The sequence below is a fragment of the Sesamum indicum genome, linkage group LG10 (assembly GCF_026168435.1).
Source record: "Sesamum indicum cultivar Baizhima isolate 11 linkage group LG10, ASM2616843v1, whole genome shotgun sequence".
Taxonomy (NCBI): domain Eukaryota; kingdom Viridiplantae; phylum Streptophyta; class Magnoliopsida; order Lamiales; family Pedaliaceae; genus Sesamum; species Sesamum indicum.
In genome coordinates, this window is record NC_142666.1 from 8313074 (window position 1) to 8385162 (window position 72089).

The 72089-nt window shown below is 34.8% G+C and overlaps 1 protein-coding gene, 2 long non-coding RNA genes and 1 pseudogene across 3 annotated transcripts; 1 reads left to right on the forward strand and 3 right to left on the reverse strand.

The window, feature by feature from the left end:
- Positions 1-1070: 1070 nt before the first annotated feature.
- LOC105172321 (ubiquitin C-terminal hydrolase 12-like) lies at positions 1071-50335 on the reverse strand (annotated as a pseudogene).
- On the forward strand, positions 12937-14617 carry LOC148786602 (uncharacterized). Its single transcript, XR_016067921.1, has 3 exons — positions 12937-13025; positions 13539-13605; positions 14406-14617. It is a non-coding gene; the product is annotated as an uncharacterized LOC148786602 (long non-coding RNA).
- Positions 16707-18734, reverse strand: LOC148786603 (uncharacterized). Its single transcript, XR_016067925.1, has 3 exons — positions 18380-18734; positions 17802-17867; positions 16707-17001 (listed from the first exon to the last, which is right to left on the reverse strand). It is a non-coding gene; the product is annotated as an uncharacterized LOC148786603 (long non-coding RNA).
- Positions 50336-54188: 3853 nt separating the features above from the next.
- LOC148786604 (secreted RxLR effector protein 161-like) lies at positions 54189-54602 on the reverse strand. Its single transcript, XM_088886193.1, has 2 exons — positions 54416-54602; positions 54189-54319 (listed from the first exon to the last, which is right to left on the reverse strand). The coding sequence occupies exons 1-2, from the start codon at positions 54600-54602 to the stop codon at positions 54189-54191; spliced, it is 318 nt and encodes a 105-aa protein (XP_088742319.1).
- Between the last annotated feature and the right edge of the window lie 17487 nt (positions 54603-72089).

A 72089-nucleotide genomic window follows, 5' to 3' on the forward strand; every position in this document is an offset into this window, starting at 1 on the left:
AAGCCTGAGTATTTCCTTCTAATTTTGTTATGCGGTAGTCAAAGAATCTAGATATCCTGCAAGGAAGAAACCACCATGATAGGATCATCGAGGCACGAGCAAGGGGGAAGGTTGCATTTAACGAAAATGTAGGAATGTTATGGTGGAGCTTGAAAAGAGGATGGTTTCATCAGCTATTGGGGAACCATCAAGGAGAAGGTTGATGGAAGAGTAGAGGAAAGCAATCGTTGATGACCGCATTCATAAAATGGGTCGCACAGGAACATGGAACAAGTGCCTAGAACCAGTCGAGCAAGAGAGAGATCAGTCACCGCATCTAGCAACATCAGGATGAGAGAACCACCGATCTCCAGAGTCGAAGTAGAAAGTGTGGGGAAGTAGATAGAAAAGGTGAAGCAACAAATAGATTACCTGAAGAAGCGAGGCGACTTGGTGAAGCAGAATAGAAACTTGCCTTTCACCAACAAAATTCTGAACCGAAGTTGTTGGTTCAAACTTTCGGTTACCCTACCTACCCAAATACGACGGATTGAAGGACTCACGGGAGCACATCTCTGCGTTAGAATTGGTAATGAATTTTTATGGGCAAATATATTCTATTAATGCAAAGTTGTTTGTGAGTACTTTGACAGGGAAGGCACAAGAATGGTTTACCAGTTTGCCGAGTGGAACCGTTGGATCATATGGGCAACTGGAATAGAAGTTCATATTTCACTTTGCCAGGAAAAGGAAATCGAAATGACCCGCGACCTACCTAATCATGATCCGGCAAGGAAACGACGTATCCCTTAAAGATTTTATAGGGAGATTTGTATAAGAAAGGTAAAATTTAGCGTCCTAGTTTCTTTGCAATATGAAAAAGATGTCAATCTATATGAAGGATCTAGCTTATTATTCTGGGAGTAGATTAAAGTCAAAACAATATTATTAATATCTTTTTCAAGGGAATTCTTAAAAGTCTGCAGGTATGAAACATATTTCATAATGAAAAGACTACTCGGATCTGCGAAATGATCTACATAAATTTTGCAATGTTCACAATGTCATCAAAATTCCAAGGATTCAAAAACTTATTCATCTACTTCATCTTCGGCCATTTTTCCGATCTCCTCCACCAAAACCCCAAATTTTTCATCACATTCTAGGGGTGGTTCTTCAGGGAATGCTACGAAATTGTCATCGAGGGTAGGATCAATCCAGTTCGTGTCAAAGCCTTCTGCAAATCCCTTCAATTTTTTAATCTGAGAAGTACAGCGATCAAAGCCTTTAGTTGGATCTTGAGCTGAGCCTTTTGAGCCTCGAGCTCGCCTTTTTCCTTCTCGTAGGTCGCGATTTGGGAATTCCTCTCTTAAAGCAGTTTATCAGCAACCATCTTCTCATGCCGCTAGTAAATACACTTCATTGAAAGACGATGGCCAAAAGATGAAACCTATAAACATTAAATGACCAGGAAAATTAGCAGATGAGCAAAAGACTTGAGTAACTTCTATTATAAAAGAACATCACCTAAGATGGTAGACTTGTATAACTCCCACGAATCTTGGCCAGCATAGGTCTTCAGCACTGAGCTCTGACCAGAAAAAGCCCAATCAGGTATTAGCCTCTCACGTTCCATTTCAGCACGTCTGTTGGCAGGAGATAGTAGTTCTACCTGGCCCTCATTCCACCAGACTGTGAGTTAGCTTGCCACCCTCAAATTCTCTTCCTTTGCCGAGACAGTTGCCTTAGACTTTTTTGAGAGGGTGAAGGGCTATATTGCGAACTTTTATGTTTCCTTTTGGGAGCTGTTGTGACCTCCTTACCTTTGGACTTCTTTCGGACAAGTGGCTCAGGATCAGACTCTTCTTGAGATTCAAGGAGCTAGTTCTCAACAACAGGATCACTGTTCTCACTAGCGATCTCAATAGGAGTTGTGTTGAGGGGGCTTACAGTGCGAGCAACAGGCGATCTAGGAATACTTGCAACAGGATCTGATGGGGGATGTGATGAGTCTGTTTAAGGAGTAACTGTTGGTTTAGCCTTCTTTGCACGAATTCTTCTTATGATCCGAGCATCCATTATAATAGATTCTACAAGAAAATAAATCTAGTCATCACCAAAATATGAATATATAGAAAGTGGAATGAGAAAAAAGAATGATCACCTAAAGAACTCTCAGTTTGACTGGGAATCGGACTGAGACCATCGAGCTTCAAGGTACTCTCTGTCAACAGGTTTGTCTTGTATTGATACTGGGTGAGAGTACCAATCAAATGATCATGTAGCCCTACACCATGAATTTTTGGTTTGGGTTTGGTGGTGCGCCAGTCACAAGGAAAAGGCCAGACTTGGTTGGGAGGAGGTCGAAGGAAGATGAACCTATCTTTTCAAGAGCCCACATTTGATTTCAAATTGGAAATGAAGGCACAATTTGGTTTGGCAGTGAGATAAAAAAAAACCTTGGTCACCTGACTCTTCGAGATCATGAACTTATCAAGTGACCAGAAGCAATCGAAATCAGGTTCGAGTTCTAAGTACTTCATTACTATGATAAAGGCAAGTATGTGACGTATGGAATTTGGAGCTAGTTGCATTGGGCATATCTAACCTAGATAAAATTCGAGCAAGAGGTCGAGGAATGGGAAAACGCAGACCTGCGTCGAAATGCACAACTGAAATTGGATAGCTACCTAGGGGAGGCTGATTCATACGATCAGAAGAGATAGGGAGAATAATTTCAAAACCTGGAGGTTATATGATACTTTCTCCTAATTGTAGTTTCTGTCCAATGTATAGTACTTTCTATAGTTAGCCAGGGTTCGTCAGCTGGGTTATCTTCATGTTGTTCGAGGTTTAACATGGAGGTCGCTACATCTGGGTCATTTCTATCTATTCCTAGAGAGGAATCCAACTGCTATTTATGGGCTAAAGGCATTTGGGAGGTCGCAGGTAAGATATGGGATGATCTACGAGATGAATTATCGGACAAACTACAAAATCTACTTGGTTCAGAAGACATAATTTAAAAGGAGAGGTCGCTCAAAAGTACCTGGCTATGAGGCAGATCACTGTAAGAGGAGGCAGAACGCACTTAGAGAGATTGAGATCGCTAGGATCAAACTCCTCTATATTTATAGGGATAAACTCGTGGAGATTCACGCTAGGATCAACGGTTGGATGCTGAGGTGGCAGCGATGATCTAAAGGCCGAGATCGATAGCCTTTTTGACTTCCCTTAGCATGCTCTACACACTAGGAGAAGTGGGGGAATATTTATATGGGTAAACCTTAATTTAGCAGGAAAAGACAATTTTGCCCTCAAAAGGGCACAAAATCACAAGTTTAGCAGCAGGATTCGCGCCTTTTTACAGGGTCGGGTCGCGACCCGACCCGAGCACCCGAGACACATGGCAGGCGCACATTGAACCAAACAGACCCCTAGCTTATCTCTATAAATACCCCCCAGTCAGTGCATTAATGTTACATTGTCTTCACTACTTTTTACTTTCGAGTCGCTTCAGCTATCTAGCTCGCTGAGCGACCTATTTTAACGACCTTAAAACCAAATACTGACTTAAGCATCGGAGGGTTTTAGTTGGGGGCCACTCCAGCGAGCCTAAAGATCTGCTTCTTTTCTCATGGCTCAATCACTAGTCTGGGAGAGGTAGTGATCTCGAACCCACTTGGAGGACTAACTCGTCAGACCAAGGAAGTTGCGTGGATTTTGACCCGAATCACACACATATATCACAAAAGCTAAATCAACATTTATATTGACATTAAATCTCAGGGGATAAGGTAATTATCCTCTTTCAATTGTTACTTTGTCCTTTCACATGTTCTTGTACATAAGAAAATTTTAGCCCTACTAACCATAAAATATGACCAATTTCGTAATCCCAAGAAGAAGGACAAAAACCAACAAATACAATGACCTCATGAGAATAAATAAGAAATAAGACAATTCTGCTACGCCAGAATTTTTAAAAGTTACTATGATTTTTCGAAGCTGGTGGTAGTGGGGAGGATAACAACAAGATTGAGCACGAGGAGAAGAGCAAGGAGAAGAGCAATTACAATACATAAACACCTTCAATTGCTCTTCTGGTTGTGCTTAGTTTTTGGTCACGTCATTAGTTTATTGGGCAATAGCTCGATTTAAAGATTAAATTGAGGTAAATTATATTTTTGGTCCCATAAGTGGATCTGTTTCAAATTTTAGTCCCACACTCAAGCTAATTCGCACATTTAGTGCCATATGTGTTTTTTTTTTCAATTTGAGGACCAAAGATGGGATTCCGTCCAAAACTTAACTCCAGCTTGATGATTTGGACGGCATCCCCTCTTTTGTCCTCAAATTGAGAAAAAAAACCACATATGGGACTAAATGTGCGAATTGACCTGAGTTGGGACTAAAATTGAAAACAGGTCCACTTTTGGGTGTGGGAACAAAGCATTAGATTTACATAATTTAAAAAATATTTTGTTGAAAAACAGTTATAAATGAAAAAGTGTAAAATTTCGTAAAGATGAGATGATAAGTTGATATAGAGTTGTATGAATGCATACTTGGTCGTAATGCAGCAGCATCTCTAACAAGTTTTCTACTCCCTGAGGATGAGCTTTTGGTCGCTGAGAGTAGATATTGTGTGATGTAAGCCGTAGTTTGGACGGATCATCGACTACGAGTTGGTTCGCTACTTTTTTAACAACTTCATCATATGAATCAAGCTTTGACCTTCACAATTAGTGAAATTTGAATAGCAGCGTTAAGTGGATCAATATTACCAATCATAAAATAGGAAATTACACTCTAGAATTAAAAATTTGTCTTCTATTGAACTCACAGTTGCAAACAAAATTCATCCTTTTCAGGCCTTTCCAAGGAGCGAAAGTGGATAACCTGCAGAACAGCAAACCAAAAAAGTTAGGATATATTAGATGAAAGTTAGGATATATTAGATGAAAGTTAGAAGCATCACATCATTGCTTTAACAAGAAGGTAGTCACGGGAACCATTATTTTGGTGACCAAGACCAGGTGCAAGAGAAAGAGCAAAAGTTTTAAAGAATCGTGAAAGATAATATGATGAGATCACTCGATAATATTATACTCCGATATGATTCTTTGTTTATCAGAGGTGACAATGTACAAATTTTGTATTTTGTATATCTTTAAGCAAATAATAGCATCAAATACCAAAATACTTCAATAGGTAAAACCTTTTGTAGTCAAACAAATAATACGGGCTAGGAAAGTAATTAATTATGCTTTGGTCAGGCAATTGATGTATACAATAGTCAATATGAGGCACAACATCAACTATGTGATGAAAGGGACCATTTCGAGGAGGAGAAATGCAAAGAGAGAAAATAAAAGAGAAGTCAAAGAGCAATAAAGCGGACAAACATAAGCATCACACTAAGATAACGAGAAACAAGGAGCAAGAGAGGGAGAAATAGAAATAGCGAGGAATTTCAAAGAATCGTGGAAGATATATGATGAGATCTATTGGGAATTTATCCACAAAGTGATGAACCCAAATGAAACAATAACTATAGAGATAATGGTGGATTTGAAAATCCTTATACGATAATTTCAGATCAATGAATAAAGAAAGAATAACAGAAAAATACCAATATGGAAACCAGTAAAGTAACTGGCTCAGGAACTTGATCCGGCAACCGAATGCCCAAGCGCCACCACCGGCCGGCAACCCTCATGATTGCAAAACAAAAACCCACAAAGAGACCACTTGGACTTCATTTAGAATCACCCAGAATTCCACTAAGAAGTTTCTTTCACACTCAGCAAATATTCTCCCAAAGTATTTCAGGAAGAGGGGTTTTAGTTTTGTTGTTGTTCTATATCATTAAAACCATAGAAGACCAATATATATATGTATATAGAACACAGAGAACAGAGATAGAAAGAGGTGAGATGATGAGAGATTTCCAAGAGTATTGGAAACTTGAGAGGAACAAAACCAGAGATAGAAAGGAGGGAGAGGAAGGGGCGTTGGCTGAATAGTGGATGAATAGGGTTAAGTAGAAGAAGGGTCAGATCGGGTAATGGGCCGGCCAACAAGTGGGTTGCCATCCAAGTGGGGGGAGGGGGACGGTGGGCCATGGGCCAAAAACTCAACATCATTGGATAATATAACATTATACTACAGAATGATTCATGCTTTCTTGGACAAACAATGTACATGTATTATATTTTCTATAATTTTAAGCAAATAATTGCATCATATATCCAAATACTTAAATAGGTAAAACTTTTTTATGAAACAAATATTATGGGCTAGGAAAGTAATTTAACTTCGCTCTCTTTAGGTAGCTTATACAATAGTCAATATGCAGCACATCACTGAGTATGTGATAAAAGGGACTATCTCAAAGAGGAGAAATACGTAGAGAAAAATAAAAGATAAGTTCGAGAGCAAGCAAGAACGCAAATGTCTAATATGGCAGTGAAATAAATGGGTTGTTCATCTTAAGAGATTTGCAGCATAGGGTGCTTGCAATAGCAAGCTCCAATGTGGCAAATACAAGTCTCATCTATGTTAGCCCTCTTATTGCTATTTTTAAGTATAAAATTCAAGTATAAACATAATGATTCATTTTCTAGGCGCGAGGTATTGGATAAGTGTAAACTCAAGACAGCTAGAGATATGGTTTTCAGTCAAATACAGAGCTACTATATGAAGTGTAAAATTATAAATAACTATTGATATTACACTACAAAGGGAACCTATAGAAGAGAATTGCAGTGAGAAGGAACTATTTGAAAGAATAACAAGGACAACATCTACTAGAGATATACTCTCATTAAAAATAATTAAATGTTGAAGGTTAGAAGGAAGTACGCACGTGCATGCTCATCTGCACCTAGGTCCGAATGGAGGAACGTATAAAGTGAGTTTTGACATAAATGCTCATCCACATCTACGTTGGGACAGAAGAAGACATGAAGTGAGCTTGACGTAAATGCTTATCCGCATTTAGGCCTGGAGGGAGGAACCTGAGCTTGTTGTAAATGCTCATCCGCATCTAGGTTTGGAGGGAGGAAGACATGGAGTAAGTGTGACGTGCGTGCTCATCCGCATCTAAGTTCAGGGGGCGGAAGGTGAGAAAAAAGTGAGCTTGTCTTGTATGTCAATCCGCATCTAGGTCTAGATGGTGAAAATCAAAAAACAAGTAAGTGTGACGTACATGCTCATTCGCGTCTAATTCCTGAGGGAGGAAACTGAAAAAGTAATGAGCATGATGTGCATGCTCTCCCATGTCTAGGTACGGAGGGAGGAAAGTACGAGAGGTTTCATATTTCTCTAAATTCGAATAACCAAAAAATTGCAAGAAAGTTGAAATTTGTACATGGTTTTCAGTCTCATCAAATGAAACCTGCTTCAAAAGATTTTTTGGTTCAAGGTTAGAGAATAACTAGGAAACACCCAACATATTAAAAGGATTAAAGGCAATTTTAGTCCCCTAACTGTAGGCAATTCTCATTTTAGTCCCCTAACTTACTAGGGTTCCGTTTTAGTCCTCTATAACTTAAAAAAGCTTTGGTACAATTTTGGTCGAAAATTTGCCTAAGTCACTAGAGAAAGTCACATAGCCTTCATGTGACTTTTTAAATTGGGAGTTTCATTTTTATTGGATTAAAAAGTCACATGGCCTAACGGATTAAGGGCAATTTTAGTCCCTTAACTTCAGACAATTCTCATTTTAGTCCAGTAACTCACTAGAGTCCATTTTAGTCCTCTATAACTTAAAATAGTTCAATTTGGTACACATTTTTATTTCCACGTCATCGCCACGTTGTCGCCACGTGCACTTTTTAAGCCAATAAAAATAAAACTCCCAATTTAAAAGTCGCGTGAAGGCCATGTGATTTTTTTCGGTGACTGAGGCAAATTTCCGACCAAATGTGTACCAAAATTGAGCCTTTTTAAGTTATAGAGGACTAAAATGGAACCTAGTAAGTTACAGTACTAAAATGAGAATTGCCTGAAGTTAGGAGACTAAAATTGCCTTTAATCCTATTTAAAATATTCCTACAAAACAAGCAACCAGGGGGAACAGAAGAAGAGGATTGGACATCTTTTGAATGATATGCTTACATTAAAGAAAAGCTCAAATATGAAGAACTACTATGATAACTCTGCAATTGTCATAATTTTATAGCGATTTAATCTTTCTTTTTAAGCCAAAACATCCCTAATTATGTGATTTTATTGTATATTCAGCAAAAAAGGGAGATATGAGGCAAAGATGGCAAAAATCAAGCTAAAATCCAAATTGCAGGCATCAAAAAGGAAAAAAAGGAGATTACAAGGAAATTTCTACAGAATTGACTAAGCGTGCCCACGCTTAGTGGAGTGGTCAACCCGGGATACGGAGGAATACGAGTAATTTCCGCAAAAGATAAAGGAATAAAGTGTTTAGGTTTAGAAAGGATTATTTAAAACTTATCTCTTGTGATTTATTTACCTTTTTAGAGTTAATCACGTATTTATCTCCCCCCTACGTCTAGATTCATAGGAAACTTTTATTATAAATAGGGGGGGTCTCTTCATTTGAAGGGAGTCAATTATTGATGAGAACTCTATAGAATTCTTTGTTCATCTTTTCTCTTTTATTTTTATTTTATAACCGGAATTAATGGAATTCCACTTTTTAGTGTGTTCTTCCATTAATATGTTCGGCTAAATTCCTTATTTTCTGGTTAAGGTATGATAATTGCTTGATTCGTATTATGTTGTGAGATCTAATCTGCGCTCTACACTTGTTAAATGAATATTCATGCTATTCTCAGTGCTTTAATTACAAACGTCTGATTTTTGAATGATATGGTCAATTGTTGATTATCAAGAAGGTTTGCTTAGCTAATTGAACTTTATAAATCCGTGTAATTGTTTATTTAGTAAAATGCTTAGTAGCAACGTAGCATGATTAATTATGTCATAGTAATTAGTTATGTTATGGGGAATGCATGATCTAGTTTAAACGAATTATCCTCGTAGGAGTTTGTTGATTAGAATCAGGTCTTTCTAAATCTTAATGCTGTTAATAGATTAAATCTTGTGGATGTTCCCAGGGTTGTTTGTTAATTAGGGATCTAACCAACGGTCGTACCTTGGCTGACGAAAAGATAAGGAAAGGTGAGGTTGTTAGGTCGTACCAACAACCATAACTGATTTATTTGTTTACATAGTGTTATTCTTGCGTCAATGATCAACTCACAAGAATCAAGTATGATCTGAGCCTTAATCGAAAAATCTCTCTCTTGTATCTTCGTCAGGTAATTTTAATTATTTATTTAGTTTTCGATTATTTCTTTTTATCATCAAATCCACCTCCCCCCCATTATTTTCAATTTCTCTTAAAGAAATCAACTTAAAGCCAGTCGTTGTGGATTCGACCCTACTCCCACTTTTACAAGTGTTGTAGGAATTATTTTTGGTGGTCTCGACACCCATCAAATTTTGGAGCCGTCGCCGGGGACTGGCGTTTTTAAGAAGATTTCTTTTCTTGTCACTTGATTTTTTTGTTACTTGGTTTAATACTAAAATCTTCTCACACAAGTGAACTTGAATCTAATCCGAGATTGAGAAGACTGGACGAAAATTTTAAAAGGAAACCAAGCAACAAGTTGAAAAAACAAAAAAAAAAAGGGGAACCCACTTCTTCCTAGCCATAGTTAGAACAAGAGATATTGGACACTTGGAGTGAACTATAGCACACAACCCAATTTCAATCATGTGGGCCAATACTCAACAGTTTGGGACTAGATACGACAATCCTCCGGTGAATGAGGTAAATCTATCTTCCATTTATAATCATTTTCATCAACTTTTGTCCCTTGTTGAAAGATATGTCGAAGAAGAATACCAACAAGTGACGGCTTGTGGAATATTTAATTCTATGACACATCCCACCGATTTGTGCCCTATGATTCAAGAAGAAACCATCGAGCATGCCAATGTTGTTGGACTTTTTGGACCACAACAAAGAGGATATGATCCTCATTTAAACATGTACAATCCAGGAAGGACAGATTACCCCAGTCTTAGCTACGTTTCGCAATCTCAAAACTGGCCACCACCTCCTCCGCCTAATTCCACACCTGGTCCATCTCTCGAAGATATGGTGAAAGCACTAGTGACCAACACACAGCAGTTCCAGCAACAAACCCAGACGAGCATTCAACAGTTCCAGCAACAGACCCAAATGAGCATTCAAAACCTAGAATCTCAAATCAGTCAACTAGCATCATCTATTAGTAAATTGGAATCCCAAGGTAAATTACCTTTCCAATCTATTGTTGACCCCAAACAAAAAGCTAGTGTTTTTGTCCTTCGCAATGAAAAAGAGTTGCAACAAAACATGGACGAAAATGACACCAAGCATGCGCATGTCTAGCAAGGTGAACCGGACCAAAAGATGGAGAGTTCTGAAAAGCAGACCAACAAGCCGAAAACAACCGTTAGTGAACATCACAAGGCATTGATGGTCAAACCTCCATTAGCGGAAGGAGTTACTGAAAAGAAAGAAGGGGAAACGAAGGGAACACTTGAAATTGTTAGCAAAGTGGTGGTAAACATTCCATTGATCGACGCAATGAAAAGAGTACCTCACTATGCAAAGTTCCTCAAGGTCTCTGGTTCGAGAACTTATAAGAACAAAGCATTTCACGACAAAATAAGTTCCAGGAAGAATTCTCTCATGAACATCATAGTTTTCCTCGGTCCACACCATCTATGGGTGCACTACGACGAAAAAGGAGTGGATGTAAATTGCCCAAATTATTCAAGTTGAGGCACAACAATGTCTAGCCAAAGACATTAAAGAAATGCGTCACATGGGAGACAACCCATGAATTTCTATCCCTTCTCCTATTTTTCATTTCATTTCATTTTGGTATTAGTGTTTTTATCAAGTTTTGCAATGCGTGACACGCTTAATAAAGCATCTAAATCTGTTTGGAAGGCCAAATTGGACAGATTTGAAGTTTTCACTAAGCATGTCCACGCTTAGTCGATCTTTCAAAACTGTTTAACTCAATTCACCAAAACAGATTTGGAGTTTCCACTAAGCGTGCCCACGCTTAGTCGAACTTCATAGGCTGTTATTCACTTCACCAATTTTCATTTACTTTTCTTTTTATTTATTTTCATAAAAAAGTTTAGAAAATCTAAAAATCAAAAGAAAGAAGGAAATCAGTCAAAATCTTCCAAGTTTATTCATATATTTTACCAAGATTTTCTTTGACTTCATCTTCATCTTCATTAACTCTCTCTCTCACTTTCTTTCACAGCAACTTCACCTACCACCAAGATCTCTCTCCCTCTCAATTCATATCCACCGGAAGTTGCCGCCACCATCTGCCACCAGCCCACACACGCCATGAACTATTCGCGGCATGCAGTCAGGGACGCTTCCTTAAACTCTCTCTCATTTTAGTTTTGAATCCTTGAGCTTCATGTCAATGTCCACATTGAGGACAATGTGAATTTTAAGTGTGGAGGTGTGGTTGTTGAGCTTACACTTGATAATTTTTGTTGATGTGCTTAGTGGTAGATGAATTTTTTTTGTGCCTAGCAAAAAATTTTTGCTTTTTCTTTTTCAAGTTGACTTGAAAAGAGAAACTTTTTGACAAGTTTTGGTGGAAAAACTTTGGCATGATAAAACCCTTTCAATTTTGGACTAATCATGGCTTGGTGGTGTTGTGTTAAAAAAGAATACATGTTTTATGTTTGAGGATAATTCACAAGTTGAAAGCTTGTTTTTACCAAAATGACTTAATTTAAAATCTTTTGATATAGGATTAGTGGACTAAAACAAACCTCATGAGATTTTGAGCTTGATATGTCCATAAAAAAAAAAAAAGTCATTCTTTCTTGAGAGAATAACACTTTAATGACTTTGACTTCCTAGAACTTGCCTTGAACCACATTGAGGCCACACAAATGTGCATTTATTTGGATATGATAAAGGCATTAGAAATCACTTTTGGCCTTCTTTAACCACCCAACACATTTTAACGTTAGAGAACCCCCTTTGAGACTTTTGACCTATTTTATTGAATAACCCGTCATATACGAACCTATCCCGGTGTTTGTTTAAAACCTTGATTTTGATCCCTCCAAGAACTATTAGAGCATCAAGGAAAATGGGTTTATGTTCAAAAGAATAAGTTCTCAAGATGGGGGATTGACCTTTGTGATTTATGTGCTTAAAAGATGTATCTCGAAATGAGTGTGGGGGTTCCAAAATTATGTTCCTCTTTACCTTGTGAAAGCCGACATCAATTTTCTTGTTCTATGCCTATCACAAAAAAAAAATGAATGAAGAAGAGAAAAAGGAAAAGGGAAAAACCAAGTGGCAAAAACAAAAAAAAAGCAATTTTCTTGCCACCATAAAAGAAGAGAGAAAAAAAAAAAGAGAAGAAAAAAATATATGAACTCTCCAAAAGAAAGAAGAAAGGCATAGTTCAAGAAATTTTCGAAAAGAAAAATCTCGAAGGTGGATGAGTAAATGTGACGCCCCAAATATTATAATACATAATTGTAGGATTAATTGATAAATTTTCGTGAAATTTAGTTAATTAGCCACTAAATTATGGGTCATAATTGGAGCATAATAACACTTGAATGAATTAAATTGGAGTTCGTTATAATATTTTGGGATAATTTCTATTAATTAAGAAAATTAGGAAGGACGTAAATGGTATTTTGAGAAAAGTCTAATTAATTAAATAAAATAATAATAATATTATATATATATATAGTATATATATATAAATAAGTAATATAATGTAAATATAAATATGTAAGTTATATATATATATTAGTAAGTGATATATATATATATATGAGAGAAAGAAAAGAAAATTGAGGGTGGGCCCACCAGTCCACCGCCTCTCTTCTTTCTTTTATTTTGTTGTTTTTTTTAATGAAGATACACATACATAACACACACACACATTGCCAACACACACACACACACCATTTTCGGCTGAAAGGAAAAAGAAGAAACAGAGGTACGAAGATTATGATTTTAATACTTATTAATTTATATAATAATATTATTTAATTAGTTCTTTTATTAAATGTTGTTTATACTAAGTGATGTACTATTTAATCGGAGTACTTTATGATTTTAACTATTTAAATTAGTACTGACTTAAATACCAAAGCGGATATAAAAATGATATCGTTGGTTAATTAGATTATTAAATTTATTAGATTTTAATATTACTATAGCTAATTTGTATAATTCTATCGGAATTATTAACCAAATACGCAATTATGTGTATTATTGTTCAATTAAAGTGTATAATAGCAAGAAATTGATAGGAAATTCATAGAAATATTCTGAAAATTATATTTAATAAATGGTATGTTAATAAAGAGGAAAAATGAAGATTTGTATTTTGATAGAAATAGAATATTAAAGAATTATTAGAAATTGTACAAATAATATTTAATATTATATTTAAAAGAAATTACGGTATTCTCGATATATTAACTGTATGTGGTATAACTCATTATAGGATACGGGGGTGAGGTGAAATGGCTGACAATTAGTGACAGAGTAGAAAGAAACGTTGTAAGGTCGAGGTAAGTAAATAATTAGTATTATCTATATATGTCGTCTTTATGTGTGGTATTACTATTATATGACTTTGTGGTTCATGCTGATATTGTTTTATCTGAAAATATATGCATGGTGAATGATTTGATTTGATTGACGATACTGTGTACGTGGAATGCGAAGACACGTTGAAATATCATGTTTGTTGTATGTTGTGTTGTGGGTGTCTACAAATGAGAATTTGTTGATATATGGTTTTACATTACTAGTTGCTTACAAGAATGGTGATATGTGGAAATGAGGGAGTGGTGGAAATTGAATGTAATTGTGGCGTGAATACCCCTTGACGTGTTGAAAAGCCTATAAGGCGGAATGAAATGGAAATAGCTTTGATGCGATATGAGAAAGAAATGAAATGAAAAGAGCTTTGATGCGATATGAAAAAGATGTGATGTGAAAAGAGCTATGATGCGAAATAAAAGAGCTATGATGCGAATTGAAAGAGCTATGATGCGAAATGAGATTGATGAGCCGGCTGTCAAGGGGATTCACTTAAATTTATATAACGGTGAGATTGAGTTGGCGGGAAAAACACAATATCACCTTCTGGTAAGCAAACTAGGAAAAATGGAGTTTGGTTAGTTGTTTCATTATGAGATAGTCATGTGGTGTAATAAAGTTGATTATGTTGGAATTAAATTGATTGTATTCCATTAGTGTTGCTTGTCTATCTTGTTTGGGCTATGGTTGACATTCATATATAGATAGGACTGGTTATTTACTTACTGAGTGGCAGGCTCATCCCTCTGTTGACATTTTCTTTCAGGAGTAGACTTTGAGGTATCTGACTGTTGAAGAATAGGTCTACGCACTATACTTAGTCCGGTCGGGCCAGTATGCTGTTTCTCCTTTTTGTCAGCTAGAGTACGAATCTTATTTTGTTTGTATAAAGAGAACGTAGGAATGGAGATTAACTGTGGTGGACTACTCGAGGTGTTTGATTTGTATATATGATGTTGTGGGTTGATTATGTTGTTATGACGTATGGGTTACGTATTCATATGGATTAAATTATTATGTGCATTTATATTTATAAACACAGGGATTGCTATAAGTATGACGTTTAGGATAGATATAGCCCTTGTAGCGAAGGGGGTGCTACAGTAAACTTTGAGAGCTTCGAATTATTGCTCACTCAAAATTTTTGGTGCTCTAATTAGTATCTTAGAATTTAACCACATTGTCCTTTTATCCTACCCAAACCAAAGCCCCATTACAACCAAAATTAATGCCCTTTGATCCATATATGTGCATATTTCAAAAGTGGTGGAGATGTGGTGTATAAGCAAGCCTATGGTGAAGCATTGTCACAGTAAGTGTCGAGAGATACACTTCAACCATATATACACTTGAGAGAATAGAAAGTGGAGAGAAAATAGTCCACTAGTTTTATGCGATTGGTTTTGATAATGGTCATCACGTGAAAACTTGTTTGATACATGTTGAATTATCTCCTTCATAAAGTATGTCATTTACTTTGCACATGATTACAAATTGCCTTGAGTAGTTTAAAATTTGGAAGGAATTTTTGAATACATCTTGATTTTGCTTGAGGACAAGCAAATAGCTAAGTGTGGGGGTATTTGATAACTCTGCAATTGTCACAATTTTATAGCGATTTAATCTTTCTTTTTAAGCTAAACATCCCTAATTATGTGATTTTATTGCATATTCAACAAAAAAGGGAGATATGAGGCAAAGATGGCAAAAATCAAGCTAAAATTGAAATTGAAGGCATCAAAAAGGAAAAAAAAGGAGATTACAAGGAAATTTCTGCAGAATTGACTAACCGTGCCCAGCTTAGTGGAGTGGTCAACCTGGGATACGAAGGAATACGAGTAATTTCCGCAAAAGATAAAGGAATGAAGTGTTTAGGTTTAGAAAGGATTCTTTAAAACTTATCTCTTGTGATTTATTTACCTTTTTAGAGTTAATCACGTATTTATCTCCCCGCTACGTCTAGATTAGTAGGAAACTTTTATTATAAATAGGGGGGGTCTCTTCATTTGAAGGGAGTCAATTATTGATGAGAACTCTATACAATTCTTTGTTCATCTTTTCTCTTTTATTTTTATTTTATAACCGGAATTAATGGAATTCCACTTTTTAGTGTGTTCTTCCATTAATATGTTTGGCTAAATTCCTTATTTTCTGGTTAAGGTATGGTGATTACTTGATTCGCATTATGTTGTGAGATCTAATCTGCGCTCTACACTTGTTAAATGAATATTCATGCTATTCTCTGTGCTTTAATTACAAACGTCTGATTTTTGAATGATATGGCCAATTGTTCATTAACAAGAAGGTTTGCTTAGCTAATTGGACTTCACAAATATGTGTAATTGTTTATTTAGTTTAATGCTTAGTAGCAACGTAGCATGATTAATTATGTCATAGTAATTAGTTATGTTATGGGGAATGCATGATCTAGTTTAAACGAATTATCCTCGTAGGAGTTTGTTGATTAGAATCAGGCCTTTCTAATTCTTAATGCTGTTAATAGATTAAATCTTGTGGACGTTCCCAAGGTTGTCTGTGAATTAGGGAGCTACCCAACGGTCGTACCTTGGCTGACGAAAAGATAAGGAAAGGTGAGGTTGTTAGGTCGTACCAACAACCATAACTGATTTATTTGTTTACATAGTGTTATTCTTGCATCAATGATCAACTCACAAGAATCAAGTATGATTTGAGCCTTAATCGGAAAATCTCTCTCTTGTATCTTCGTCAGGTAATTTTAATTATTTATTTAGTTTTCAATTATTTTTTTTTATCATCAAATCCCCCTCCCCCCATTATTTTCAATTTCTCTTAAAGAAATCAACTTAAAGCCAGTCCTTGTGGACTCGACCCTACTCCCACTTTTACAAGTGTTGTAGGAATTATTTTTTGTGGTCTCGACACTCATCATGTTAGTTGTGAAAGAGGCAATTTCGAAAAACATTAATGAGCTATCGAAATGAACTATATGCCGAAAAGGTCCAAGTTAGACCAATATGGATTATTATTAATACTTTATGTAGCACCCCCTTTGCTACAAGGGCTATACCTACCCTAAACGTCATACTTATTGTAATCCTTGTGTTTATATATATAAATGCATATAATAATTTAATCCATGTGTATACGTAACCCCAACGTCATAATAGGTATTATCAACCCACAACATTATATATATATACATATCACGCACCACAAGGTGATTCATCACAAGTAATCTGTACGCTTATATTCTCTCTGTACAAACAAAATGTGCTTTGTACTCTAACTGACAAAGAGGAGAAAACTGCATACTGGCCCGACCTGCCTGGGTATAACGTGTAGACCTAGCATTCAACAGTCAGACATCTCAGAGTCAACTCCTGAAATAAAACGTCAGCAGAGGGATGAGCCTGCCACTCAGTAAGTAAATAACCAGTCCTATCTATATATGAATGTCAACCATAGCCCAAACAAGATAAACAAGCAACACTAATGGAATACAATCAATTTAATTCCAACATAATCAACTTTATTACACCACATGACTATCTCATAATGAAACAACTAACCAAACTCCATTTTTCCTAGTTTGCTTACCAGAAGGTGATATTGTGTTTTTCCCGCCAACTCAATCTCACCATTATTAAATTTAAGTGAATCCCCTTGACAGCCGGCTCATCAATCTCATTTCGCATCATAGCTCTTTCAATTCGCATCATAGCTCTTTTATTTCGCATCATAGCTCTTTTCACATCACATCTTTTTCATATCGCATCAAAGCTCTTTTCATTTCATTTCTTTCTCATATCGCATCAAAGCTCTTTTCATTTCATTTCGCCTTATAGGCTTTTCAACACATCAAGGGGTATTCACGCCACAATATATATTCAATTTCCACCACTCCCTCATTTCCACATATCACCATTCTTGTAAGCAACTAGTAACGTAAAACAATATATCATTACATTCTCATTTTCAGACACCCACAACACAACATACAACAAACATGATATTTCAACGTGTCTTCGCATTCCACGTACACAGTATCGTCAATCAAATCAAATCATTCACCACGCACATATTTTCAGATAAAACAATATCAGCATGAACCATAAAGTCATATAATAGTAATACCACAAATAAAGAGAACATATATAGATAATACTAATTATTTACTTACCTCAACCTCACAACGTTTCTTTTTACTCAATCGCTAATTGTCAGTCCTTTCACCTCACCCCGTATCCTATAATGAGTTATACCATATACAATTAATATATCGAGAATATCGTAATTTTTTTAAAATATAATATTAAATATCATTTGTACAATTTCTAATAATTCGTTAATATTCTATTTCTATCAAAATACAAATCTTCATTTTTCCTCTTTATTAACATACCATTTATTAAATATAATTCTCGGAATATTTCTATGAATTTTCTATCAATTTCTCGCTATTATACTCTTTAATTAAACAATAATACATATAATTGCGTATTTGGCTAATAATCCCGATGAAATTGTACAAATTGGCTATAGCAACATTCAATCTAATAAATTTAACAATCTAATTGACCAATGATATCATTTTTATATTCAATTTAATATTTAATTCGACACTATTTTAAATAGTCAAACTCATAAAATATTCCGATTAAATAGTGCATCACTTAGTATAAACAACATTTAGTAAATAAACTAATTAAATAATATAATTATATAAATTAATAAAATTTTAAAATGATAAAATCGTACCTCTGTTTCTTTCTTTCCTGCGCAAGAGCAAGCCTCACTTTTTATGTGTGTGTGTTATGCATGTGTGTATGTAATATGCTTGTGTGTGTATTTAAGGAAAAGAGAGGAGAGTGAGGCGGTGGGCTGGTGGGCCCACCCTCAATTTTCTTTTCTTTCTCTCATATATATATATATCACTTACTAATATATATATATAACTTACATATATGTATTTACATTATATTACTTACTTATATATATACTATTTATATATATATAATATTATTATTATTTTATCTAATTAATTAGACTTTTCTCAAAATACCATTTACGTCCTTCCTAATTTTCTTAATTAATAGAAATTATCCCAAAATATTATAACGAACTCCAATTTAATCCATTCAAGTGTTATTATATTTCAATTATGGCCCATAATTTATTTACCAATTAACTAAGTTTCATAAAAATTTACCAATTGATCCCCCAATTATATATTATAATTTTTGGGGCGTCACACTTTAGAAAAAGATATTCCCACAATCCAGCAACACCATCATCATAAGAATGAAATATGACATGTGAAACATATATCTTGTAACTACAATAGTACTAATTAATATGAACACAATATTTATGAAAATGTACTTGAAGGCTATGCTGGTATTTAAGGAAAGATGGAATATCCGGGCAACGAAATAGCTTCCTTATTTGAGCAAGTAGTGACTTTTGATACCAGACAATGTCCCCATCCTCTAGCTGCAATAAAAGAAACCAGAAAGTTATTAATATACAATCTTTGTCCTGACAAGATACTTGTGCTTGTGATTTTCATATACCTGGTTAATGGTAAATGTAAGTCCTGTGTCAATTACACACACATGACTGTGGGATCAAACTTTATCTCCTGAGAAGCAAAAAACACAAGATATCTTCACCATTTAAAATGTATTTGGGCTTTTTGTGAAAGATATCTTCATATTTAAACTGTATATGTGCATTTTATGAAAGATATCTTCACCATTTAAAATGAATAAGTGCATTATATTTCATATGCATAGCAACCTTTAAGTCCTTGTAAAGAAATTGCATGTAACATGAGTTATGTTCATCTCCATGACATTTGACAGATGCAATAATAGCTCCATTTAATGAAAACATTTGCATGTGGGTTTCATTTTAAGTGTCAGCTAACAACAATCTATTAGTATAAGCAAATACTATCTCTTCCATTCATATATTGGAACAAACCTCAAAAAGTTCTATCTCTTCATTTGGAGCATAGCTTGCAAGTAACTTCTCTAGAATATCTGATTGCTTGTCATAGCTCTTGACAAAAAGTCTTCTAGCATATTTGGTATGAAATGAGAATAGATTAAAGGCCAATAACATTCTTTTATCTTTACTCTTCAGGGAATTATTTGTGCCTATCCTTTCTATAGATATTTACTCCACATAGAACCTCATGGGAAACAAGGGAACAAGAAAAGTACCTTAATTCCCCTTTCTCATGCTCATAAAGCTTAAAGAATAGTAAACTGTCATCACTTTCTTTATCAGGGAGAGGGCCGTCGCGCAAATCCTTAATCATAGTACTGAAATTTAATAAGACCAATGATGTAAAGAAAGGCCTTCGAAGCTCATTTACTGCATTCATTTAGAATTATCATGAAATGCCTGTGCACGCTCTACTTCTAAAAACAACTGCAGCTCATCATTGGGATTCTTACTTGATAACCTCTTTAAATGGCTGACCTACAATCATATGACAATCTGAAATGAGGGCGACCACCAATCATATAATCATATGGCTAACATTCAAAATGTTAAGTATCTTCAATTTAGTACCCATGAAAGTAACTCCGAAGTGGAAACGGTGTCGATTAAGATCAAAAGGAGAGCCAATCAATAAACTCTAATCATGCCTTCCACATATGTTTCTATATATCTGCAAGTTCTCTTTTTTTTTAATATTTATATATTTTTAGTTTTACAGACATTTTATATAAATGGGATGATTATACAACCCTTCATTGAAATTTGATGTAATTATAAATAAATTGTCTGTAGTTTGAAAAATTACACTTAGTAACACTATCTTTTATTTTCATGCAATAATTTAATTCCTCTACTAGTCAAAATTCATAGAATTTTCTTATATATTAGTAAAAGATATTGGAATGGAAAACTATATTTATCTGCAAATAACTTACTACTTATTGCAGGTCAAACAAATTTTTTTTAACAAAACAACCTTTATAAGGGTGAAGATTACCTCCTCACGTGTATTAGTGTGCATGCAGATATATAAGAGCAGTTTTGATGAAACCCATGATCAAGCTGCTTCAGACATTCCACAGGAACAGACGTCACAAGCAGAGGAAGAAGAAGAACAGTAGTTTCAGGAATTAGCGTTATTTCCCTCTGTTCACAAAGTCGTGTTTTATAAAGTAGCAACTTTATGTATTTGTTAAGTGAATTAACAACTCAGTGGTTGTTATTGTTAGTTAGGCTTCTCTTGTACATAAGGACCCTTCATCCGTCCTCACTGGAGAAGATACATAGAAATTTTCCTTCTGTAAATTGCTGCAAAACCACTTCCCTGTTATTAGTTTTTCTTCAAACTGAGATCAATTCTTGATTCTTATTCAACATGGCACCAGAGCAAGTGTAACAAATACTCTGCCTGCTTCTGCATTCCGTTCGTCCCTAGCTTTACACACCATACTTTCATTTCTTGAAACAAGAATCAACACAAGAAATGACAGACAAAGAAACAAAAGAAGAAAAGATCTCCACTGATGTGGGACTTCAAGAAAATGATAATCGTGGCATATCTCTGGTATCTGCACCATTGAACGGGAAGAATTACTTATCTTGGGCAAGATCCATCAAGATAGCCCTTGGAGCAAGAAGAAAATTGGGTTACATTGATGGGACACAAACAAAACCGATGGAAGACAAAGAAGCTATTGAGCAATGGCAGAAAAATGCTTACATGGTAGTCTCTTGGATATTGAATTCAATATCAAAAGAGATTGTAGAAGCATTTTTATACGCAGAATCAGCAAGAGACTTGTGGGTTGAACTCGAGATACGGTTTGGTGAAAGCAATGATCCACTTCTATATCAAATACAAAGGGAAATTGCATCCATCTCATAGAACAATTCTACTGTAGCTGCATACTTTACAAAACTCAAAAGACTGTGGGATGAATTGGGATCTTTAGACCCCCTACCTGTGTGCACTTGTGGAGCCAGCAAGAGAATGTCCGAAAGAAACACTTCCTACCAATTGATGCGATTCCTCATGGGCCTCAATGACATCTATGATCATGTGAAGAACCAGATATTAATCATGGATCGTTTGCTTACACTGCAAAAGCGTACGCCATGGTGCACAGAGTTGAGAAGCAAAGACAAGTTAACTCTGAATTTACTGAAATAGAAAAAGAAGGAGTTATGGCAGTCCAGATTTCTGAGACAAAGACACAAGGTAACCTGAGGACAAATTTCAAGAAAGGACCTGCAGCAGATAAAAGGCAACTCCAATGTGATCACTACAAGAAGAAAGGGAATTTAAAGGAGGGATGCTTCGAACTTGTGGGATACCCTGATTGGTACAAGAACATGGTAGATCATAGGAAAAACGGTGGCAGACCTACAAATACAAGAATGACTAACCCAAGAATGAATCAACAAGCCAACAGTCTGCAGACAACCACAAATAATGAACCTGATACAAACTTTTCAGAAATGATCAGGAGAGAAATTCTCAGAATCATGCAGGACCAAAATAGCAGCCAGATCAGCTCGAACTTCTCTGATTTCCAAGGTTATGCAGGTGATATCCTTACCACCTATGAATTATGGATTATTGACAATGGGGCATCAGCCCACATGTGTGCATCTATAACTGCCTTTAAAAACATTCATAATCTTGATAATGAGGTTTCTGTAAATTTCCCTGATGGAACTAGCCAACAATTAAAATTCACTAGAGAAGTTCAAATTGCAGAAAACATAATACTGAAAGATGTGTTATATGTCCCTGCATTTAAGCATAATTTGCTCTCTTTCAAAAAATTGTGTAAAGATAATCACCTTAGTGTTCATTTCACAAATGAGACTTGTGTTTTGCACGACCTTGAGAGTAAAAGGATGATTGCTGTAGGTAAACAACGAAGGAGACTTTATGTGTTAGAAAGGCAACCACAGCATCACATGACAAAATCACTTAGTTTGAACCTCTGTGCCAGTGAAGAAAATCTATCAGTTGGCCTGTGTAACATGAACAAATGCAAGGCTATGTGTAATGATGTCCTATGGCACAATAGGTTAGGACACACTAGCCTAGAAGTATTAAGACATATGAATCATTGTAATAAGAACAACATTCAATAGATTGAATGTGAAATATGCCCATTGGCAAAGCAACACAGAACCTCTTTTCACCTAAGTGAATCCAGAACTAGATCTGTTTTTGAGCTTATTCATGTAGATGTATGGGGACCATACAGAGAGTATTCAATCAACAATTATGAATATATGCTAACTATTGTACATGATTTTAGCAGAACTACTTGGGCCTACCTGATGGTTCATAAATCACAAACACTGTCTAAGCTTGAACAATTTTATAACATGATAATAACTCAATTTAATGCCAAGATCAAACGGATCAGAACTGATAATGGTACTGAATTTGTTTATAAGGAACGTCAAACTTTCTTCCATGAAAAAGGTATAATACATCAAAGAACTTGCATCCACACACCTCAACAAAGTGGTGTGGTTGAAAGGAAGCATCAACACCTACTTCAAATTAATAGAGCCCTTATGTTTCAAGCTAGCATGCCTTTAAAATTTTGGACTGAAGCTTTACTAATGGCTACCTATCTGGTTAAAAGATTGCCTACTCAAACCTTGAACGGGAAAACCCCCTATGAGTTACTTTACAACCAAAAACCCTCCTATAATCACATAAAAGTCTTTGGATGTCTTTGCTTTATCACAAATACCTCCCCCTTTAAGAGAAAGTTTGAACCTAGAGCTTTGAAGTGTGTTTTCTTAATATATGTTCATGGCATAAAAGGATACAAAGTCGTGGAACTCAGCATAGGCAATATACATATTAGCAGAGACATAACATTCCATGAAAACACATTCCCTTTTAAAACCTCAAAAGATGATAATAGTGACATAGTTTGTCTTGTACTTGCCATTGATCAACTGGATGCAGTAATGAGCCTTTACTCACATGCCTAGGAGGTCAAGCAGACCTACTAGTAAACCTAGCTGGATGAATGATTATAAGTGCTATAACTCAAAAAACCCTAACAATTTACATATGTCACATATACATTCTTGCTTTGTGGAAAATCTATCAAGTGTGCAGGAGCTAAAGGACTTCAAACAGGTACAGGAGAAGGCTGAATGGAGAAGAGCCATGCAAGAAGAAATCAATGCACTGGAAAAGAACAAAACTTGGAAGGTAACAGACTTGCCTCCTGACAAGAGAGCCATTGGATGCAAATGGTTGTATAAGGTAAAGCTTAATCCTAATGGCACTGTGGAAAGATATAAAGCAAGATTAGTTACAAAAGGCTACAACCAAGTTGAAGAGGAGGATTACAATGACTGAATGGGCTCTTCTTAGCTGTGGCTGTGGGAAAGAAGTGGCCTATCCACCACCTTGATGTTAATAATGCCTTCTTGCATGGCACTCTTGATGAGCATATATATATGGAGCCTCCTCAAGGCTATAAAATCCCACAGGACAAGGTCTGTAAACTGGAAAAGTCATTGTATGGCCTAAAACAAGTATCTAGAAAGTGGAATGAAGAATTCACTAACAAGATAAGAGAATTTGGTTTTGAACAATGCAAGATGACCATTGCTTGTTTATTAAAGGGACTGACACTAATCTCATTGCATTGTTGATTTATGTTGATGATATACTAATCACTTCTGCCTCTGAAAACTACATAATCATTGTCAAGGATTATTTAGATAACCTTTTTATAGTTGAGCACTTGGGAAATGCTAAATATTTCCTAGGGCTTGAGTTAGCACGCTCCACTGAAGGTTTAGTGGTCACTCAATACAAGTATACTTAAAATATTGTTAAGGATGTTGGGCTCAATAATGGCAAGCATGTTGCCATTCCATACCTCCAGGACTGAAGCTCACAGTAGACACAGGGGCTGCTCTTACTGACCCCTCCAGGTATAGAAGGCTCGTTGGCAGGTTGTTATATTTGAGTTTCACTAGACCTGACCTATGCTACGCTGTACAACAACTAAGCCAGCACCTTCAACATCCTTGTGAGAAGCATTGGGAGGCAGCAATTCATGTTGTCAGATACTTGAAAGGCAACATCTCAACAGATTTGTACTTTCCCTCAGTTACTGATTTCTCACTTAGAGTTTTCTGTGATGCAGATTGGTTGCATGCCAAGTGACAAGAAAGTCCTTATCAGGATTCTGCATATTTGTGGGAGAAACTCCCATATCTTGGAAAACCAAGAAACAGACCACGGTGGCAAGATCATCAGCTGAAGCCGAGTACCGAAGTATGGCCACTACCACCTGCGAAGTAACATGGCTGGTGTACCTTCTGAAGAATTTAGGCATTGAAGTTAAGACTCCTATTCCCTTCTACTGTGACAACAAAACCGCACTTCACATAACTACAAATCCAGTCTTCCATGAGAGAAAGAAGCACCTGGAAATAGACTGCCATGTGGTGCGTAACAAATTCAAGGAAGGATTAATTCAACCAACTTATGTGGTGTCAAAACAACAAATTGCAGATGCCTTCACAAAGTCATTGTCTTGCAGCTCTTTCCTCCATTTAAGATCCAAGCTATCCTTGGTCACCCTCAACCCAAGTCTATCTTGCGGGGGGGGGGGGTGATGAAACCCATTCAGACATCCCACAGGAACAGACGTCACAAGCAGAGGAAGAAGGAGAATAGTAGTTTCAGGACTTAGCTTTATTTCCCTCTGTTCACAAAGTCGTGTTTTATAAAGTAGCAACTTTATGTATTCGTTAAGCGAATTAACAACTCAGTGGTCGTTATTGTTAGTTAGGCTTCTCTTGTATATAAGGACCCTTCATCCGTCCTCATTGGAGAAGATACACAGAAATTTTCTTTCTGTAAATTGCTGCACAACCACTTCTCTGTTATTAGTTTTTCTTCAAACTGAGATCAATTCTTGATTCTTATTCAACAAGTATAAATAGAAAAAAAAAACTATTTGACCTAAAATAAATCAGTAATAACTCAATCAAAGGTAAATATGGATTTTCATTCAATTTTGTTTTGCTAATATCAGCACATTTGGTGAATTATGACTAACGGGGAGAACTATTTGTTAGATCAAAATAAAATCAGAAGTAATAGATGTAATTTTTCAAATCATATAGTCTATATATAATTTTACCAAACGTAAAGAAAAGGTCTAATTATCCCTAAATAAATACATATTTAATACTATAATGTAAAATATATTACAATTGTGTTCAATGAATATCTTATTTTTTGAATTCTATAAAATAATCTGATAACTTAACTTATATATTTACTAAAGTTATGATTAATAAATGGTTTAGTATTTTTTATGTTGTTGTATACATTGAGATATAATACTACTTGTTCTTCTATTTTATTTTTCATAGTTAAAAAAATAATAATTTAAATTGCTATAGCAGTATCTTAATTATTTCATAATCAGTTTGGTTTTATTTTTAGAAAATTATCTTTTCAGTTACATATATATATATATATTATTAAACAATTTTGTTATATAATTAATTCAGAACAAAAAACATTTGTAGGATAATCTTCTCTATAGTATTGAAAAATTCCAAGAAATACTGAATATTTTTATATGTTTTATGCTTTATTAATAAAATATGTAAGTTAGCAAGTTATGTATAAATATTTACATAATGTAATTTGTATCTTTACACATCTTTGCTAACTAAACTAATCTATTTTGTATAATTAGCATAAGTAAGAAGTTTTTAAAATTTTATATTTTGTAATAATTGATTAGTAAAAATATTTAAATGTTATTATACATTCAATTTCATATTAATTGCCATTATACTTTCATAATTTATTAACTAGTTTTAATTAAAAAAAATGTATATATAAAAATATTTTTACGATTAAACATAAAGTAAACCTTTCTTTTGTTTGTGTAATATGTTTAATAAATATTCTTAAATACATTAATGTTTTAAAGTTATCTTCCCAATCAAAATTTTAAATTTTCTTAATAAATAACCTTCAGTTCGAACTTAGTTTTTCCTTTTCAAGTTATGTCGAGCCCGAACTTGAGCTTGAATCTTAAAATTTTGTCGAACTCATACCCCTTAGAATTACCCAAAAGAAAATAGAAAACAAGAAGCCAATGCTGTATATTACCCAACACGACTCAAACTACATTTTCTATTATAATTCTTGTTGCATCTTCTATTTTGTTACACATATACATATCACGTGTATAAAGATTATGTTATTAATTTTATCTAAGAAAAATATTTTCTACACGTCAAAATATATATTTGAAACTAAATAGAAGATGCAACAGGAGTAGAAAATCTAATGTGAACACAACCAGGAAAAACCGCATAATGATGTGGCAAAAGTGATAAAAAATATAATTAAGAAGCGTAAGATGTTTACGGTGTAAGGACTCCTCTAGGAGTGTCAATGGCCGATTAGGACGATGAGTTTTATTTTGGCGCTTTCCCCATAGCCAGAAAAGCTGTAAGTACACTGGTGCAAGAAATTCTCTAGTGATCTCTTCCTGTCAATCATCTTCAATTTTAGCTAATACGAACACAATACAAGGATGGAAAAATAACATTTTTCTTCCCATAAAATAAAGCCGTCCACATTTGGTCCCATTGGTCATAGGACTATCACTTTTGGTCACTAGCTTTCAAAACTTCGCACTTTTAGTCTCATGACACCTTTCTATTAGATTATTAACGAAAAAAACTACGTGATAGTTAAATACATGGGAACAAAAGTGTTGTATTTTTAACTTCGGAAGAAAGTGAGAGTCATGTAACCAAGGGACCAAAACTATAAAGGCCCAATGACCACGTGTTTTCGTTAAAATATCTAACAGAAAGGTGTAATGAGACCAAAAGGGTTACTTTTCATAAGTTACAGGGACAAAGGTGAGAATTCCATAATCAATAGGACAAAAAGTAGAAAGACCCTAAATTACAAAACGAGAAATATTATTTTCCCAGCATAGTACAAGTGACAAAAGAGTCAAAAGAACTACAACTTTAATTACATTTTGGATATTCAAGGAATAGTAGAATGCTAAATGGTTAATATTACCAACTTACGGGACGAAACATGCTATTTTCCCGACATAGTACAAGTAACAACAAGAATAAATACAACAACTAAAACGTTAAATGGTTAAAATTACTAAAAAAGAACATGCTTCACAAGAAGAACAAAAGTGTACTCCATAAGAGTAAGAGATATTGGACACAGGCTAATCATGTGCAGAGGGAAAAAATTCAATTACATACATAAACAACCAGATTTTACAATAAAAAAAGTTCCAATTGATAGCTTAGTGAACTAATAAGGTTGATTTTTGTTATTGGTTCTTCTCTGACATAGAGGGAGATTAAATTTCCTTATTACTTTCAAGTATACACGGCATGTGTATAAAATCCTTCCTTAAATGAAATTAATCACGTAATCTTATATTAAGGTGTGTATGTATGTATGGAATAAAAACTACAACATGAATTGTAATAGAAAATTCAATCGTTATAAAAGGACACAACAACTGTTAAGATTATGAGAACCTAACTTCAATAAATTGAAAATACTTATATATCTTAAAAGTGTGAAATGGTTTAAGCTTCTGAACACAAAAACTTCTAAATTTGGCATGATCCACTAAATCAAAACATATATCCTTTCCAATATGCCTTGCAAAATCTTCATCAATCACAACCTAAAGACATCACCATCGTTCTCTAATTAAAAATCTGTTTAAAATGGAGACAATGAAATAGTAAAACTATTACCATGTAGAAGAACTGTCAATATAATTTACCTTTACAATCATGTACATATTAGCTTCTGCTCTTTTTTTCTTCTTTAGTTCTTTCTCTTTTGCTCCCTCTTCAACCTCTCCTACACGAACAAAAAATTTGCTAATGCGAAACATATAGAAAAAGATTAACAGGGTGTTTGGCTAAGCTTATAAGCATATGATCGATAAGCTCTTGAGAACCATTTAGTAATTTTTTTTTGAAGAGCTCATGAGATCCTAAGTAAAATGTTTTGGATCTTACAAGCTCTTTAAGAAAAGGTTAACTTCACCTATCTTGTTTTTAAAATATCTTATAAGTTCTTCAAATAATGTCCAAAAAATAAAAACACACTCATAATTTTGTTTGTATTTCATTTTTAACCTTCATATAATTTACATCCCCCCAAAACAAAATTATCTATTTGTATAATTTTAAATTCTTAGAGTTTGACGAATTTTTTGGTTATTATTACAGTATAAAAAGCTTAGGGTAAATTATATTTTGTTATCCGAACTACGCCCATTTTTACACTAAGCTATAGATTTTTTTTTTGTGTCAACTTACCATATCAACTTTGCGAAATTAGTACTTTGCCATATATGATTGTCCTTTTATTGATTTTATGCCGGAAGAACATTGCATGTTGTGGATATGTGAAAAATATCACATCACATAACCCTTAAACATCACATGCACACTGCATGTGAAGTTTTTTCGATAAAAAACTTGGTTTGAAAATAGTTATAAATGGCAAAGTGTAAAATTTTATAAAGTTAAGATGGTAAGTTGATACAAAAAAAGTTTAGATGCCAATGTGTAAAAATGGTCATATTACGGATGATAAATTGTAATTAATCCAAAAGTTTATTATGTCTCACACTCTAATGTCATACAAGCTCAAGCATCATATTTATCCAAATAATTTAAGAACTTATTTTTAAAATAAGAATAAATATCTATAAAATCTTAAAATATCTTATAAGATCTAGAAGCATAAGATGTTTGAACTAAACTTAGCCAAACACCGTCTAAGTTTCTTTTAATAAAGCAAAAATGACTTCAGCTGATTTTTTATCAAACCTTAAGACGTTGAGAAATACCTCTGTCCTCAGTGTCGCACAACATTTTATCCTTATCACTTTTACGTATGTGCACCAGGAAATAGGCATTAGACTGCCTCGTAAACTTGAGGGGGGCATTATCTGGATTTGTCATCATTACATGCTGTCAAGACATAAATGAAAAGTTAAGAAAGTATCAACAAGTTTTAACAAAAGCAGGAAAAATGAATGAAAAACTTACTTCTTCTACACCTCCATAAAGCTCGTCTAAAGCCTTTATTATGTCTTCTTTTGTCACTCGTTTATCATCGAATTTATACCTGAAACCATTCAGAATGATATTCTTTATGTAGTTTGCAACGAGAGATCAACATGTAATCTATTGCTAAAAGCAGAAAATTTGCATTTTTACGTCCCGAGAAAATAGCATTTTTGGTCCCATATGTTTGGGCTTTTTCCAAATAGTCCCATTTGTTGTGGTTCTCTCACATTACATCCTATAAGTTCAAGATTTTCTCATTTTTAGTCCTCATTATACTGTTTCGTCCAATAATTAATGGAGCTGTTAAAAGGTTTTTAAGGGGGTTTATGAGGGTTCCATTAATTATTGGACAAAAAATGTACTTAAGGATTAAAATTGAGAAAATTTTCAACTTATGGGATACAATGTGAGAAAATCGTAATCAATGGGACTAAGTGCAAAAGGACCAAATATATTGGACCAAAAATGCAATTTTTCCTTACGTCTCACAAGTTAGTCCTTGGCAATATTTTGGAAATCACCATATTGCATTCCATTACTCCAAAATGTTTGCAATTTGCATGACAAGCCTTAATTCTATTAAATTTATTTCACAGAAAAATTAATAGTGTACCAAAATCACAAAGAGGATAACTTGTAGGACCTGAAATCAATTTTTTCCTAAAAAGCATTAGTTATTGGTCTAATAAAAACATAGTGTGTCAAATGAAGCTAGTTAAGTTTAAGCTTCTCAGACAATACGAAGCTAAAAAAACATTTATAACTATAGATATGCATTTTTTTATGGATTAAATTCCATAACTAACTCAATACCACTGGTTGGATAGAGTTGGCCATATGAAAGCATAACAGTGTCCGCCGTGCACACCACCACTATGGACGAAAACACTATAAAGAATGAAAATAGTCAGAATGAATATGTAACCTAAAGTTTTGCAAGTGTGAAGAATAAGAGAATCTAGAGATGTTGCAATTTGAATAAGAAAATAATCCCAATGGTCAATTTTCGCTGGAACAAAATTTGTCCTATATTTTTTGAATATTTGCATTTTAGTTCTTTATCTTACTAGACATGCAAATAGGTCCTATCGCTTTCAATTCTTTTACAATTTTGGTCCATACCAATGGGAGTCAAAGTCCAAATTAAAAGAAGAAGCATGCATGAGGAATATGTTTTTCTCCAGCAACATTTACAAACTCCGGTGATTGAAGAACCATAATTAAAAGAATTTACAAGTTTACATGACATATTTGCTACACTGAAAAACTAAATGACTAAACCGTCATAGTGCAAAAGATACAGGATGAAAAAGGCTTTTAAACTAAATAAAGTATAAAGAAAGGATTTTCCATGCAGATATTGCAGGTGTTAAAACTTCTACTTGCCGAACAAATTAAAATGGGGTGGTGGAAACATCTATTTACTAACCTGTGAAGTGTATAGAGGTTGCGCACTCTTCTATTAGCCAAAGGTGACAAGTATCTTCCATTATCTCTATCCAGATCAAGTTCAAGAGGAAACTCATAGTGGTCATTTATGTACATGTCATCAACATCAAATAAAAAATCATTCATATTACAAGAAACCCAACTTGGATATGATTATTAATGCACCAATTAGTCAAAGCTTCAATATATAGCCAGAACTCCCTTTGTGGCACATAATTTATTTTATTTTATTTATTTTGTTTAGTGAGACATTTGAAAATCCAAAAAGACATCCCCATAGCATATTCCGACCAAATTGGGGACTCTGATTGCTAGAGTCCTGAAATTGCACAATAATAATAGTTAATTTCACTAAATTACCACTTCCATATTTGGGTATAGTAAAAGTGCCATCCTCTAACATGAAGACCAAAATTTCAATTTAGGCTATTGGATGTTTGTCATTTGTCTTGGTAGGACATACCCAAGCGATAAATTTGACTATCGAAGGCTATATTTTATTGTATTTGCTTGTAGTAAGAGAAAACTTGTCTAACGTGCACTCTTGATGGTAATATATGTTATAGAACAAGAACAAAGCTATTATCAAATCAATCTTCTTAAGCTGCACATAGAAAGACGTAAGACTTAGCCAATTTGTACACTTTTTGCTCTAATCTTTACATTGTATTCACCAGTATAGTATCATAACAAAAACTTGCAAATCATGCATCTCATAAGTTGGAAGAGAAGTTTAACTACTAACCTTTACCATACCATCCCGAACAAACTCGTATTCAAACCGTTTTAAGTTAAGCTGGAGCACTGGTGGGAAGTCAGTAAACAAGACTCCTTGCTTAGCATCCTGAAACAAGAAAACCATCAATCTTAAGGTGGTCCTTTGACAAGACGCAAATAATATGCTAAAGAATAAAATTCTAAAGAAAAACAAGCATGTCCTCCTGACAAAAGAATCATGTAACTGACACTCAAACATCAATACGCTAGTGAGAGAAAAGGTTAAAATGATCATTATATTTACAAAAAATTGGAATGATCTCTTAAGGTTTTTCATAATTATAAATACCATTGTTGTTTGAAAAATTACTAGTATCCCTGATGTTTGATGAATTATGTAATCCTTGGATGGAGACGGGAAAAATATCTACTTTTTTTTGGCTTTGTTTTTTTGATAAATAATAAAATAAGTTGACAAGGTTAAATGTTCTTCTTGCCCTTCAAGCTTATCAAAAAAGTTTCAATATTTTAAAAATAAATAAAAGATTTCATAGTCCATAGGGTATTTTGATCTAAGCACCATAAAAAAAAGATTGATTGAAATCTAATGAGGTCTAATGAAATATGTTAATTATTTGTTGAATGTTAAAATCAGGTAGTATTCATAAATTTTCAAATAACAAGGGGTTAATTTTAATTTTGTAAAACTTCAGGAGAGCTCTTTATAATTACTTACCTTTATATATTTAACTAAACTAACAAGTAAATTAAGTTAGCCTACTCACCTGCAAAACATATTGCCGACCATGATATCTGTTATTACCATCGAGATGTTCAACTGCAACATACTTATCAAATGAAGCATAGACATCATGACATCCCTTGACATCAAGCTGAAGATCTACCGCATAGAGGACACAAAAACTTATAAAATGAATTTAAAGCCTAAGGGCTAAATAGATTAACTACAAGTACCACAGAATAACAATTAGTTCAGAAGAATTCAAAAGTTTTTAATCAAATTGATAGCAGTAGTATTCTATTTCTAGTGGACCTTCATTTTTTCTTCAAGCTTCTCACATAGGACTATATTGAGTTCATGTACATCATGTTGCAGGAAAGCATTATGTGTATCCCACCTAAAGGATCTTGTCAAATCTATTGTCACATTTACCGGAAAAAAAATCTTTTGTTGCAACACTACTTTCACTGTGTTGAAGCTTGTAAAATAAGCTTTGTAGGGCCATAGGTATACTTGTCAAATGACTCATCATTAACACTATTTGTCATGTGGTATACAACCTGAATAAGAATCAAAGATATCATCAACTCCCTAAGAAACTTCCATACATGATGATCGAGTTGGAAATTTTGTAGGAGGATCAGCGATCACGATCCCACCACGTCGTCCTCGATCTCGTTCAATTCCTACGGATCAGAAAACACGTCAAGCTAGTCGGGAAGGTCCCCGATGAAGGTGCTCCGACGCTCAAGGTAGAATATAGATCGAAAGATATAATCAAGAATATTTAGGTTGCATAAATGTATCAACATTACCTTCTTTTGGTCTGAATTCTATATATTTATATAGCTAGAACCTACCATAATGAGCTGCCATGTGTCGTGATCATGGGTATTGAGTCTTTAATCAAATGGCCCATCGCTAGTTCAGTGCTAGGATCGCGCTCGGAGCCAAAATCCACGATCTTGGCCGTGAATCATGCTCACGAATTTCTCTCTTCTTGCCATAACTAAAAATAAGTTGACTTAGTGGTGCGAAATCCTGTTTTTACCCTTAATGAAGGGTATATTGGTCATTCAATATTTTCTCCATCATCACATGAAAATAAATCATGATATACAACCAGATAGTCCTTGGAACAACATCTGGAGAAGTGAGTTCATATAACAGATGGCTCCTTGGTTCCTAAGTCCAACATAACTAGTTTTCCTTTTTCAATTATATAAATATTGGACCGTAGCTCTGTAGACAGCAATCTTAGCTTCAATCACACAGATGTCATTGACTATAAAACCTCGGCTTGTATCATAAAGGTCGTTAAGTGGCATAAAGGATGTGAAAACCCAATCACTTTCTCTAGCATTAAGTTGGTGTTTTGTTTCTGCATGGTATAAAAGTAAGTGTAGATGAGCAGATAAAATGAAATGAGCATCCAAAGGAAAAACATGAAGAAGGAAGAACAAATGCGTGTTAGAGAATTATACATATACTATGAGATCCACAAAAATGAAACAAAATCTTAGTATATATAAAGGGTACTTGCTCAACAAATAAGCTTAATTTCATCTATACATATAAAAGGAAAATTCTCATCATTAGACATTCAGCATCGCATCAATGAGGGTAAAGATGAGATTAAAGCCCATATAATGAATAGCAAAATCACTATGTTGCAAAGGTTGATAATTACTTCGCGTCTGACCAAATTAATGGAAGCATTTAGACATTACAATTCTACTTGAGGTACCTTTTCTAGGGTAAATTATATTTTCGGTCCCATAAGTGGATATATTTCTAATTTTTGTCCCACACTCAGTTCAATTCGCACATTTAGTCCCATTTGTGGATTGTTTTTTTAATTTCAAGACCAAAGGGGGGATTTCGTTAAAACATTGGGGCTGGCATTAAGTTTTTAACGGAATCCCCCTTTAGTCCTAAAATTAAAAAAAAAAGTCCACATATTGGACTAAATGTGCAAATTGGCCTGAGTGTTGGACTGAAACTGAAAACAGGTCCACTTATGGGATCAAAAATGTAATTTACCCACTTGACGGATAGGTTTTTGACAATGGGGTAAATTATATTTTTGGTCCCATAAGTGGATCTGTTTCCAATTTTAGTCCCACACACAGGCCAATTCGCACATTTACTCCCATATGTAGATTTTTTTTTTCAATTTCAGGACCAAAGGGGGGATTCCGTTAAAAAATTGGGATTTGTGTTAAGTTTTTAACGGAATTCCCCCTTTGGTCCTGAAATCGAAAAAAAAATCCACATATGGGACTAAATGTGCGAATTAGCTTGAGTATGAGACTAAAATTGAAAACAGGTCCACTTATGGGACCAAAAATGTAATTTACCCCCTTTTCTAATTCAATTGCTGCTATGAAATTTATTAACAACAGTCAAATTAAAGTGTGCATATCTGCTCCAACCATATGGTAAATTAGCTGAGTAATAAATCCCATATACATGGGTAGACCATGTCCGTCGTGCTTCCAAACCAATAAAGAAATCAAAACTTGTTTTCTAATGGAGAAGGAGGTCTATACGCACCTCGTTGTGGCTTGGTGAAGAAGGCGTCAGAGGCATTGAGAAGAATGCAGGTGTAGTTCTGTATTGAATTAACTAAAATGAAGTGAATTTAATGGAGCTTGTTACCAGTGCGCAGGAAAAATAGAGAGAGAATTTGGATAGAGAATGATGGTGCATACGGTGGGGAGTTTGGCCATCTTGGATTTTCAAGGTTTTTTGAAAATTTCATGTGAAACGGAAAGGAGGCATCAAAAGACAAAATCTTGACTCGGATTAGGAGGAATTTCTTACAATAAAAATATTGTACAAATTCACCAAACTTTCACATGGCACCCCATCATTCTACCCAACTTATTATGCCTCCCCTAGGTTTTGTATTGTTTATAAAATTAGTTATTTTATTTTTAAAATGAGAAAAAGAAAATTCTTGAATCTTGATGGGTGAAAATATCTTTTGTATGTTTAATTGACGTGCGTTAAATAATTGATTATTGTTTTATAGATATAGTGATTTTATTTTTATTTGTTTATATCAATTACAAAGGCTCTTTTTTCTCAAGCGGCAAAATGATTTCATTAAATACTTATTTTTTTAATAAAATTAATTATTTATTAAATACTTCTTTCTAAATATAATTAGAGAATGTGAGAATGCCACAGTCTTTCTAAATACTTCTTTCTAAATACATTTGTGAGATTGTGAGAATGCCACAGTCTCGACTTTAGCAGAATTCGTCAATGCCACCCAACTTATAAAGTCCTAACTACAGCCATAAAAAGATGCATGAAAAAGTAGGTGGAGAAAGATATATTTGAGGCAATATACTCCCAACTTTACTGTTACGCTCTTAGTTATTGTATGCGTTCTTAGTTACAAACAATGAATGTTTCTTTTTATTCATGAATATGATTCACAAAAATAATCAAAGTAAGTTAGACCATTTCAAGTTAAAATCTTATCACTCTCGAGAAGATAGATATGAATAATAATAACAACCAATTATAAGTATTTGAAGATGTTCTTTTTCTTTTTGTGGATAGAACAAAATTGTGTGTTTTAATAATCTCAAAGAAGGAAAAACTATAGTCATTAACTTAGTCAATTCAAATTGATTATATTTAATTTTATTTTATTATTGCCATTCTTCTTTCAATTTTCCATTTCCGATATTTTCATACAAAATTAGAAATGGAAATTCATTAATTAGAATTATCAAACCCAATCTTATTATGAATTTATATTGGCAATGCAAGAAATGCAAATAATTAATACATCTGTATTCTTGGCCAATTTTTTTTTTATCATTATCACTGAATTTTAGTAGGCATATTGGATAGGAACAATGAAAAGATTCTCATACACCGATAACACATAATTAAATGATTCTTTCTGCCCATCCCACCCTTTTTCATTGAAAACAACAATTCAACATAAACCTACAAATCAACTAGGAAGAAGAAAGGAAGAAAGAAATTAACACTCACCAGATAATGAAATTACAGCATAATCCCTAGTAATAAATGTGAAGATTTTTTAAAGAAGATGCTACGTACATTAAGCTTCGTTAACACTTTAGTTAACGGTTATTTTCCATTTTCCTATTTTCTTGGTAGGCTTGCATCTCTTCAAACATTTTAGGGTAATAATGTATCATCCATTTGTTCACCCTCTCCATTTTTTAAAATTTATCCTCCGTACCCACAAGAAAGGGAAAACATTTGTCATGATTATAAAATAAAATTAGTACGACCCTACCTTAGTAACAAATATAAATAGCTTTTTAAATAAGATTCCACACTGTCATTATTCACCTCCTACTTTAAGTACTCTTTCCCCAAGAAAAGAAAAGAAATAAATTGCCACCAATTATAAAATAAAATTAATACAATCTCTTTTAATAAATGTAGTATTGTGACAATATGCCACCCCATCATCACTCACCTCCTACTTAAATTGTTATTTCACATAGTCCACTTTTTGTTTTATGAAAAATAAGCATCCACTCGAATATTTATGACAATAATGTATAATATATTTTTTCCCCATCTTTTTCTAAGATACTTGAGAAAGCCTTTCTCCTGAAAAAAAAAAAAAAAAAGAATTGCTCATAATAAATGTGAGGACTTTTCAAGCAAGACAACACATCAATCATGACTCACCTCCTATTTAAATTGCTCTTTACATTTTTCTATTCTATTGACAGGTACTCGTCAACTCAACAAATATTTTAAGGAAATAGATACATTTTTCTCTCTCCTTTTCTAATCTTCCTTCTCAGCCTCCCCTCCCCCCCCCCCACACCACCATCACACACAAAAGAAAAAAAAATAATTTTCACCAACTAGAGAATGAAATTATAATATTGACCATCATAATAGATGTGAAAATTTTCCAAACAAGATACAATGTTAATCAGAACTGGCATTGTCACTCCCCGGATCAAGGGTCATGACATGGCCATGCCATTAGCCCATAGCCTTTGTACCATGAAGCGCCCACTACGAACCATAGATCCAAACTCAATAGTAATAACAGCTAAACAATAAAATCTCAACACATATTTGCAGCGAAAAAACACAAATCTGAAAATTTAAAATCTAGCACTAAGTCCTAACAACTAAACAGAAGTGGAAGTAATTTCAATGAATAAAATTGTCAACATAACTTATTAATAGATGCCACTTGCATCCCTTGATTAGTTACCAACCCTAGTATAGCTCATCCTCTCAAGCCTCATACACCTCATCTGCAAGATATGGTAAGTGGAATGAGCACTAATCATCCAGTAAGCGATCTCTATCTCTTACCAGATGGAAGCATAACATGTTGATAATAGATAACTATCATTTGCCAAAATGTTCAAAACCAAATGAAATAAATGAGGAAAATGTAATGCTTCAAAATATTTGACAACAGAATATATGAGAGGTCGAGGACGCAGTTGCCAATGGATAAGCATCCTTGGCATCCTTATCTTGTTTGTTGGAGAAATCTGCCGGAGTGTATCCTAGTCAAGAATTTTCAACTGGAAGATAGTCCTACTTCTTCAGAGTTCTGTCCTCCTGAGTCTTCTTGTTATATCCCTTTGCCGATGGCGTTCAAACTAGAAAATGTGATGTCCATAATATTTTATACATGATTGAGAAACTAATTGTATTATGAAGAAAATCTAAATTTAATTACAAGTAAATTATAGGTTGAAATTGAAATACATTGGGGGCAAATTGTTATAATAAAGAAAATTAAGTAGGATACAATGAAATATTTTGAAAATGTTTGAATAAAAAAAATAAATTAAAAAGGAATGAGAATTGCAGGGTGGGCCATCACCTGCCGCCTCATCCGATTTATAAAACATGCACACACAAGTCACAAACACCATTTTGTGTTATTGTAACTGTTAGAGTGTCATCTTCAATTAATTTAGAAAATGCTTTAAAATTTATTTATATTTCATTTGAATTGATTTTGAAAGGCTGTTGAGGGGGAAAAATATTATTCTCCTAGCTTTTTTATTTCTGCTTCTATTTGCAAGATAGTCTGTTTCTCCACAAATATAGCATCTCCTTATTTTCATTATGGTGTTATTTTTAGCTTTCCATTCAGTTTTTTAGCTAAGTCTTTCTCTTTATTTATTTTTTTTCATAATTTTTTCTTTTTATACCTCTTTTCTTTATTTTCTAAAGTTCTATTCTTAGAAATTTTGGTCTATTGAATGGTTTCATTTTGATCCCAAACTGAGCATAAAATTATCCTAATTAGTAAAATTGACAATAATGGTAAAGCCTCAAGATTTGAGTCTAGCCCAGCTTATTATAAAATTATTAATCACCCTTTTGAACCATATACAAATATTGAAGTCAAGAAGTTGCTCAATGAAAAGCATACTATCAATAATAATCCCACTACTCTAGAAGATCTAAAGATAGTAGTAGAAAAATTAAAAGAATAAATAAAAAATATTAAATAATATAATTAGTCTCTTACTACTAGAGTTGAAATGTTATAAATTAGCAAGAATACTGAATTAGGTAAAGAAAAATATGAGGATGATATTCTATCCGTTTGGAAATAGTCCCCAGTTAAAAATAAAATGTCAAAATCGATCTATTAGTAAATAACAATTTTAGAAAAATATTTACTGCTCTTATAGACAGTGGAGTAGATATTAATTATATTAAAGAAGGTCTTCTACTACCCAGATATTTTGAAAAGACGACCTACCCTTTGTCCTCTGCTAATGGACAAAAATTGAATATAAGCTTTAAAATTCCAAAAGTTTATATATGTAATAATAAAAAATGTATTCCAACAAGCTTTCTATTAATAAAAGATTTAACTAATGAAATTATTATTGGAACACCTTCCTTAAGAAAATCTTTCGAGTAAGAAATATTACTAAGGAAGGTACAATACGAACCTTTGAAGATGAATAATAAAATTTGAATTCATCACCCAATCAATATACAAAGTTATTAATAAAATAACGAATTTAATAGTATCCAAGATTAACCAAATCTGCTTTATAAAGGAAGAAATTAATTCATTACGAATAAATGAACCACATGAGATCCTAAATTACACGGAAAAATTAAAATGGTTCAAAATAAATTTGAACTTGAAATATGTGATGAACATCCCAATGCATTTTTGGCATAGAAAAAATATGTTGCGAACCTTCCTTACGAAAGTGAATTTTTAGAAGCAAATATCCACACTGAGGCAAGACCTTGCCAAATGAATACTTTATATTTTGTATTTTCTGCTTCTTAAGAGATAAGTTTCAACCCAATAGTCATGTATGAGTACATTGACAAGAGATTTATATTTAGATCTAATTAGGTATATGAAAATCACAAGCTGAAGTATCTTGTGAGGACAAAGTTGTATTTTGATGAGTTTCCTTCTCTTTGTATTACAGCTAGAGGATGGGGATATTGTTTGCTATCAAAAGTCCCTCCCTGCTCAAACTAGGCATCAACTTTGTTGCCCTGATATTCCATCATTTCTAGAACACCAGCATAGCCTCCAAGTACTTTTCTTTAAATATTAGGTGCATATTACTTAGTAATGTTTGTTTATATGGATCTTAGTTCACATGTCAAATTTCATTCTTATTTTGTTTGTGTTGGATTGTGTGAATATCTTTTCCTAAAGTATAAAACATGATACATGATGAGACTGAAAATCATCTATAGATTTAAGCATGTTTTCAAGTTACACCAATATGCATCACGTTTGATACTTTAGCAAAAGGTATTCACAGAATTCAACAACACGATCAACATAAGAATGAAACTTGACTTGTGGCTACCGAAACTTATATCTTGTAATTAAAAGATAACGAATCCACATAAGATGCATACAGATAAAGATTATCGAGTAATATGAACGAAATATTTAAAGAAAATTACTTAGACGCTGTGCTTGTATTCTAGAAACGATGGAACATCAGGGCAACAAAGTTGCTGCCTAGTTTGAGCAAAGAGGGACTTTTGATAGCAATAATGTTCGCATCCTCTAGCTGCGGTACAAGGAAAATGAAAGTCATCAAAGTACAATATTTATCCTCACAAGATACTTGTGTTTGTGATTTCTATAAACCTGGTTAGATCTAAATGTAAGTCTCTTGTCAATGTACCCATACATGACCATAGGCTCAAACTTTATCTCTTGAAAAGCAGAAACACAATATATTTTCACCATTTAAAATGTATATGTGCATTTTATTTTATAAGCAAAGCATTATATTCCATATGCCGAACCATTTTTAAATACCATTATAAAGAAATTGCAAGTAACATGAGTTCTGTTTATCTCTATGGCATTTGACAGATGCTAAATAGCTCCATCTAATGAAACAAGTTCAATAAATTTTAAGTTGTAGCTAACATCAATCTATTAGGATTCTTACCAAGTTCAAGGAAACAACAAGGAAATCTATATCTTCCGCTCATATATAGAAACAAACCTCGAAGACCAATTCTATCTCTTCATCAAGAGCATAGCCTGCATGTTCATTTAGTTTCTCCAGAAGATCAGTTGGCTTCCCATAGCTTTTGATGAAAATTTTTTCAACATATGTGGTATGAAATGTAAATAGATTAGAGGTCAATGCCATTCTTTTGTCTTAACTTTTTGGGAGTCACTTGTCTATCCTTTCTGAAGAAATACTCTACATAAAACCTCAAGCGAAAAAAAATAAAGAATAACAAAAACACTTTAACTCCCCTTCCTCGGGCTCATAAAGGTTGAAGAACAATAAATCATAGCAAAGAAATTTAATATAACCAATGATCTAATGAAAAGTCTAAGAAACTTGTTTACTGCTTATATTTGAAATTATCCAATTACCTGTCAACACTCTACTTCTAGAAACAGTTGCAACTCATCATTGGGATCTTACTTGCTAACCTCCTTCAAATGGCCGACATACAATTATACAACGATCTAAAATGAGGGTGGTGACCAATCATATAATGATAGCACTAACATTGAAAATGCTAAGTTTCTTCAATTTGGTACGTATAAAAGTAACTCCACAATGGGAATGGCATCAATCAAGATCAAGAGCAAGAGAAGTGCTGATCAACAAACCCTAATTAAGTCTTTCCACAAATATTTTTGCCTGCAAAGTTTTCTCTATTTTTTTAATATTTACATATTTTAGTTTCGTAGGCATTTTATATATTTAAATATACGTATTTAATACTGTAGTATAATATAAGGAAAAATATTGATTTTAGTATGTACAGAGTGCAATTTTAGAGCTAATGAAATCATTTGTAATTTGGTTTTATCATTAAAAAAAAGTGCAATTTTAAGAAATTCATATCAATTTCACCGAAAAACCACATGTGATCAGCACGTGGCCCAAATTCCGGCGAAATTGTCATGAAGAACTATTCTAAATTTGCAAAATATTTTCAATTAAAGAAGCAAATTGCAAAATATTATTTCAACATGATCGAAATTGCCACCCTATAACAGGATTGCAATTTGCATTTTTTTCTATAAAATATATTTTGAACTGTATTAAATGAATATCTCATTTTTTAATTTTATATGATGATATGATAATTTGACTTATATATTTACCAAAAGTACGATTAGTAAATGATTTAGTAAATTTTTTATGTTCTTTTGTACACTAAGATCAAATACTACTTGTTCTTCTATTCTATCTTATATAATTGATGAAATATTAATTTAAATTGCTCTAACTATATCTTAATTATTTGACCACCAGTCTTGTTTTATTGAAACTAATTTTTATTATCATTTAATTCAGAATTAAAAAAAAATTGTTTAGATAATCTCACACATCTTTTCTAATTAAGTTATAAGTAATTTATCATATATATATTACTAGCATAACTAAGAAGTTTTAACACTTTACCTTTTGTGAATCAGTTAGCAAAAATACTTAAATTATTATTATCCATTTAATTTGTATTAATTTTCATTATACTTTTCGAATTTATCGTACTAGTTTTGATGTAAAAAAAGTTACATATAAATATTTTATAATTAAATATAAGGTAAATTATCCTTTTGTTTATCAATATGTTCAACAAATATTATCAATGATAGCATGTTTTTTCGTTATTTCATGTTACCAATAAAAAATTTAGATTTTCTTATCAAATAAGTTGAACTCGAACTTAGTTTTTTCTTTTTAAGTTATGCCGAGCCGAGCTTCAATACGGGCCTTAAAATTGGGCTAAACTCATACCCCTAGAATTATCCAAACAAAATATTGAGAGAACAAGGAGCCAATGGCTATGTATTACCTAACTCGAATTAGATTTTCTCTTGCAATTCTTCGGGATGGCAATGAATACGAATTGGACCTGATCTACAGCCTCCCAGGTTGGGGCAGGTTTTGAAACGTCAAACGGGCTTCGGACCTGGTCTGCATCTTAGTATTTGGACCTGGACCCACCTCAAACCCGTTTTAATTTTTCTTTATTTACATTTTATGTATTCTTATATAAAATATATTTGTACATATAAAAAATATATGCATAATTCATTTATACTTACATGTACGACATATATGTAACATTTTTATAAATTAAAATAATAATATCAATACTTTATAAGTATTTAAGTTTAATGTTTATACAAGTACCACATATCTAAACTTTTTAATATTTTAATGCCTATACCATGCACATACAAACTAACAAAAAAGTATAAACCTTTTAATAATATTATAGTCACATATTTATAATGTTATGATTGCATTATTTTTCAAAAAAGTATCTATTTTAATATTTTAAAAATATTAACCAGGTCCAGGGGAACAACATGGCGGGTTCGAGTCTGGATGGATCCAGGTTCAAGTCCATGTCCAAGATTTTCTTATAGGAGCGAGTCCTGAGTTTTATCATTCCCGCACCAGACACACCCAACTGTAATCCCTAGCAATTCTTTTTGCATCTACTATTTTGTTTTTCAAATACACTCCCCGTGGAATGTATTTCTAAAATGGAATAGAAGATACACGAATAGAAAATTCGACCAATTACTTGCAGTGTATGACTTCTCTAAGAGTGTGAATGGCCAGTTGGATGATGATTTTGGTTTTGGCACTTTATCCTATCCAAAAATGCTGGAAGTACTCTAGTGCATTAAATTCTCTAGCTCTCTTTTCTATCAATTATCTTTAATTTTGGGCGAAAAGAACATAGTATAAGTAAGGGGAAATAGCATTTTTCGTTCAATATCATAGGCCCTTTCACTTTTCGTCTTATTGGTTACATGATTATCATTTTTGATTTTGTAATTTTTAAAAAGTAGCATTTTTGGTGAAATGGCACATTTGCAATAGATAATTAATGAAAAAGGCCATGTGGCCATTAAGTGCATAAGACGAAGAGTGCTACTTTTTTAACGTTATGGAACCAAAGTAAAAATCACCTAACCAAGGGAGTAAAAGTGTAAGACTCTAATGGCCATATGTTTCTATCAAAATATCTTGGAGAATGAGGCATAGAACCAAAATTGCTTTATTTTATTTTATTCTTTTAAGAAGTTAAGAGACAAAAAATGAGAATCTCATAACAAAGATTATAGATCCAAGTGGTAGTATCAGGTCCTTTAGCTATTGTTCTTGAGAAATGATCCGCTTTGGCCCATTGCTCGAAAGAAGTTCTTACGGGATCCTAATTCACAAAAATTTTTACTTCTGGTTCCGACGAATGAATAATCATTGAGTCCTCCTTTTTCGGACAACCCATACAAAGAGACCGGCCAACAGTCAAATAATTAGTAAACCTTTGAGAGATATTTCTATAATTAATTTCTTTCTCTTCTATTTTTCTATCTCCCATTTATCTATTTTCTTTAGTTCTTTACTACAGCAGTTATGATTTGGAAGTCGATTCGGGCCAAGTGTTGGGATCTACTATGACATAGTCATGAAGTGCTCAAAGGACCTTTTGAATCTCATAAAACCTTTTTGAAGCTTTGGATTAATGCAAAAACGATCTTGTTGTACAACCTGATGATATTAATTTCTCCATTCCAAATCACGCGAACAGCCATTCCTAAGAAAGTAATTCATTATGGGATATTCAAGGAATAGTAGAAGGCTAAATGGTTAAAATTACTAAGAAGAACTACGCTTCACAAGAAGAACAAAAGGCTACTCCCACAAGAGTAAATGATATTGGAGCTATGTATTTACGCAAAATAAATGATACACCTAGTAACCCCACATTCTCAAACTTTCTTGCTCTAATTGAAAGACGAATAGCCAAAATCAAGAAACAAATAAAAAATCAAATGGGTGCGGACACACACACAAATGTATATACACACACAAAACATATGAAATACTCTGTAGTAGTCTCTTATTAAGTTACCTTCCATAGATACAGGCGGTTCCAATTTCATAGCTTTCGAAAAAAAAATATCACTTTCTCTTGCTGCCATCATAGAAACAAAATAACTTCACAAATCAATACCTTTTCACATGAAATCAATTGAACACTTGATTGTGAAACTAACCAATGAGAAAGGAAAAAGAAAACTAGACACTAGCCAACAAAAATAAGATTTTACAGTTCTTGATTAGTGAAACATAAAATAAGAAAACATGGGACGACCACTGTGTCTTGCTTGCAAACCAAGAAATAACTCAATTGCATGGCAAGGGGGGAGGGGTCTATATGCACCTTGTTGTGGTTCAGTGAAGAAGGCGTCAGAGGCATTGAGCAAAATGCAGGTAAAATTTTGTATCAAATTTCACTGAAATAAAATGAATTTGATGGAGCTTGCTATCTGTGTGCAGAAAAAAATAGAGAGAGGATTTGGGGGGAGAATGATGGTATGTATGCTGGAGAGTTTGGCCAACATTGTCTTTTTAGGTATTTCAAAATTTTCATATGAAATGGAAAAGAGACAAGAAAAGATAAAATCTTAACTAGGATTATGAGGAATTTATAACAATAAAAATCTTTCATAAAATTCACCAATATTCACACAGTACCCCATCATTCTACCAAAACTATTACAACCTCCCCTAGGTTTTGTACAGTTTATAAAATCAGATATTTTATTATTCTGAAATTAAAAAAAAAATCTTGAATTTTGATGTGTGAAAAAAATCTTTTATATGTTTAATTGAAGCGTGATTTGTAATTAATTATTATTTTATAGATATAATTATTTTATTTTTATTTCTGTATGTCAAATATAAATGCTCTTTTTCTCAAGCGGCAAAATAATTTTATTAAATATTTACATTTATAGAAAATCGAGATATCACATTCTTTAGATTATGATATCGCCATTCTCTCGACTTTCTCACGGTACTTCAATAGCACCAAACTCATAAAATCCTAATTATTGCCATGAAAAGATGCATCAAAAAAATAGGTGGAAAAAGACACATCTGATGCAATATATTCTCCATCTTTACTATCACAACTATATTATTATAAATGCCAAACCACAACCGAACTCTCTAAATATTGTGTGTGGTCTTGGTTACCACTGATGAACCAATATCTTTATCTATAAACGTGGTTCACAAAAATAATTAAAGTGAATTGGACCATTTCAAGTAAAAATATTATCACTCTCGAGGAGATAGGTATGAATAATAATCACAATTGATTAATGAGTATTTAATTTTTTTTTTCTTTTTTTTTTGTGGATAGAAAAAAATTGTGTGTTTTAATAATCTCAAAAAAACAAGAAACTATAGTCATTAATTCAGTCAATTTGAAATCAACATATTTAATTTGATTTTCTAATTGTCATTCTACTTTCAATTTTCCTTTTCAATATTTTCATACCAAATCAGAAATGGAAATGCATTAATTAGAATTATCTAATGCAATCTTGTGATGAATTTATATTGCCATTATATGAAATTCAAGCACTTAATACAAATTCTCTATTTTTGCCCAATTTTTTGAATCATTGTTAACTACATTGGATAGGGAACAATGAAAATATTCTAACACATCGAACAACAGTTAATGAAATGATTCTCATGTGCCCATCCCATCTTTTTTTACCGAAAACAACGAATTCTACACCAAACCTACAAACCAACTGGAAAAAAGAAAAAAACAAATTGGCACAACCAAATAAGAAAATTACAATATAATCTCGAATAATAAATGTGAAGATTTTTTAAACAAGATGCTAAATCAAGCATGCTCACATCTTACTTAACGGTTGTTTACATTTCTCTATTTTCTTGATAGGTATGCATCTGTTCAAATATTTAGGGTAATAGTGTCAAATATATTTTTCTCGCTTTTTTTCTCAGGCGGCAAAATAATTTGATTAAATATTTTTTTTTCAATAAAATTGGATTTTACATACTTGAGATTGTGATAGGAACAATGCGAAGCCTCAAAAACATCGAGTTGCAGTTAATTAAATGATTCTCTTGTGCTGATCCCATTATTTTTTCAATAAAAACAACAAATTCAACACCAAACATGCAAAGCAACTGGAAAAAAGCAAAAAATAAAAAAATAAAAATCAAATTGGCACCACCAAATTTTGAAATTACAGTATAATCCTTAATAATAAATGTGAAGATTTTCTGAACAACATGCTGCATCAGGCATGACTCACATCCTACTTAACTATGCATCTGTACAAATATTTAGAGTAATAGTCATACATTTTTCTTGCTCTCCTTTTTCTAAAATCCACCACCCTCCAAGAAAGGAAAAAAAATTTCCATAGATTATAGAATGAAATTAATACTATCCCTTGTCACAAATGTAAATAGTTTTTCGAATAAGATGACATAATCATTATTCACCTCCTACTTAAATTGTTCTTTTGCCAATTAAAAATAAATAAATAAATTACAACTAATTATAAAAAGAAATTAATATATTCCCTTTAAATAAATATAAATAATTGCACAAGATGCCATTGAGTCATGACTTATCTCCTTCTTAAATTGTTATTTCACATAGTCTTATTTTCTTGATGATGGTACGAGGTTCTGTCGTACTGATGCCAGTCCTAGTTCATATTATTGCAATGGTGGCCTCTACAATTATGTGTCTGGGTTGGCAGATCGATTTTATAATTTAGTGCATGTTGCCGACCATCCGTTATGCAACGGTTGTACGCATTCTCAATTTGCATCTGGTGCTGAGTTGGTGAATATCAAGACGGATAATCTTATTTCTGAGCGATCATATGATTGACTATTCAAGTGGGCTAATAAATATTGCCCTCCGCTCACGTCATGCCGAAAGATTACTACAGTATGAAAATTGATAAAGGATTTGGGTTTACCCATTGAAAAGATATAGGCGTGTGAGAGTGGCTGCATGTTGTACTAGAGGGACGACGAATGCAGGATGTTTTGTGGAGACACTAGGTACATGTCGACATGGGAGCGAGACACCGGCGACAAGAAGTCACTGTATGTCGTTCTTAGGTACCCATCGCTTACTCCCCGTCTGCAGACGTTGTATGCCTCTAGAGCAACTGCGAAGCACATGACGTCGCATGCCACACATCAAATGGAGGAGCGCTCCATGTGTCATCCTTTTGATATAGATGCTTGAAAGCATTTTGAACGGACGTATCCCAATTTTTCTGAAGAGTCCCGTAATGTTCGGCTAGGCCTTTGCATAAATGGGTTTGCACCGCACGGGCAGTACGATCGTACTTATTCATATTGGCTCCTTATACTTACATCATACAATCTTTTTCTACGTATGTGCATAAGTTCTGAGTACATGTTTATTACGATGGTGATCCTTAGCCCTTCTAATCCAAAATGTCTGGTTGAAGAGCTGTTACAATTATGGCATGTGGGTGTTCGAACATACGATAATGCCACGGACAAGGAATTAATTATGTGGGCGATGTTTATGTGGACAGTGAATGACCTACCGGCCTATGGGATGGCGTCTGGATGGAGTATTGCCGGTATTATAGGGTGTTCAGTTTATATGGATGCTATACGGTCATTCCATCTCTAGCACGATAAGTAAGCGTGCTATTTTGACTGGTACAGATAGTTTCTCCCTAAGGATCATCCCTATCAAAGGAAAAAGAAAACCTTGAAAAAGAATCATGTGGAATATACAGGTGCACTCTTGATTCTAACAGGAGAGAAGATCCACAATTGAGTGCAAACATCAGTCCTGGAGTTGAACAGCCGGTGGCACTCCCTTCAAGCTATGTTAGTGCCCACAAGATGACGAAAGAAGTATCTTCTGTGATCTTCCATACTGGGCAACGCATCTTATCGAACACAATGTTGATGTCATGACATTGAGAAAAATGTGTTTGTTAATATATTCAACACCTTGATGGATATAAAGGGAAAGACGAAATCTACTTACTGTTTCTGCTTTGCGTTTACAGTGCATGTCTAAGAAACCGTTTTTTAATTTATTTTATTTTGTGATTTATTTAGTAGAACACTATCGATTAAAATTGACTGCAAAAATCGAAGTATTGTCCTCGATTTTTGAATCTAGAATTATGTCATGAAAAAACCACTTCCATCAGACTTGCGAAAGCAGTCCTTGCTTAAGGAATGTTTTGACGTTCGGTATTAAGGCATAAGAACAATTGCAAGGTCCGGAGCGCCATACCTGCTTCTATCATCAGTGAGTAGTATAACAGGCTAGAGAACATTGGCTCAATCAAATTTATGCGGCATCGATTCGACAACTGGATATGTCATGACGGAAGCATTTTTTGAAGCCTAGTTGACTAGAGGTCATTTGTAGACAAACATTGGGCTAAGATGCAATCCCCTGTGGAGAAGCTCTAATACCCCAATGTTGATCTTTAAAGAAGATGTATATTGACGTAATCCTTCAGGTCCCTTCATCCCTCATTCGACCTATTCATCATAAAGTCTAAATGACAAAAGAGTATTTCATGAGTTGATAAAATAGTTGAACCAATACGAGATAACGATTGAAGAATTTACGCCGTCGGTATTGGATTTGGAGGCTTTGACTTCAAGAGGAAAAGGTAAAGGTGCCATATGCCAAATGAGAAAGAAGGATGAAGCAAGGTCAGTCAAAATTTACTTATGATGTTTGCACTAAATTGCTAAAGGGAATTCGAAGAGGGAGTATCATGAACTCCCTTTCGCCCAAACCATTGCATTTGTTGAGCAAACATGATTACTGTTCATATTCCCAAATATTGGACGCTTGCTCTTGAAGCTCATTTCTGCAAATGATTTGTAGAAATAAAAAGGAATAGATGCTAAGACAAGTTGTCTTAAAGGTAAGGAATGGCTAGACCATTACTGCAAAAGCAATAAGATTAAATAAACTTAGCTAATAGTATTCATGTTGAAATCTTATACGATTATGTAACCCAATGCAATCAAGTCGTTAGTCAATGTAAAAATCTTTTGGAGTATATGACTGTCGAACCGCCTTCCTTTTCCCTTTGCCCATGCCCAGTTGGGCAACAGTAGCGCTTTGAGCGCTTCCAGTAGTTGATTTTGTGTTACCCTTCTTCTTCCAGCGTCCGGCCCCTTTACCTTTCGCTTCTGAGGTCGGTGCCTAACCAACAGTGCAGATTTTTCAACCATTGCCTCGTACTGGACGAACATATTTATCAACTCATGAAGGTCTTTGTCATGTTCATTCATGTTATAGATCACGATAAACGGGTCAAAGGAGGGAGGAGAGACTGTAGTATCACGTCCAATTACATCTCTTTTTCAAGTTGAGCCTGAGATCCTTGAGCTTCTCTACAAGGGATAGCATATTAACCCCATGCTCCTACACAGAAGACCCTTCAATCATCTTGGCACCAAATAATGCTTTTATGACAGCATATCTAATATACCGGTCTAGAACCACATAAACCTGGCTCATGCAGAGCATTATCGATTGGACATCGTCATGCCTATCGTACTGTTTCTGGATGTCATTGGTCATTGACGCCAGTACAATACTCTGAACCTTTCGGTTGTCCTCATGCCACTTCTCGAACGTCAACGTTCTTCGCATGTGGACACTTCCAACAAGGCCCGAGGAAGAGACATATCCAAAATATAGGTCTAGTTCACAAAATCTAGGACAATCCTAAGATTTCACAGCTAATCATTGTAGTTGTTCTATTAAGTTTATTAGTCTCAAGAATTGTAGTGAGTGGATTCTTAGACATCTACATCAAATGTAAATAGAAATTTTAGTAGAATATTGTAATATTGTATATCAAGTTTAATACTTGATCTTCAGTCACTAACCATCCCACTATTTCATCAAAAAGCCTACCACTCTAAAGTAGGGTTTTTCGGAAACCATTTTCTAGTGGGCTTGGAGTCCACAAACGCAATTCTCCATGCCCCATTTTTACGATTCACACGAAAAAAGGCTTTATGGGAGGTAACCTATACCATTTCTCATCCAATGAGATCCCTAGATTATTTTGTCTTGTCTCTTCACGTGATCCTTAGGACTCCAAGTGATCACGCTACTCAATGTTAGGCCCGATCCATGAACCAAACAAATATCTCAACTGCCCGCCCACACGACTAGTGAGACAGAAAAAAAGCAGTATATTCTATTTGTTAACAACAATAGTGTAGCTTTCTCCCATTCAAAACGTTTCATTACTCGTGAGACCACGAATGGGTCAAACTAGCATCCACACCACATTGTTGTGGATGGAAGGCTTAGATTTAATCAAATCATTTGGATTCTAATCCATCCTGGGCTTAATATTTAACTTGGACCATCCAAGTAAGAGTTAAGTTTGTTGTAACCGAGACCTCATGATTATAAGATTTTTGCATGCATCAGTTTCAATCATTGAGTATAAATAGATACATTCCAAACACATCATATTCTAAAAATTAAAACATACATCACAATATAAGCCTAGCACGCCCTTGTTCGATGATCACAAGCCCAATCGTAAGTGACCTATTGAGCCCGCAGTGAGTCTATGGTTAATCTAGAGTGTGGCCTAACTATTATAAAATAGTAACCCATTATCATTCAAATGGGTCTTCCTCTTTGTTCCTCTTCCATCGTGAGCTCCATCCAATGGGCCTAGGGCTTCATCTCCTTGTATGCTTACATTTATTTAAAATAAATGAAACCTCATATTCATAGCTAAAATCATTATAACTGAAATTGGAAACCTCAATCAAAAGTTAGTAGAGTGAAAAGGGACTGCGGGGTGCGAGTGGATCGGCCCAGGAACGCGCAAGCGGAAGCGGTTAAAATAAATTGCATAAAATAAAATAAAATCTCAATGAAACCATGATTCGAAGAGATGTACCTTTCGAGTTCCCGGGCATTCGATGTAATTAATAAAATTAAATAAAAATTAAAATTAATGGGGCTAGTATAATGAAAAACGAGAGGAACAAAAATCATACATCAATAATTACCTTTTCTTGATTTATTTTGAACCTCCTTCGTTGATTCGTTCACCCAAGGCCTCAATATAGAGACCCTCTAAAGTTGCGTCAACACCACACCGGAACTTGGGATGTGTCAATTCAATTTTCTAAAAAAGAATTGAGGAGAAGAACACACCAAGTGTGCATATACCTTTAATGGATGCATTAAAATATGTCTAAGTTCATTTAACCATCTATAAGGTAATAATTTGTTATTCCAAATAAAGGATGACTAATATGGCATTTTCCAAAAATAATTTTTTTAGTCAATAATTTCCTTTTTCAATCATTTCCACAAACTTAATTAATGGGCTTGGGCCAATTTTAATTAATTAAAATACCATGTCCATTTAATTAAATTCAATTTAATTAAAGCCCAGTTAATTAAGTCCATCATATATTTAGTCCAAATGAATATATGAACCCAATAAGCCTTTATTAAATAATATGTCCAACTTATTAAATAATAAGGGTAAACTCAATATAAATTAATCCAATAAATTTATTATTGGGCTTATCCATCCAATGGGTCCCTGTCAGATATAACTAAATCCAATTACTAATGGAATTAATTTGCAATTAATTCCTCGTCCCTTCTCTATGATTTGTGTGTGATTCTTTAGGTTCACCTTTCAGTCAGACTTGGGTTAGTGTCTAACACTATTATAAATTATATTTAATTTAATTAATAATTCTTGATCAAGAAAGCCCGTCACCATGGGTGGCCGTCTAGCAAAGGTCCATGGTAATAGAGACTAGTCAAAAATTCATGTGAACGTTTAGGCTCCTGAGTCCATATGGGTACAGTCCTTTCGTCTACCGTCTCCTGGCCTTAGTTTAGGGCATGAAATTGGGCATTAGTTCCTATCCTAAACTAGGCATCTATGCTTAATACTTGAGATCGTGTTACACCAAATCACTAAAAACAGAAACCTCCACTTCCTATTCGACCAATGACTGTGACCACAGCTTTATAGAGCGTAGACGCATCTCCAATTCTATAGGAGGTACCCTCTGTCACGTTTTGACAGGGGACAGATCATCTTCTTGGAACTTGTTGTTCTAGCTATATACTTTGGATGTACTAGATAAAGCTTATGATGATCCTGTCTGAGACACGATCACCTCTCGCACAAATCTAAGATACAATCATCGCAAGCACGTGACTGTCGTGATTTCTGAAGTCTGAGGACTGTTCCCATGCTATTGGAGTCGGGGACTCATGTCATATTGACCAAACCTCCAAGACTTTCATATGACAATCCCCGCGAGTCAATTCAGTCGATTCGACACTTAGTCAATCGACCTATTAAGATCGCATAGATGTCCCACGTCTGTAGCCAATGAAACATGGCACTCATCAAATGAATGCGACTCTTAATGCAAGTCTCCATAGTACACTTTGATGCCAATTCTTGTGGTCCTCGACTTGGAATATTTCAAATCCAACCCTAAACAGTTGGTTCCATGGCCTCCATCCAATGCACAGTCCAACTGTTGCACGGTGGTTCATGGTGGTCTATGGATTTTGTTGTGATGTTTGATAGAAACGCAAACATAAATGTTATGAGCACAACCAATGAAATGCCAATAGAAAATACTCATTTTATTTATTGAATAATATTACACAAAATAGAGTTATTGTCAGAATAGTTTATAAGCATGTTAATCCAATTGGCTTTCAGGTCACCTATTCCAACACTCTCCCACTTGACATAAGCTAATCACCCATCGACCTTAAACCCATCTTATCTAGATGCCGAGCATGGGTGATTTGCGACATCGGCTTAGTAAGTCGATCCGTTGTGTTTTCTATTGAGCTGACTCGGTCCATCCTAACGTCACCTCTGCTCACCATCTCTCTAAGCAGATGGTAGCATTTAAGAATATGTTTGGAACGGTGATGAGATCTCGATTCCTTTGCTTGTGCTATCACTCTGTTGTTATCGCAAAAGATAACTACGGGCTCAGTAATGCAAGTTACCACACCCAACTCTTGGATGTAGTTTTTCATCCAAACTTCTTCCTTAGCTGTTTCTGACGCTGCTATGTATTCAGCTTCTGTGGTGGAAATCATTGTGGTATCCTACTCGGAACTTTTCCAAGCAACCACACCACCATTCAGCTTGAATACAAAATCCAATTGAGATTTGGCATCATCATCATCCAATTCGAAGCTAGCGTCGTTGTAGCCTTCCAATATCAATTTTCCACTACCTTAAATCAAGAACATATCTTTAGTCCTTTTCAGGTACTTAAGTATTATCTTGATTGCGCTCTAGTGCGCCTCCCCGGCCCATGCCTAATATATACTCATCATGCTCAAAGCATGCGAGATATCGGGCCCGGTGCACTGGACAGCATACTGAATGCTTCCTACGGCTGAAGCATAAGGGATGTCCGACATCCTTTTAAGTTCCTTATCAACCTTAGGAGACTGCTTCTTGGAGATCTTAATCCCATGCCTCATGGAAAGGAATCCATGTTTTGCGTTCTCCATCTTGAATCTCTTAAAGATTTTCTCAATATAAGAGGATTAGGTCAACCCTAACATCCTTCTAAATCGCTATAAATCTCGAAGCAAAGGATGTAAGCGGCCTCACCCATATTGTTCATGAAAAATTGTATGGACAACCATGCTTTAATATCGTCCAACATCTTAAAATCATTCCCCATGAGTAAGATGTCGTCTACATAAAGCACAAGGTACGCAATCGCACTCCCACTAATCTTCTTGTATATACAAGGATCAAATTCATTCTTGATGAGATCATAACCCCATAGGACTTCATCAAAATATGTAGTTCCAGCTTCAGGAAGCTTGTTTGAGGCCATAGATGGACTTCTGGAGACGACATACCTTCTATTCTTCTCCAAAGAAAGTGATCGAGAAAAGGCGTTTTCATATCCATCTGCCATATTTCATAGTCATACCATGTTGCTATGGAAAGCAGAATCCTAAATGGACTTGGCCATGATTATGGGCGAATAGGTTTCCTCAAAATCGACCCCAGGTCAATGAGTGTATCCTTTTGCCACGAGCCTAGCTTTCAAGGCTGTAACCTTCCCTTAAGCTCCAAGCTTACGTTTGTAGACCCATTTTCACCCAACAGGTTTAACACCTTTAGGAGGGTCTACGAGGGTCTAAACTTGATTTGAATCCATTGGGTCAATTTTGAATTTCATGGCCTCAAGCACTTATCCAAATCGATGTCCGACATCGCTTCTCCGTAAGTTCTTTGATCATTATCCAATTAACTGGTCAGTCCCAAGAATCCGTACATGTAGGTGGTCGCGATTCCATGGTCGACCTACGGAAGGCAGGAGCACCATTAGTGGGAACTATAGGCTCAAATGATGTTCCTTCGTTCTGTTAAGGTGTCTCACTTGTCTCCTTAAGTTGCACTGCATCACGTCGACTATCCGCAGGAAAACCATTTTTCGAGAACAATGCATTCCTTGAGAGAATAATCTTTTGCTTAGATGGATCATAGAAGTAGTATCCCACAATTTTTTTTGGATATTCGACAAACATGTAGAGACTAGACCTCGAGTATAATTTTTCTCCCTCTAGCCTCTTCACGTATGCAGGGTACCCCACACGCTCAAGTACTTGTAGGACGTAGGCTTGCCATTCCATATGTCATACGGCGTCTGGGGCACCGTCTTAGATGGCGCCATGTTATGTAATTTTGCTGCTGTCTCAATAGCGTGACCTCAAAAAGAAGGGGAAAATTTCGTAAAACTCATCATGGATCAAACCATGTCCAACAGGGTTCGGTTCCTCATTTCAGCGATGCCATTTAGTTGTGGTGTTCCAAGAGGAGTCCATTGAGAGAGAATTCCATTCTCCTTTAAATAATCAATGAGTTCACAACTTAAATACTCTCCGCCTCGATCCAACCCAAGGCCTTTAATTTTATGGCCAATTTGATTCTCAACTTTAAGTCTGTCCTCCTTGAACCTTCCAAAGGCTTCAGACTTGTCCCTCATTAGGTAAACATTACCATACTGTGAGTGATCATCTGTAAATGTTATGAAGCATGAGAATCCTCCTCCAGCCATTTGGAGTGTCTTGTCCAAGACATAGCTTTGATTCTCGAAATCTAGGACAATCCTAAGATTTTGCAGCAAGTCATTGTAGTTCGTGCCATTGAATTTACTAGTCTCCATTATCATGGTTAAAGGACTTTTAGATACTTTCTAGACAATAAAAAATTAAACAGAAATCAGCAAATAATTGTAATATTATGATTAAGCTTAAAGACTGGGTCTTTAGTCTTTAACTCTCCCCTATTTATACGAAAGCCCATCACTCTCAAATGGAGTTTCGGAATAGCGTTTCCTAGTGGGTTTGGAATCCACAAGCGAATTTGCCATGCCCTGCTTTTATGATTCACATAGAAAAACCTTCGTGGGAGGTATCCAATACCATTCTCATCCTATGACATTTCCAAGATCAAACCTCACTCCTTCACATGTTCCTCACGACTCCAAGAGAATCATGCTACTCGGTGTTAAGCCCAACCCATTAATCAAATCATACCTCAATTGTGGTCCCCCATGACTCGTGAGACAAGGTAACGAGTGTAGTCCTTTGTTCATAACAATAATGCAGCTTGCCTACTATTCCAAATGTGCCACGACTCGTTAGACCACACTTCGATAGCGGTAGCTTCCTCATGATATTGCTATGGATGGAAGGCCTGGACAAATCGAAATGCCATTTCGATCCAAGTCCATTTATGGGCTTAATATTTGTTTAGTGTTGGGCTCAACCTATCTATCAAATCACACCTCAACTGTCGCCCCCCACGACTTGTGAGACAGGAAAACATTGAACGTGTTCCTTTGTTCAGAATAATGGTGCAGCATACCTCTAGTATAAGTGTATCACGACTTGTGAGACCACTTGTATAGTAGCAGCTTTCTCACCACATTATTGTGCGTAAAAATCTTGGACAGATCAAATCATTTTGATCCAAGACCATTTGTGGGCCCTAACACATCAACTTGGTCCAACCAAGTGAGAATTAATTATGAGTGGTTTGACCGAGACCTCTTCACATATCAAATATTTATGAGTGCATAAATATCAAATATTTAAAGCATTTAAATAACACATTGCAAGCAATGAAACCAAGCTTACCCTACTAGATGATCACGAGCCCAACCTATGCGACCCACTGAAACCTAGCCATTTTTTTTTAATTTCCACACACTAATCTAAAATTAAAATAAGTATTTTATTAGAAAATTCAATTTTATGAAAATAATTAAAATCATCAAAAATTACAAATATTAAATCGGGATCTCTCAATTCTCTTTGTTAGATAAAAATAAGGGAGAACAATACACATCAAGTGTGTATTCAAGAGGGGCAGCTGAGAGGTGGAGTTAGGGTGTAAGAAATTATTTTGTGTCTTATATTATGTATTCATTAGTCATTCCAAATGACTAATACACAAATATATACCTTGAATGGATGCATTAAAACATGTGTATTCCAAATAAAGGATGACTAATAAAGTGAATTTGTAGTTAGAAATGGTGACCAGAAAGCCAATTGGATTGGCAATTTTGAAAACTATTTAGCAATCTTAATGAATGTAGTAAGCATTCATCTGTGTCATTATGTGTTTGTTGTGCTTACTATTTATATTTAACGGTATTGTAACGTGGCAACAAATGATCACAGACCAATTGAATAACCAATGTACTTAGGTTGCCATTGGATGACAGCTATGAAATCAACTTCTGAGGGTTGGTTTGAAACGTTCCAAGTACGAAACTTGGTATTTAGAGTCTTATAGAGACTTTTACTAAGTATTGGATGAGTTTCGTGTTTCATCGGTGACAAACATGGGATGTCTATGCAATTTTAGTGGATTAGTTAACAATGTTGTTAGCTGATTGAACTAACTCGCAGGAAACGTCATATGGAAGCCTTGGAGGCTTGGTCGGTATGATTTGAATTCCCGACTCGGATAGTATAGGATTTGTCCTTGGACTTGAGGAATCATGGTAGCCGCATACATATGATGGCTATATCATTGATCTAGCGGGAGATGACTGTGTCTTCATTGTGGTCATTATATGGCTTCTCCAGTGCAGTCGAATTATGTATTGAGGATGGTGGATTTCAAGATAGAATCCGTCACCTATCAGTATATGATGGATATATCTCCTATGCGTTTTGAGATGGTTCAGACTCTCTAAGTCTATGGCCATAACTATTGGTCGAATAGGAAATAGTTTCTTTTGTCAAACAATAGAGTAAACGCATCTCAAGTATTCAGCATAGTTGCCTGGTCCAGGATGGAAATCGATGCTCAATTCCATGCCCTAAACTAAGACCGAAAGATGGTCGACAGAAGGGCAGTACCTGTATGGAACTCGACAGTCTAAATGTTTACGCCAACATTCACCTAGTCTCTAGTGTCATGGTGATGGGCATTTCTGATTCATGGTTTTGGAAATAATTAATTAAATTAGATTTAATTAATTATTTATGTTGGAGACAATGCCCAAGTCTAGCTGAGGTGAACCTAAATAGTCACATACAAATGACTATGGAATTGGTGAAATTAATTTGGAATTAATTCGAGAAGAAATGAATTAATTTAATTGGATTAAATTAAATCAAGGAGAATATATAAATGATTGGATCATTTGTTTAATAGTCCATTTGATGGATGGCTCAAAAATTAATTAATTGAATTAATTAGTTTTTGTCCTAACACTTTTAAATTAATTGGATTAATTTATTTGGTTTGACTTAATTACTTGACTGCATCAATTAATTACAGTTTGGGCTTATAATTTTTTAATTGAATTAAATGAATTTTTGTACTTAGTTGAGTTAAAAAAAATATAATTAATTATTGTCCAATGGACTTTGGTTGGTCTTAATTTAATATGATTAAATCTTGCCCGGTTATATCATCATGGTTGAAAGTTATATGCATCTGTGTGTATAGGTTGCCTTAGAGGCAAACTTGATAGTTATTGAATTTTGAATTCAATTGTATGTAATATACAAAACTATATACAAATCATGAATAACCAACACCTAAGCCACGAAATTTTGCTCTCTTTTCTCTACAAAAATATACTCCTTTTTGTTCTACATTGAATTGAATTCAAGTTAGAACATAAAATATTTCAAAAGCACTAAACAATAGTTTTAGTTTGGAGTTGTTTTTCTTCTTGTTCTCTGTTCTATCTAGTAATAGAAAAAGAATTATATCTCTTCCTTATTTGGATCCTAAAGTGAACGAGAGAGAAACGAAAAGGGAAACAACGCACATTGCTGCTCATTTATAGAAACAAAAGGTAAAGTTGCATGTTGTATTTCTATGCTTTTGTTTTATCCTTTCGCCATATGTCTAGTGTGCTTATTTCATTTACTATTATACTTTTGATGAACACCGAATGCCCAAGAATTTAAAAGAAAACACCATTTGATTCGTTTTAAATAACTTTTTATTTCACCCTTCTGCCGCATTCTCGGGCAATACCGATTCTTTCATTTGTTAGCCAATAATTTTCTTTTCCAAGAACTTCTACCAACTTAATTAATTGGCTTGGGCAGATTCAATTAATTAAAATAAAAGATCCAATTAACTAAATCCAATTTAATTAAAATTCACTTAATTAAGTTCATTATTTATTTAATCTAATTAAGTATGTGAGCCCAATAAGCGTTTATTAAATAAGAAGTCCAATATATTAAATAACAAGGGTAAGCCCAATATAAACTAATCCAATTCATTTATCCTTGGGCTTATCCATCCAATAGATCCCTCTCATATAAGTAATACAATTACTTTGGAATTAATCCTTGTCTCTTCTCAGTGATTTGTGTATGACTCTTTAGGTTCACCTTTCAGCTAGACTTGAGCCAGTGTCCAACACCATTATTAATTAAATCCAATTTAATTAATAATTCTTGATCAACATTTGATCAAGAATGCCCGTCACTATGGGTGGACGTCTAGCATCGGTCCATGGCACTAGAGACTAGGCGAAAATCCATGTGAACTTTTAGGTTCCCGAGTCCATACGGGTACGGTCCTTCAATCTACTGTCTCATGGCCTTAGTCTAGGGCATGGAATTGAGCGTCGGTTCCAATCCTGAACTAGGCGTCTATGCTTAATACTTGATATCGTATTTTGCCAAATTGCTCGAATAGGAACCTCTTATTCCTATTCCACCAATGACTATGGCCACAGATTTATAGAGTATAAACGCATTCCTAGAGCATAGGAGATACCTCTATCTTGTTTTGATGGAGAATAGATCCTCTTTTTGGAACTCAACGTCCTCGCTACATACTTTAACTGCATTAGACAAGGCTTATGATAAAAATATCTGAGTTACGATCACCTCTAGCACAAATCTAAGATACACTCATCGCATGCACGTGACTCCCGTGATTCCTCAAGTATGAGGACTACTCCCATACTATTAGAGCTGGGAACACAAGTCATACTGACCTAGCCTCCAAGGCTTTCATATGACGATCCCCACGAGTCAGTTCAATCGGTTAGACACCTAGCCAATCGATCCATTAAGATGGGATAGACATCCCATGATTGTTGCCGGTCAAACACGGCACTCATCAAATGAATGAAACTCTTAATTCAAGTCTCAGTAGGATTCTCGATGCCTAATCAACAGATCCTCAACTTGGAACAATTCAGACCCAACCCTAAATCATTGGTTTCATGACCGTCATCCAATGCGCACTCCAACTGTTGCACGGTTATTAAAGTGGTCTATAAGCTATCTGTTGTGACGTCCAAGCAGTGGTTGACGTAATTTGATAAGAATAACAGTTATGCCGGTGATGAATTCTTATCACATTCATCAGGACAACATTGTTTAAATAAAGATTACTTGAATGGTTCTCAAAACCGTCATTACAAGTCTTGTTCAGTGCAATTAGAATATGTAGTGAGGATGATGGGTTCCAAGATAGAATCCGTCACCTGTCTGTATATGACAGTTGAGTATCCTATGCGCTCTAAGATGGTACGTGCCCTTAAAGTCTGTGGCCACAACGGTTGGTTGAGTACCAAGCGCGAAGCCTTGTTAAGCAAGAGCTCATGGCTATTGCCTGGATCTGGGTTGATACTCTTAAGTCGAGATAATTTAACTAGGCAGTATCGACAGGCTCTATTTACCTGTTTGTCGGTCTACGTTTTAACCATGACATTAATTTCTCAATTAGTTTCATAACCTTAGCGGATTTCCTTCGTCAATCATTAGAGCAAACGCATCTCGAGTTATCGAGCATAGTATCTAGTCCAAGATGGGAACCGACAAGCAATTCTATGCCGTAGACTCAAATTGGAAGACGAATGATGGAAGGGTCGTATCGTATGGTACTCAGGAGCCTAAATGTCCAGTCCAATATTCACCTATTCTCTAGTTCGATGGACTGTTGCTAGACAGCCACCCATGGTGATGGAAATTTTTGATTAATGGTTAATTGAAAATAAATTAATTAAATTGAGTTTAATTAATCATTATGTTGGACACAAATCCAAGACTAGCTGAGAGAATAAACGTTAATTTAATTAGATTAAATTAATTCAAGGAGAATATATAAATGATTGGATCATTTATTTAATAATTCATTTCGTGGATAGCACAAGATTTAAATAATTAGATCAATTAATTATTATTTGGGCTTAGATTTATTTAATTGAATTAAATGAATCCTTGGACTTAGTTGGGCTAAAACTAATTTAATTAATTATTGCGAATGGACTTTGATTGGGCTGGATTTAATTTGATTAAATCGAGCCTGGTGCATATTTCAACACTAAGCCCATTTGAAGGTGGTTAGAGCAAGCTAAGAAGGAGTTGAAAGTCATCACCATGATGAACATGATGTAGGAGTTATTTCATCATGGTTGGAGGTTATATGCATGTGGTTGTACAGGTTGTCTTGGAGGCAAATTTAGTAGTTATTGAATTTTGAATTCGATTGTATGTGATGTACAAAAGTACACAGATATCCAGCATAACCTCCTCCTAAGCCACGAATTTGCTCTCAATTTTATCTCCAAAATATTCTCCTTTTCTTCTATATTGAATTAGATTCAAGTTAGAAAATAAAACAATCCAAAACTACTAAACAATAGTGTTTTGTTGGAGTTGTTTTTCTTCTTGTTCTTTGTTCTATCTAGCAATAGAAAAAGAACTATATCTTTTCTATTTTGTGGTGTGGAAAACTTTGAGGACTTCTAGTTTGAATTGTCAAGTGAGCAAAACGGGAGAACATAAAGGGAACAACGCACGTTGTTGCTTTTCTAGATAAACAAAAAGGTAAAGTCTCATGTTATGTATCTATGCTTTTTGTTTCATCCTCTAGTCACTTGTCTAGCATGTTTATATGTTTATTACTATGATTTTGACTAACACCGAACGCTTGGGAATTTCAAAGGATACTCCCCTTTGAACCAGTTTTAAATTTTTTTTATTTCACTCTTCCATCACATTCCTAGGCCATACTTTTAGTGGTATCAGAGCCCGGTTCGGTATTATGGATTTAGTATTAACATATTATTATGTGTTGAGCATGAACAACATGTATAATTTGCTTTTGGAAAGCTTATTTTATGGTATTGAAGCATAATTATATTATGCTTGATCAATAAAAGATTCTTTCGATGAGTTATTATATAGTCATACTACCGAATTAGATTATGCATGCTCGAAACAAATGACTAAAAATGGATGGCATGCATGAGCTAGGGCCATATCCCTCTAGTGAGGGTGAGTAGGTTGGTAGATTCAAAGAGTCTAGCAATTAAATGATTTGAATTTACAAACTTGTGAATCCTATCTTAGAAGGAAGAAAGCCAGAAAAGCACTTTGTGGGATAAAGAATGCTTGTCGAAAATGATCTATTGCATGGGACAAATGATTGGATCAAAATCGAGTAGTAGAGGGTTCACAAGTCTAGGGACTTCTAGAAAGTTCCAATAAATTAGACTTGAGGTGGAGAACTAAACTGGTTATGGAGATAAACCCTTCGATGGGATCGAGGTGGTGCGTATTTAGTGAGAGTTCTTGAAACGTCCAAAAATGAGAATGAAATTCTCATTCAGTGAAATTCATTCCGAAGAAACGATGTTGAACTGTCTCTCAGGTGGACATGGTTCGATCAATACTTCACTAAATTAGTTTGGCCGTCTAGATATGGACTTTCAAAACATCGTCTAGTTGTAAAATATGGTATTTTCTTAAATCGCAATCTAGACACCATATTTGATATGGAATTGGCAAACCTATGCCCTACAAAATTCTTGAGTATGAGGAAAGGTCCTGCATACGTCAAAGAACTAGTGGGAGGAAAATTAGACTCAGAGTCTAATTTATATAGGTTTATTAAGGAATAATGCAAACAACTCTTGTAATGGAAACTTTAACTGACCATGTCTAAGTTCTCCAAAGGATGATCAGAAACTCCGATTACCCAATGGGTACGTGTTTCTAAAATAGGACAAGGAGAAGCAATGTAGGACATCGATCCAGATAAATGTCTTGGAACCATAAAATCCGCTATGGAGTTCAAACTTCTACATACTTGTTTTAACAAGATCATAAGGTACATGACTTGGTCAAGAACAAGGTAGAAAGTGAGTGGGAGCTCAGCTGTGTTCCAAGTGTTTTAGATATTAAAACATCTTTGATTATTTGGAATGATATAAAAATGATATAAAGATGTTGTAGAAGTCTAAAACACGAATGTTGTTCATAAAATTCTCCATAATACGAATTGGATACCTATCTAGGGATAAGTTGTCCAAGATTCAGTCATGGTAGACTGATGACGAGTTTAGATGTTTCACATCCCCTACGTCTTTGCTTTAGCATGGAATGTTGTTCGGTGCAGTGAAGCCGATGTTTCATATGATTTTTGAGCATAACAATGGATCGAGTGTGCAGCGATGAGATAACAAATAGATGTTGAGAGGCTATCTTTAATGCCTGAATAATGATTAAAGAAGAGCCCTTGACGCACATTAATGGAGAGTTGGTTCTGGATGGCTATAGCGATAGTAGCTTCTAGGATAAAATGAATAATATTTAATCTGAAAGAAAACGTAATTCGAGATTTATGATAATATGGTGATATTGGAAAGGTTCCAAATGGAATACCCAAAGAATCTTATTTTAGAAAATTGAATGTATGGAAATTTTAAAGTTATATTGGAAAATGGTTAAGACCACAAAACAACACCCAGTTATTGGATGGGCTACCTAGCATAGCCGCGCCGGCAGTCACCTTGGAGGATGACAATTGTGTTATGGCACGAGGTAAAAGGCCCGAGATATCATCACAGGTCCAAGAAAAAATTGTAGACACCATCATCTGCTTGGAGTGATGATAGAAAGATGGAGCATGCGGTTGGACTGCAGGACATCTGCAGAAAAAAAAATAGACACATAAGCCTAGCCGGTATCAGAGGCTGCTCATAATCAGATTAAAATGACAACATGTGTAATTGGCTTTAAGGTCAAGTCGGAGATTGTTGGAATACGTTACCAAAAGCCAACTAGATTAGCAGTTTTGAGAATTATTCAAGCAATTTTTATTTAAACAATATTGTCCCGATGAATATGTAAGTATTCGTCTCCGTCACATGTATCTGTTGTGCTTACCAAATTACATCAAGCACTACTTTGACATTACAATAGATGCCCACAAACCACTTTAACAACTGTGCAATAGTTGGACTGCACATTGGATGGCGGTCATGTAACCAACTGGCAAGGGTTGAGTCTGAAATCTTTCAAGTCGATGACCTCGAGATTGGGCACCGAGAGTCATACTGAGAGTTTCATTAAAAGTCACATTCATTTGATGAGTCCCGTGTTTCATCTGTGACAGACGTGGGACGTCTATACTATCTTAGTGGGTCGGTTGGTATGTGTCGAATCGACTAAGCTGACTTGCGAAGATCATCATATGGAAGCCATGGAGGCTGAGTCGGTATGACCTCAGTCTCTGGCTCCGATAGTAGGAGAGTAGTTCTCAGACGTGAGGAATCATGACAGCCATCTACATACAATGACTGTATCTTGAATCTGTGCGAGAGGTGACTATGTCACAGACACGATCATCATAAAGCTTATCTAGTGCAGTCGGAGTATGTAGCGAAGACAGTTAGTTCCATGAAGAGGATCCGTCCTGTGAAATCGTGACAAAGGTATCTCCTATGAACTTGGAGATGTGTTAACGCTCTATAAAATTATGGCCACAGTCATTGGTCGAATAGGAAAAGAAGGTTCCTATATCGAGCAATTTGGCATAACGCGATCTCATGTATTAAGCATAGACGCCTAGTCTAGGATGAGAACTGACACCTAGTTCCATACCCTAGACTAAGGTTGGGAGACGGTAGATGGTAGACTCGAGAGCCTGTACCCATATGTACTCGAGAGCCTCAAATTTCACATTGATATTAGCTTAGTCTCTAGTGCTATAGACAGTTGCTAGACGGCCACCCATGGTGACGGGCTTTCGTGATCAACAGTTGATCAAGAATTATTAATTAAATTTAATTTAATTAATAATAATATTTGAATATTAGTCCAAGTCTAGCTGAATGGTGAACCTAAAAAGTCACACACAAATCACCAAGAACGGACAAGAAATTAATATGAATTAATTCCATAAGTAATTGGATTACTTATAAATGAGAAGGATCCATTGGATGGAGAGGTCCAAGGATAAATTAATAGGATTAAGTTATATTATGTTGGCCCTTATTCTTTAATAAGTCTAATAATAAATTGGACTTATTAATTAATAAAGGCTTATTGGGGTCGTATATTTAATTCAATTAAATATATGATGGTCTTAATTAAGTGGCTCTAAGTAAATTTTATTTTATTTTTTATTAATTGGGCCTTGTATTTTAATAAATTAAAATCGACTCAAGCCCCATGGAAATGATTAGAAAAGAAAATTATTGACTAACAAATTCACCTTTGGAAAGTGTCATGTTAGTCATCCTTTATTTGGAATAAAGAATTTTACTATATTACCGATGGTGAAAAGAACCTATACATATTTTAATGCCATACAAGGGATATATATATATGTATTTTAGTTATTTGGAATAACCAATGAACACATAACAAAGCAAGAAAATAATTTCCTACACCCTAATTCCACCTCTCGGCCACCCCACTTAAAAGAACACTTGGTGTGTATTTTTCTGCCTAATTTGTTTCTCGCAAAGAAAATTGAGGGATCCAAATTTCGGTGTGATGTGGATGCAACTTTAGAGAGTTTTCATATTGAAGCCTTGGGTGAATGGATCAAACGGAGGAGGTTCAATGTAAATAATATCAAAAGGTAATCTTCGATTTATGATTTATGTACCTCTCGTATTTCATTCAACCATTAGCCCTAAATAATTTTATTGTCGTTTATTTTTTATTAACTATATCGAATGCCCGAGAACTTCAAGTGTACATCCATTAAAATTATGGTTTTATTGTATTACCGTTATAATTACGTATTTTATTATTACCGCTTCCGCTTGTGCATTTTCGGGCCGATCCACTTACATTTTCCGATGCTTTCAGCCCCCACTCTAATAAGTGGAGATTTTGACACTTATTAGAGTAGAAATATTTAGATATGGGGTCCGAAGAATGAACTTTTCTTTTCTCCTGTTTTGGTCGAACTCCTCCAAAGAATATTATTAGCATAAGTACGTTTAGAATAAGAAGAATTTATTTCGTGCTTGTATGGAATAGGATTTTTTAGGAGGGTACCTCCATGGAGGAGGGCTTAACGGGTGCCTTTTGTGCCTACTTGAGTGTTGCTTGATTTTTTTACAAGAGAATGTTAGATAACAACGACGTGTATATATTACGAAGAAATCTTGCACGGAGCAAAGTTATTGTGCCTCCTCGGAGTAGGGTTTTTAGGGGGGCCTCCTTCTTAGAGCAAGACTTAGGAGCTTCGTCGGAGAAAGAATAAGGTGTCCGCCGTGAAGCAGCTGTTAGTGCCTTCGTGGAGGAGGTCTTAGGTACCTGCATGGGATAGAGCTTACAGGTCCCCCAAAGCCATCTAAGTGCCTTCTTGAAGGAAGGCTGGGTGCCTGTGTGGATTACGGGTCCCCCAAAGCCACCTAAGTGCCTACCTGAAGGATGGCTGGGTGCCTGTGTGGAAGCTCTGTCCCATGCAGTAACCTAAGCCCTCCTTGTGTGCCTGTGTGGAAGACAGGCTTTCAATGAGAGGGATGCCTTCCTTGTAAAATCCTTACAAGCAAACATATGTTAACACATTGAAGGGTAAAATAAATCTCCAAAATAATTAAACTAAAAGATACTCCTTGACGGTTGCTGGTATGTAAAGATTTATTCAATGAGGGGGATGCTTGCTTAGGGGCAAGGCTTTTTCTGAAGGAGGATGCCCCCTTAGTGCGTTTTTTTATTTTATTTTTTAAGGGGGATGCCTGCCTCGGGCAAGGGTTACTCATAGAAGGCCGCTAGGTGGAGTAGATCCTCGTCCTCTTGTTCCTTGTATTTTTTACCAAGGACAACATTCTTGTACTCCCTAGTCAATGTATTGTTCAACTAGTGCTAGGAGATTAAAAAAATGGAGAGGGGGTTTCTTAGTTAAAGACTTGAAGAAACCCCCATCTTGTAATCCCTGTGTAAAAGCACAAATAAGTGTATTAGATATTGCACTAGGGACCTCTAGGGCCCCTAAATTAAAGTGTTGAAGATACTCCCTCAGTGATTCCCATTCTATTTGTTGTAAAGAGAAAAAGGCTCATGATTGTCTTTTGACATCGTTTACTACTGGAAAATTGATGGAGAACTAGAGAGGGAAATTCTCCGAATGATCGGATGGATCCTAAGGGTATTTGATTGAACCACTATCGGGGCGACCGTGTGAAGGTGGTTATTGAAAGGCACCGCGAGGTGCGAGTGGATCGGCCCGGGATCGCGCAAGCAAAAGCGGTTAACATAAATTGCGTAAAATAAAATAAAATCTCAATGAAACCATGATTCCGACAGGTGTACCCTTGGAGCTCCCGGGTACTCAATGTAGTTAATAAAATTAACGGGCTATTGGTATAATGAAAAATGAGAGGAACAAAAATCGTAAATCAAGAATTACATTTTCTTGATTTATTTTGAACCTCCTTTGTAGAATCATTCACCCAAAGCCTCAACATAGAGACCCTCTAAAGTCACGTCCACACCACACCGGAACATGGGATTCCTCAATTCAATTTGGTAGAAAAGAATTCAAGTGTAGAACACTCCAAGTTTGCACAAGAGGGGGGTTCGGCCGAGTGGAATGATTGGGAGGGACGAAATTACTTTTGTGTATTTATTCACTAGTTATTCCAAATAACTAATACACATATATATATACCTTGAATGGATGCATTAGAACATGTCTAGGTTCATTTAACCATCCATAAGGTAACAATTCTTTATTCCAAATAAAGGATGACTAACATGGCATTTTACAGTCAATAATTTCTTTTTCCAATCATTTCCAAAACTTAATTAATGGGCTTGGGCTGATTTTAGTTAATTAAAATAATAGGCCTAATTAATTATATCCAATTTAATTAAAGCCCACATATATTTAATCAATTAAATATACGAACCCAATAAGCCTTTATTAAATAAGAAGTCCAATTTGTTAAATAATAATGGCAAGCCCAATATAAATTAATCAAATTAATTTATCATTGGGCCTATCCATCCAATGGATCCCTCTCATATATAAGTAATCTAATTACTTACGTAATTAATTCCCAATTAATTTCTCGTCCCTTCTCGGTGATTTGTGTGTAACTATTTAACTTCATCTTTTAGCTAGACTTGAGCTAGTGTCCAATACTATTATTAATTAAATTCATTTAATTAATAGTTCTTGATCAAGAAAGCCCGTCACCATGTGTGGCCGTCTAGCAACGCTCCATGGCACTAGAGATTAGGCAAAAATCCATTTGAACTTCTAGGCTCTCGAGTCCATATGGGTACAGTCCTTCTGTCTACTGTCTCCTGACTTTAGTCTAGGGCATGGGATTCGGCTTTGTTCCATCCCTGACTAGGCGTCTATGCTTAATACTTAAAATCGGGTTACGCCAAATTGCTCAACATAGTAACCTCCTCTTCCTATTCGACCAATGATTCTGGCCATAGCTTTATAGAGCGTAGATACCTCTTCCACATTTTGACAAGGGATAGATCCTCTTCTTGGAACTCACCATCCTCGCTGGAAAAAAAGACGTTAGCCTTCCGACGCCGAAGTTATTATCAGACTTAGGAGAAAAATAATCGTAAGAAATAAAATAAAATGAGAGATTGTGATAGAGTATGTAATTTTCTGAGAGAAATCGTGCTGAGTGCAGCTCAAATGCTAAAGCAAGAATAGATAGTAGTTTCCCAAATTCTGGAGGGAGTCCCCGTAGAGGGATTGAAGGTGTCACTATTGTTGGACTGAAGGTGTCCCTCTTGTAGGACATGAAACTGTCCCTGTTGAGGGGTGCTGAATTGAGAAATTGAAATAAAAATAAGAATTTTGTGAGTCAAATACGGCAAAAGCACGAGTTGGAAAGTTGCAGCGAAATAGCAAGATAGTTTCCATCTTCTTGAAGGTCTGTCTGTTGGGAGGCTGTAGGTATCCATGTTGAGGGGTGTTGCCGTTATTTACAGAGAAGGAGTCCCTCTTTATAGGAACTTTGGGTGACCTGCATTTCCGAGGAAGAAGACAAAAATCCAAGGATAAAGCACGATCTTTTCTCCTCCTTGACTGAGCTGCACGTCTTTGGGTGGAGGAGGAGTCCCTCTATATGAGGACTCTTGCTCTGCAAGGAGTCCTTTTAGGTTAAGGAGTCCAACTCTTAACCGCCTCCTTTTCCCCGGGTCTAGGCTTAGAAGGCAAGCCTCCTTTCTTAGGCTGATCTTAGTGTACTAGGCTTCCCTTTTGGGTTGTGCCTGAAAATTTTTCAGCGGGCCGTCCTCATCCTGAATTGGTGGACCTGGCTTGTGTTTCAGATCTCTTCATGGGCTAAATGAGAGGGGGATGCCTTGAACCTCCTTTCTTTGCCAATCTATTTTCTAAGGGACACCCGCTAAGGACGTTTGCCTGCCTATTTTTTGGGGGGCACCCACCAAGGATGTTTGCCAGATCTTCTTGGGCCTTTTAAAATGTTACGAGCCTCTCATTTATTTCTTCCTTTTGGATCGTTTGAGCCTCTTTAGGCCAACCTATTTTTATGCACATCAGTGATTAAGACAAATCATAGGATAAAGTACATTGATACCCCCTAAGATTAGGTCAAATGCACAAACACCCTCTGTCCTTGGAAAATTATAAATACACCCCTTATTCGGTAGAAAAACTTTACACAAACATCCGCAAACGTGCATTATACTAACACTCCCTTGGAGGGTTTACGTGTAATTTTACAAATTATGTTAGAAATTTGTATAATCAGACTTAATTCTCATGTATTTCTATAATCATTTACCCTTTAGATAAATCATAACCTATCATCATCTACAATAGATTAATTCATTTGATTGTTTGAATTTTTTTTATTTTTCTTTTAATTAATTAATTATGACAAAATATCATATTTTGTATAGCTGTTCTACTCTCACCTGATCAGGTTAGATCAACAAAAGAGATGCATGCGTTAGCATCAATTAGGGGTGGCCCCATTCCCTGCCTACCTCGCTTTTGCTTAGCGCGAAAGACGTGAAAACTTAGAAGATAGCAAAAGATGGAAAAAACCAACCCCACAATCACAAGAAGACGTCCCAAGATGAAATCGCCCAAAGTCACAAAGGCTAATAAGATAGTCGAATCACCAGCTGCTAACCTTCCCGGATGCATCGTCAGATGCACCCCAAATGTTACTACTTATGATCATCTGCATGCATCTCTTCTCAAACATGATGCAGCTGGTGGGGTCTTTGTTGCATGCATTTGTCCTCTCAATTAACTTGCTTAATTAGACTAAACCGTAATTCCTTTTCCATCAACCAAAAAGAGCCTTTTGACAAAAATTATATTGATACTTTTTTATATTAAGTTCAATTAATTACAAACATACATACCTCATCACTGTGTTTGGTTTCAGTTTTGACTTGTTTTGGTGTGTTCTGTAGAGATAAAAAGAGAATAATAAAGATAAATAAATATTTGTTAGAAATACTGTATACGTTTAGATTTGTTTTCGAATATAATATAAAATAAGTATGGTATGTTTGATGTTATTTAGTTAGAGACAAAAATTACTGTTCATTGTCAAATCATGTCTCTTCTGTATATATTTATATATGTATGAGTAAGTCTATAAACATTTTAGTTGTAGGGCCTATAATTAGTGTGGACTTATTTTGAGAAAAAATAAATTAGTTACTGTTTCAAAATATCTCAAAATACCACTAAAACTTTCGAAATAAATCAAAGCAAATATTGTCCATATTTTGGCCCATCTTGAAAATTGATCAAAAATAAAACCAAACACTATGCATGTTTTTTACAAAATTATAGACTTAATTGTATTTCTAGTTCTGTAATTATACCCCACTCACATTTTAGCTTTGTAACTTGTTTGGATTGTATAATAGGTTTTGTCTTTTTTAATTTTGTGATTTCAAGACAAATTTGGTTGGAGTTTTCAAAAGTTGAGCAGAAAGTGGCCTGTGACAGTTAATTAAAAATTGGAAAAGCACATTTTATTAGTTGATTTACAATGACGGGGCAAGTGGTGGTTGATGAATAGAAAAACAACAGAAAAAGACGACGTGAAATAAGTTATCATGTTCGCAAAACTCAACAAGTAAGATGTGTTTTACCAATTTTTAACCAGCACATGACTCATACATGCCATTTTTCGAATCTTGTTCTGAAATTGTGAAATTTAAAAAGGTGAAAGACCATTTATAATCTAAAAAAATTATAGGACT

Bases quoted from the DNA above. Each gene is read 5' to 3' on its own strand.
- LOC148786604 (XM_088886193.1), bottom strand. From the start codon at position 54,602: ATGGAGAACGCAAAACATGGATTCCTTTCCATGAGGCATGGGATTAAG. The intron at 54,320-54,415 runs GTATATATTAGG...TCTTGATTTAAG, and splicing joins GCATGCTTTGAGCATGATGA to GTAGTGGAAAATTGATATTG.